Genomic DNA, 72,089 nt, shown 5'->3' with positions numbered 1-72,089 from the left:
TTTTGCACAGAACTATGCGCAGGAGACCAGGACCTCAGAGAATTGTGGTGTACCAGAAAACTCCCCTCAGAACCCAGAACCCCTTATCCGACTAGCTTAGCATCTCATTCGTTAACCTAGATCTAGCTAGGTGGTCCCAATGTATAGACAAACCAGAACAAGCGACTTAGATATTTCTCAGGAGTGGTGGGAATCTGAAATACCTGTTCGTACTTATTTATTAGTCCACAACGGAATAATACAGACACGGTAAAGTTTAAAGAGTTTATTTTATAAACCTCGCGTCCTAAGATGCAGTACTTTGGCTAACACTAGCAGACTAACAGTAAAGATCAGAATCATGAACATTGTTACAATACCATATAGAATGAAAGGAGCAATCATACTATTAATGACAGTGGTATACGACCACACTCCTTTCACTATAATCTAATACATTATTATTATTAGACTATTAGAAGGTCTCTTAGGCTAACAGGGGGGACCCCATACCGTATAGATCAGCTTAGTAGAATCACATCGAAGGATCAGCTCTCACAGCATGCATCAGCTCCTCTTGTTCGAATGAATGTAAAACCCAACTGTTCTGCAATATTAAAGACGCTTGTCCTTCAAGCATTGGCAGCTGTATGCATGATATGTCTAACAAGTGTCTACGATCAATCTAAACACAACACTCTGTACCTTCTAGTGACCCAGACGCGTTCTTTGCATGATGTACAGACCAAGGGCACATTTCACGGTTTAAGAATGTATAACAACCATTTGTTATCCTGTAAGGCAAAGTCGAGTCAGCATTTTACAAAATGAATAACACATAACAACAGTGTTGTGTGCAGCGCAGCAGAAGCGACAAGCTTGCTTGTTAACTATGATCTCGGTTGTGCTAACTTAGTGTTGTAAATAGGGCGTGGCTTAGTCCATCTCACATTCCTTAATGATAGATATAGAACAGAGATGAGAAGATCAGGGCACTAGAAAACCTGCACCAATCAAACTAATACAATGTTGTAAATGAACAAAAATATGGTGCAAAGAGCCAGGGACGTGACCTTCATGCGTCCCTAATATTTGGTGTCACCCAAAAAAATGCACAAGACAGAAATAGCTCAGCACACAACTTAGATTCAAATATTATAGACAGAAATATTTGTCAGAATCAATGAACAAACAAGTATGTGATATATCCCCAAAGATTCACGATAAACTTCGTAGTCTGGATGATGAATTTTTCTTTATTTTGTAGTTCAAATTTTTCGATTTAAAAATACAGCATACAGTTCATAGCCAATTCATAGCGGACGCGTCAAGGCTATAAAGATACATATATAGGACATACATTATTATATACAATTAAAATTACATACAAAAGAAAAGACACAATTATCACTTAAAGATCTAAAGTATTTTCTCAATACATTTCTTATCTACAGTATGACCCGTGAATCTATACGGACTAGGGGATACATTCAAGAACAGGAACGAGAATATAAAAAAAACAATTTTTTTGAAGCAATTTTTTGGAGGTTCTAACAGGATTACCCTGATCTTTTTTAACACTATAGACAAAATGTATTTATGTCCATTTTTATCTTACTAACTCTTATGTATGTATATTTCAATTTTGTTCAAATTAATCAATCAGTGTTACAAACAAATTATATACAGAAGTTCTACAGGCAAAGTGTGCCACAATTAACAATGATCAATGATATCCAGCATGAGAAAGAGTCGATTATTTCCTAATATTGTACATACCTCGCGAATAATGCTTAAAAAATCCAACACGAGTTAAAGTTTTCCCATTTTTTTCTTTTCTGTGATTGTATGGTCAAATGTCTAAAATCTATAGTGAGGGACAGAGATTTGTGTCAATTTATTGTTCTAATGAAGATTGAACAATACATAATATACAGAATTATCTTATCTCGTCTAGAGAAACAGATAGTGTGAAGCATAAACAGTTGATGTGTGATTACACTTATACCAAAGTCCAAACAGCTAAATCATATTTTAACTATATTATTGAATTGTTTAGACTAATTAACCTGATAAATTTGGTAGACATGTAATTTGATCAATAGAAACCATTTGCTCAGAGCGTTAGCTTTAGACATATAAGGTACATGAAACATACCTCCATGTTGACAAAACCTCTGTATTTGTGTGATGTAGAGGTTGAAAATACAAGGTACGATGGCCTTGATCCTACAGAAAAAGGAGTTCATGCAGATTATAGTTACAATTTTTTGAAGTTTTGTTGTTATTTTTAATTTTTAGTATTTTAATTTTACTACTCTATATGGTAATAAAGTTATTCTAAACAATATAACATGTAGGGTTGTCAATATAAAAATGATTGGTTGAGGCTTACAATTCAAAAAGCCATATTCAAGTGAAAACAAGGCATGCAATGCAAAAAGCCATATTCAAGTTAGAAGAAGGCAGTATGGAGACGCGTTAATCTATTAGATCATGGAAGTTCCTATTGTACGGTAAATGCTATTCCATTAGAGCTTAAGATATATGCGTCAATTTGCATTGTTCATATTTAAAATTAATTAAATATAAAAAAACTTTCAGACGATGTACTGTAATTTCAGAACTTTCTGAGAGTAATTAACGAATTCAATTGCACTTATATTTATTGAAGATCAAAATTATGTGCATAACGGACATTAGTACGCTATCCTACTATGTGTACATAAAGTGAACACAGCGCTGTTAATAAAAACGCGCTGAAAAAGATAATATGGTCATCACAAGGCTCAACATGTCCGATGTATATCCTTCTGGTGCACTCAAATTTGTGAGCTTGAGTGAAAACCCCACTATTAGTGGGGACACTCCATATCCAACCTAATGTCAAGAAGTATAACTAATCGAACCACAATGGTCTTTATGGGATTCCAAATTGCCCTTAAGACTCCTGACCCGCGCTCGTACGTAAATGTCAGCGCCATGTATACAAGTTAACTAGGCACCATCTAATGGCTCTATGATCACAGGAAACAGCAGTACCATAATTACAATTTTAGGGAAAGAGAGAAAGAAAAACCCCTCGGCAAATATGGGAGGTAAGAAGTAAGAAAGTAAAAGTTTAATGTTCGCGATTTTAAGACTTACGTGAGATATGGTCAAACACCACAGGGTCCGTGCTCCGCGTATGCAAAAAGGTAGAGAATGACCGATTGACGCTGGGCCTCTATATATATGCAGAATTTAACTATCTACACCTGTGAGGTGTGAAGCAAAATTGGGAGCCAACGCGGAAACCATGTAATATCATGGAACACCTACACGAACTTTTCCGCCATCTTGGAACAGTATGACGATCCTGTCGATAGATATATAATAGTTTTAAGGGATATCTTAAATACAATGATATATATTTCAGACAGAGAAAGAGGAGTAATTTATGTTTATATTCAGCAAATAACACGAACTCCATATAAAACTTAAGCGATTAACCAATTCAGCATTAATTAAACGCTGTCACGGAAAAAGTATCCACCATTTTGTAGTGGTTATGTGCAGACAAAACCGAGAAAAACGAAAAAATGAAAGGTATATCAAGCCTAAAATGTGAGTTAAAAGTGAGATCTGAACGTACGACAATTGACTTATATTCCGAAAATAACGAAACTCGGTATAAAACGTGAGCATTAGCCATTTCGACATTTATTGAGCGCAGTAACAGAAACATGTCCGCCATTTTGTAATAGCTATTTGTAAACGAGAAAACGAAAAAAAGGAGAAAAGCAGTATCTGGTCTGAATAGTAAATTGAAGATAAGGTATGGACGTACAGCAAGTGACATATTACAAACAGAGTAGATGTAGATAAAATATATACATATACATGTCTACCAAATTTATCAGGTTAATTAGTCTAAACAATTCAATAATATAGTTAAAATATGATTTAGCTGTTTGGACTTTGGTATAAGTGTAACCACACATCAACTGTTTATGCTTCACACTATCTGTTTCTCTAGACGAGATAAGATAATTCTGTATATTATGTATTGTTCAATCTTCATTAGAACAATAAATTGACACAAATCTCTGTCCCTCATTATGAATTTAGACATTTGACCATACAATCACAGAAAAGAAAAAAATGGGTAAACTTTAACTCGTGTTGGATTTTTTAGGCATTATTCGCGAGGTATGTACAATATTAGGAAATAATCGACTCTTTCTCTTGCTGGATATCATTGATCATTGTTAATTGTGGCACACTTTGCCTGTAGAACTTCTGTATATAATTTGTTTGTAACACTGATTGATTAATTTGAAAATAATTGAAATATACATACATAAGAGTTAGTAAGATAAAAATGGACATAAATACATTTTGTCTATAGTGTTAAAAAAGATCACGGTAATCCTGTTAGAACCTCCAAAAAATTGCTTCAAAAAAATTGTTTTTTTATATTCTCGTTCCTGTTCTTGAATGTATCCCCTAGTCCGTATAGATTCACGGGTCATACTGTACATAAGAAATGTATTGAGAAAATACTTTAGATCTTTAAGTGATAATTGTGTCTTTTCTTTTGTATGTAATTTTAATTGTATAGAATAATGTATGTCCTATATATGTATCTTTATAGCCTTGAAGAAGTCCCGTAGGGACGAAACGAGTTGTGTCGGCTATGAATTGGCTATGAACTGTATGCTGTATTTTTAAATCGAAAAATTTGAACTACAAAATAAAGAAAAATTCATCATCCAGACTACGAAGTTTATCGCGAATCTTTGGGGATATATCACATACTTGTTTGTTCATTGATTCTGACAAATATTTCTGTCTATAATATTTGAATCTAAGTTGTGTGCTGAGCTATTTCTGTCTTATTCCTTAATGATAGCCCTAACCTTGACAGATGGTCTGTAAATTGTATTGTTCACAAGCATACTGTCTTCTGTATCAATATCATGGGTACACATATGTTTAAGACCAAGGGCGAGGGAGAACAAGGAATCTAACTGTTCCAGCAACTGGCAACAGTCCCTTTACTGTTCTGGGGTCAGGGTAGGGGAGAGGTTGACTCCCTCCACAGACCCATTCACCTCCTGGGAAGATAGGAGGTCAGATGAGATTCACTCCTTGTAAATTCCTTACATTAGAGATCTATTTAATGTATCCTTGGATTCAGCAAAAATGCCAAGGCTTGGAAGTCAGCACTTGCCGCTCCCATCCTGAAAAAAGCTAATAGTGACCCTGACGAGAACTCTCAGCCCATTTTGCTTCTTCATTTTCTTGGTAACGTTTTGGAGGGCTTGATGAATAAATCACTCTCAAAATACCTAATGAACAATTGCATAATGAACCCCACACAATCAAGTTTCAGAACCGCTCACAGCAGGGAGACTGCCTTTTTGGCAGTTATTGATTCCACCAGGACACTACTGGATGAAGACACTCCGGCAATGCTGATAATATTTGTTTGTCAGCTGCCTTCGATACAAGTCCCTCATTCCATTTCCATACAGAGACTGTATAAGACAGGCATATATGAGAAGGCCTTAGCATGGTTAAAAGATTTCCTGGCTGACAGAAGCCAAGTGGTCTCAATTCATCCCTTCAAATCTAGAACATTCACAGTTGATAAGGGGGTTCTTCGGGGCTCTTCCCTGAGTTATTCCTCTTTCAATATATATGATGCGGACCCACTAGCAAAGATTGTCAAGGGCTGCGGTTTTTAAATAATATCCCATGCAGATGATACCCAATTGTTCCACTCATTTGGGCAAAATCCTGAGACCTCAAAAGCTATATTTATTGATTATTTGAGAAAGGTGACAGCTTGGGTGGAACAAAGAAAGAAATCCTCCTGTTTGGGAAAGAACAGGAACTTTTGTCAGAAGCATGGTGGCCGAAAGAATTGGGTACAACACCCTACCACAAGGGCATGGTAAAATACATTCGCTTTTTGGTAAATAATAAATTATCTGTTAAGGAACAGGTAACATCTATTTGTGGTACCTGTTTCAACACCTTGTGACTGCATAGAAAAGTGTTCCCTTGGCTACTTCTTTATTCCAGTATAGCGTTGATTCAGACCCTCATTAAGAGTCGTATGGACAATGGGAATGTACGTTTCGTTGCTGTCAATCAGACTCTCCTCTCTGAATTATAGATGGCAGCCCAACTGTTTTACCTGACTTACCCTCTGTACCTACCTTAAGGTCACTACTGTGGCTGGCAGTCAGAAACCATAATCTGTTCAACCTCCTGTGTCTTACACACAAATTTCTTCTTTGGAATGGCCCAACTTACCTGCGATCTAGGTTCTTCTGGTACTGTTCAAGCACCAATATACTTTTAGGGAGTAAGTTGTTTGCACTTTATAAGCTCACATAACATGACATCCATAACATAAATCATTGCATAACATAACTAACATTAACATAACATGGCATAACTCTTATTCACCTCTCACAGTGTTGTTTGATGCAGGGCGGTTAACATGGAGTACCCTTAAGAAGTTCCTGGGGGTCTTGAGGTCCAACAGATAGGTTTTTTCTTCCTTCATCTCATGAAGCTCTAAGAAGTGGTCTTAGAGGGCCCTGGCCTCCACTGGCTCCATGAGGGTGCTTACACTTTCTGGTTGTCTGAGGTGGTGCCCTAGCCAGGCAGAACCTACAACTCCCATCAGGGGCGGGTGATTACACACACTGTATCACCTGCACTGATACCTGAATAGCTTGGCATTGAGCAGTCAGGCTCATCACAGAGGCAATGTGTAAAGCATTGGCACAGCACTCACTCATGATAAAAAAACTGAGCATCACAAAATAGACTTCCCATGGGATGTATGTAAATAACGTTTGTATTCAGCGCACACAATAATCAACACAACATAAACATTGCATATTTCTGGGCATAAATCACACTTGGAATTATTACTAGTAGTACTAGGCCCAACCGTGTTCAAATGACATCAGTAATATGCAAAATTGAGAAAAATCCTACTCTTCACCTCCCAGCACCTTTATGCAGTGCAACACTTTGTCCTTGGATACCATACTTCAGGGTACCACACAGGAGCAGGTAGTCAGCCCAGGCCAGCTACTATTCAGGAGGGCACATGGTCCCTTTCAATGGCAGTGATCCTCCTTGTGCACAACAGATTCCTCTGGCAGTGTGCACCACACAGTTCCATGTTCTCCAGTCCCAAGTCCACACAAGTGTATCTCTGCTCTGCTGAAGTGTGGCACCAGTGAATATACTGTAGTGTGCCTTTGAACTTGGGGTGGTTCAAACGGTCTCCAGTTGAACCACAGATGTTTCCCCTATAGTTCAGTCCTCTCTGTCATGAGCCAGTGGAATTAGGATCTTAATCTTTAGTGGGGCCATGATGTTGCTCCAGAGGAAAAGTGTCGAAACATCTTCCTCCAAACTATCCAGATAGGCCCCACAAATGTCAGATGTCTGTCATTCCATTTGCATGCCCAAAGGTTTATAGCTTTCACTGGGGAATGCCTAGATCTGCTCCCCCAGCCTCCGGTGTGGACTGGGGCCAAGCACAATGGCACACAAAGAGCTTTAAAGCAGGGAAATGACCACTTTCTATTAGTGCCATTTCTATGCTAATCATGACAAAACCACCTTTACCACTGGAAAGGGTTTGTTACTGCAAATCCAATGATAGGAAACATTATGAGGCTGCTCCATCCCAAATCCACTATTGCAGCCTGAAGTAATTTCAACAATTTCTCCATGTTAGCCTATTGGAAGAGTAACCATCATAGGTAGTGAAAACACACATGGGTATTCTTTCCTACCTGGGCAAAGAACATGAGTGTGTACCTGCCCTGCCTTTCACATACCACTTGCTCACCCCTTAAGACGCACCCTCAGGGTGCTCTAGTGGTACTGAAAGGTCCTCTCAGTATGGCTAGTGATGTAAAAAGGCCAGCCTGAGCCGAAGCGCAATTGCCCCCACACCAACCTGCAATAGCAGGCTGGACACATGTTTAGGAAGTCCATAGGTGCCAGTACCTTCAATGGCATGCTGGCCACATGTTATAAAACATATTAGGTGTAAGTGCACAGGCCTGACTTATCTTTAGAAACATCATTTGTACAAGTGGGCAGACCAAACTGCAATGGCAGGCTAGACACAGGTTTTAAACCCCATAGGTGCGTGCAAGTGTTCACACTGGCATGCAACGGCAGGCTGGACACGGGTTTACAACCACCATAGGTGTGAATGCACACTCACATGCCTGCAATGGCAGAATAACGTGTATAGGAAGGGCGTGCACACTTTTACACTGTATTCACAGTGGGAAAGTGCCCCAGGCCCTAATGCCACAACCATAAAATCAGCCACACCTGGGAGGCGTCCCATGGGGGGAGCTGACCCCCTAGGTAGGGAAAACTCACATGGGGGTTTGTCCCTACTTGGGCAGTGAACAGGCAGGTGTACCTAGCCAGCCACTCACTTACCCCGAACTTCATGCCTCAGGATTTACCCTATGGCCACTCTGGTGAAAGTCTCCCTCAGGGTTGACTACTGAGTGAGAAAGGCCAACCTGAGCATGGGACATGTTTGACAGGGTATTCTGGTGGGGGCACAATCAGTGCTGCGTCCCACTACTATCCAGTGTAGTACCTCTTTACATGGCACTCACAGGTATGACACCTAAACCAATCAAGTATGCACCCTGTCCTGGCATGAAGACACTGCCCAACTCCTGCTCAAGAGGAGAGTTCTCACTGTTCGTGGCATATTTTGGAGTTAAAGCAGCAACTTCCTTTTTCTGAAAAGGGGGGTTATATGGAGGAGGCCTATCCTACTTTTTTATCTTCACGTCAGACGAGCATTGTGTTTCCCATTTTCAGTTGCACGTACTCTTCTTGTCTGTGATTAGATCGCCCTGCTCTGCGGTACTGTTGATCAGATGATTCCTGAAAGGAACAAGGAGAACCTGTATCAGATGACTGATACCTGTCAGTTGTCCTAATTTTACTGTGATCACAAAGATCATAACATCTCTCAGAGGAGAGGGGGTGGAGAACATCTACGTTGTCTAGTCCTTTATTCCATGGGTTTTTAGGAAACACATGGGCAGGTCTGGCATTGTTGTCTGAACTAGGCTGGCCAAGTGGTGGTACAGAAGGTCTAGTCCCCACACTATAATGTCCTGGAGATGTGTTCAAATTTGCAATATTGATTGGCAACTTGCGTTCGCGGTCAGCTACTGCAACCGTCAGACTAAATCCCAGGAAAAGATAAGAATGCAAAATCATATGTATGAAAGTACAATGTCGCACAAAAGCAAGCTTGTTTATAGTAACATGTGCAAAGAAAATTGAGGCCTACTACGTGTACAGCTAGGCTAACGTAAGGAAAACTACAATGGGCCATGCAGGAAATACATGACAGCTGATCCAGGAGGATCACTCACATTCTTCAATCCAATCTTTACAGTTGGATGGGGGACATATTGTTAGTACTTAGGCAGATATTAATGATGCCTTTGTCACCTACATCCAGGTCTTGTATGCAGAGGTTGACAAACCTTCCGTAGATAAACTAAGGGATTTATTCTGTGGTATCTCCTTTACCTGATTAGTTCCAATGCAGTGGGCAGAGATTGATGCTTCCCTCCATGTTGAGGAGATCCATTTGGCTATAGCACAGACTGCTTGCGCTAAGGACCCCGGGTACGGAAGGTCTCCCTATAGAATTGTATGCTGCCTTTGATGCTGCAATATCTCCCAAACTGCTCAAAGTGTATAATGTAGCATGGGTGAGGGGATGATTCCCGGACTCCCTCTGGGACGCCCTCATAGTAGTACTCCCCAAAGCGGGCTAGGACCTGCTGGGCGTTCGTTCCTATTGACCATTATAACTCTTGAACCTTGACTCTAAGATTCTAGAGAAGGTTCTGGTGAGTCGCCTGCTGCCTATTGCTGGAGCGTTTGTGCATATGGATTAGAACAGGTTTATCCAGTAGCACAACACTTTCCTTAACATCCGCCACCTTCTTGGGCTGCTGGAGGATCCCCTGGCTGGTGCTGGCGTTCCAGTGGCAGTCTTATTTGATATTGAGATGGCCTTTGATACCCCGGGGTAGGGATACCTATTTACGACTTTATAGATGGTGTACTTTAGCCCCGGATATCTGAGGTGGCTATGTGAGTTATGCAAACGATTGGTGGCACAGATCAAGATGGGCCAGCTGATATCCAATGATTTTGCCATCCAACTGGGCAATCTACAGGTTTGCCCTTTATCGCTGATGATCTTAGCTGAACCACTGGCCTATAAACTATGTTTGGAAGCATGGCAGTGGGTGATTGAGGCACACAACATCCACCACGTGGTCTCCTTATATTCTGACATTGCCCTTGTCTACCAGCACAACATTGAGGCCTTGCTCTCGGACCTGATGGTCCTACTGGAGGAATATGGGGCAAGATCAGGCCTTTGAGTGAACTGACCCAAGTCTTGCTTGTTCCCCCTTCTCTAGATCCCAGAACACGACAGGGGAAGACTATCCCCTTCTAGGTTTACATGGCAGTTTAAGTACTTGGGCACACAAGTTTTCCACTTAGACTTGGATATCCTCGTGGGAAACATAGGGGAGGCTCTGAACTTGGGGTCCCCGCCATTCTGGACTTCGCTACCTTTCTTCCCTGTGGGTAAAATGGAAATTTACAAGATGCTTATTCTCCCTCGACTGCTACACATTTTCACAGCACTGTCCCTTAGGCTTCTCACTTGCTTCTTTTGCAGATCTTAATAAGCTCTTGGTGGAGCTGATATGGGGAGGCCCCAAGTAGCACTCACTCAGCTCCACAGGCCCATGCAGGAGGGGGGCCTTACTATGACCACTATTAATTGGCAGCCCACCAGCAGTGGCTGGGGCGGTGGCTGGGAAAGGCCCCCCTCTCGGAGTGGCCGACGGTGTGAGGCTTGCTGGGCAGGACACCCTTGTATACCTGACTCCCCTCACTGGGACCTTGACACCCTTATGTGACATGTCATATGCAGGTTGCACATCCCTGCTGGCGGAGGTACATAATCAGCAAGGTGGCCCTATCACCATATTCCTCATTGCTCCCTCCGTGGCAAATGGCAGCACTACGAGGGGTCCTCCAAAATGATGACATGCAGAGTTGGCATCAGGTAGGTGAAATAAATGCAGGGGACCTCGTTGGGGAGTGGACATTTTTGATCCTTTTAGGATCTTAGGGACTCTTGTCACATTCCAGCAGGTCACTTTCTGATATATAGTGGTTGCTGCACAATAGTGGTGGGAACACTCTGATCCACCAACGGCTCTCCGCTACACACTGCCTTATCCCACGGGGGTGCACGCAGACTCATAACAGCTCTCATTACGCTTTACTGACCCAATTTTGCAGGCAGGAAACTTATGTTTGCGAGCGTCGGGTGCGTGATTTGCCAACACCTCTTACAGACAAGCAATGGGATCAAGCCCAGTAGCGAGCTCGAGGGGTAACTCGTAATCTGCCTTTTCACTTCACACGGCTTAATTATGCACACCAGACATACCTCACACCGCGACGTATTATACACATGTTCCCAGCTGCCACATCAGCATGCCCTCGGTGAGGACTGTTTGATGAAGGCTTCATTCACATGGTGTGGGAGTGCCCAGTGCTGACACAGACTTGAGCTGAGATTACCCATTACCGTTATCCCTGAGACACCTTCGCCCACGCAAGCAGCCCAGCTTCCTCTAAGGAGGACATTCTAGCCCTCCTCCTAACGTACAAGTCTGCTCCTGAAGCCCCCTGTCCACTGGACAAGATTGATGACCACATAATCCATACAGTTGCAATTAACTCCAATAGATCAACAACTCTCCGCAACAGAGGAGTTATTAGCAACAACCTAGGGCAAGTACTCATTTCTGCCCTAATTCATGACACACACCTTGACCCCCCTCTCTCCGACCTCTTAATTATCTGCCGCTCAGCAGTAAAGCATGCCTTTGATGTCGCCGATCTCATCCTGAGCCAAAAATCCGATATAGCAATCCTGACCGAATCATGGCTCAACGAATCCTCATCTCCTTGCCTAGACCTATTAGTCCATTTATGCAGTCTAATCTACCAAATCGTCTAGCAGTCTTTAACCAAGCTGTGTAGGACGGTGGGCTACTAGAGATCCAATTAATACAGATTTCCCTACGAGCAGTGACAATCAGTTCAGCACAGATTCTTGAGGCCAACAAAAACATAATTTAGCATAGAGAAGGGTAGAAGGCAAAAGATTTGGGGGAAGGCCATACCAAGAATGTCAGGTCTAAACATCCCAAAGCAAATACAACTATTGTGTGACTATCGCTACACTGGACATTGCCTATTCTTTGCAAAGCCATTGTAGAAATGCTGAGTTCCTGGTGCTAATATGTTATGTACAATACAAGTTGGTGAACACCCACAAATGCCCTTTCCCTATTTCTGAACTTACACATACATAAAGTAGTTGTAAAAGTTTTACATATTTTGTGTATAACATTACCCTGATCCCACCCCTATAAAGAGGTTATCAGGCAAAAAATGTTCTCACATGGAAAATGCTGTTCAGGTTGGAAAAGGGAAATCAAAAACATTTCAGGATTTTACTAAGCCTATATATGTGGATTGTTTTAATCTAGGGTAGTCTGTAAGCATAATGTAAGGCAATGCATCCATATGCAGTAACATCACGGGCAACATGAAACTGCCCTCCCCCACTTTAGCAGCTTGGAGAGTGAAATGAATGTTTGCCACTGGGCCCTTCTGTGTGAAATGAAATAGTTAAATTGCTGTTTATGGTTCCTTTGACTTTGATGGAAAGCTCATAAATACCACTGTTGCAGTTGAAGGAATGGAAGAATGGAGAGAAGGTTTGATGAAGAAGAGGAAGGGCAGAGAGAAGAATAAAGAAGGAATGAATGAATGTGGTGCAGAAACAATAGAATCAAGGAAGAAAAGGACAAAGGAGAAAAGGATGGTCAGAGGCAAGAAAAAAAGAAAAAAACATTGAAATATTGACAGAGAAGTAAAGAGAACATTTCAGAGTTTCAGAATTCTCTTGGGGGGGAGCAATTCTAACTCAATCGCATTTGAACTATGGTTGAAAGTGGGGATATTTTAATTTTCTATCTACTCCCTTGAGTGACATCTAGTAAATCATGTATTGTAGTGACATGCACACAGGAATTTGGAGAAAAGGGGAAAATTCATTACCTTACTGTCTACAATGATTATTATAAGTCGACACATCTTTTATTTTATAACTTTTACTGTGAATTGGGCCCTACTTTTATAACGCACCAATTTCTAAAGAAGAATTCTGACTCAAGGTTTGAAACCTAGAAGTGTACTACTATCTAGCTGATTGTGTCATGCAATTGTGTGCTAGCAAAGCTAAGTTATACTACTGCCGCTGACTCTTCTTAAAACCTAAAATCCATGGAAAAGACACCACAGGAGAGAAAAATAATATAATATTCGAGGACAACATATCCGTGTTAATCTTCAGTAGTGTCAATCTTAACTGAGAAGGACCTTTTTCAAATGCATGTTTATGTACATATCGCCATGCACAACTATTGTATGCGGTTTGTGCTCAAGATTCTAAAGGGTACCTATCACTTAAACCATTGCAGGATATGTCTCATTTGCAGGTCTCATGAAGGTGATATATTTTAGGAGGCAAACATTTCTGTCTTTTTCAGAACAATTTTAGAGCGTTCTTTTCCAGACTCCGGATTTTCAGTTAAGCATTAATCACCACTAATCCTTTATGGGTTCCGGAGTAGCATACTACTTGCCGAAAAAAGCGCTTTAACACCCCCACAGGGTAACAAGCGCTTATATAAATGCAAACCTTTTTCCCCTCTTTTATCCCTCCACTATCTTTCTGAATCCAAATAACTGACTAACCTATCCACCACCTCAAATTACTTTCATTTTTCGGTCTACTAACTCGACACTAATACTTTATGGGTTCCAGAGTAGCGTGCTACTTGCCGAAAAAACGCTTTGACGCCTCGTCAGGGGTAGTAAGTGCTATATAAATGCAATTACAATAAAATACAATACAATTAATTGGATTCAGGTTACAGAATGACAGTCCTACACAGCCAAAAAGAGACAGAAACAGGTATTGTTTTATAAATGAATTAGCAGTAAAAGGAAAGTGTGCTTGACATTTAACCATATGTATTTAAACACAGATGAAATTCTGGAAGGTAAAATAAAACATTTTGAAGCATCCTCTTTGTATTCCATTATTCTATTGACCTCTCTTTGGGTGCTGCATCAGGTGCTGCACCCCTATTTCTAGTGCCACTGCAAAATATTTTAACCAATCCTGACTCTTTGGAGAAAATTTCAAAAACGTTTTTGAACATTAATGTCTTGATAACTGAAATGAAAAATTGACTCTTGTACTTCTTTTTGAATGAAAGTATTGTTTATTTGAAAATATTATGTTTATATGCAATTTGACATTCTATAGTTGAAAGGGCAAGTCATGGTACGATTTAAATTTAAAATCATTTAAAATGAACCAACGGTGAAAGGTTGATGCAGAAATTTCATCCTCTGAGTGGTTGTTCTGCGGAGTGCTTTGTAGTTCTCCAGATCAGCCTCATGTTGTGTCACTAAAATCTCCACTCCTTGCCAACCTTAGGCTATCACCAAGGTTCAGAGTAGAATCTGTACAAAAAGAGTGAAGGTTAGCAACACGGAACAGCCAGTTTGATGTTGAGGCCCTTACAGTGTTTACCATAGGAAGCCTCAATAAATGCACAAAAAAATGCAGATACATTTGTTGTTAGTAGCGAAACATATGAGTATAGGTTGTATTTTTAGCAGTACGCTCCCAGATTATTGGTAGAATATGCTTAGACATCACCACAGGTGTCATTACACAAATCTCATTATTTGGGAACTTAATAACATATCGAATCGCACAGGATGCAATTTTTACCGGATACCATAATATCTTCCCAAGCTACGTTCCTCCACTACAAGCTGCGAAACTAAGATGTTGCAATTATCCTCACATAATTTACACCTGTTTTTTGTGTGGGGCAAAAGTGTGGTATTTCAAAACAAGTTATCTTGTAAATATGGCATTACAAGAGGGACTGTTATCCTTCTTTGGATGTAGACCTCTATTTCTATAAATTAGATTTAAAAACTGTTGTAATCTAAATCATAAGTAAAGCCCACTTTATAGGCAATAAAGGCAACATTTGCAAGATTATATTTTACAATAGCACAACATTTTTAAGAGTATAAACCAAAGAAGACCTGACATTCATTTGCACCCCCACCCTCCTGTCCACTCAATTGCAGGGTAGGTGAATCACAAGCAGAAAACTATGTAAGAGCCTAGGCCCATTGGCATTGTCCAAAGGGCATAATTACATTAATCCGTCATTCAGCACATAAACCATATCTGGGTAATCTCCTTCACTTGACCAATATATGGGTCCTCATTTCAGTCAAACTACCTTAACACTCTCTGCCTTGGGGAACATATCAGCTCCCTAGGATCACCTGGGCCTAACTAATATAACGGCACCAAGAGGTGACTCAAGTTACACCTCTGAGATAAAGCCCAAGACGTCGATAACCTTCCAAGGTCACTAGCTTCACTGTGTTGTGGCATAATTGGTTCTCTGTCTCATTGCGTGTGAAACGGGTCTCAGTTTAAAACCACTAATTTTGTGACAAGTATGTACTTTTCTGAACTCATCTATGTATCATTAAGTCTAGTTGGAAAACTCAGACTCAGAGTGTGTCGCAATTCAACCTACCTTATTAATATTCATCAGGTAAGTCGGAAATTATGATTCCTTCCACTTGGAGGCCATCACAAGGATGGTGGGCTGATGGGATCTGCGAGTCTCAGTTATTGGCTTTGAAAAAATAATTTTTTTAATGCAGCTGTTTTCCCTTAAGAAAATGGCGATGCATTTAAAAAGATGAGTTTAAATCATTTGCTTGATTTTTGAAATTCACAAACGGGTGACAGTCCAAATGGGAATACTTTGTTTTTTAGCATGGCTACCATGTCAATGTGGGGGTTGGCAAAAAGTCAATGCTTTCAATCTGAATTTGGTTGCAAAGTATCGACACATATGATACCAAACTGGCATTGAAGAGGCGCCCTCAACACACTGGTTCCATATACTGAACTTTTATCCATTCAGAATCTCGTACCGCAAATGTTGAATGTGAGGAGATATGACTGTTAAATGCTTTGTACTTCACAGGCAATGCCATCCAATCGTTTGGAAACTGAAAATTTCTTGGAACCACTTTTAGTGTCATATTTCATCCCTTTAGCAAACAGAAGATGTAGGTATTTATGTGTCTGTGTGTAGGTGTAGTAACATTTGTGCATGTGTGTGTAATTTGACATTTTCAATACTGTGTGTAACTGGAGACACAATTACATTTTCTAACATACCATGGTATAATATTCAATAATGACTTGAAAGATACCAGGAAATGAAATGTGGAAAAACTAGTTGAAATGGGAGATGTGCTAGTGGATAAAGGCGTCCCTCTGCCATTCTATATAGTAGACTTGGTTATAATAAAATGATGGCCACACTGCTGGAGTTATTGACCTCCTCCAATGAATCAATTTTGTCAACTCACCAGTTCTGAACCTTTTATCGCTGTTGAACAGAACATGATTCTTCCGTAATCCAAGATTTGACAAAACTCTCCTCATCTTTAGCAACAAATCCATCTGGCATCTGATATTCCTGTTCCCGCTCATCATCATGATGGCCACAAACTCCACATGTCTTGCCCTTCATCCACAAAGCTGGTCTAACCTTTATGATAAAAAAGGAAAGAGACCTCTGATGTAAATCTATGTAATCTTGTCAATATGGCCAACAACACAGTGAGAGGAATGCACCAGAATACCTGGCATGTGACTCCATTGTAGTGAAGCTTCTCAATGCCAAAGTCAGGTGCGAGCAGGATCAGCCCATCAGTCTCCTTTTCAATCTTCAAATGCGGTTCTAGAATCAAAAGAAGTGTAGCGTAGTTCAATTTCAAATGAACCAGGAACTACATAATATATTGTGGAACACATGCAGCAGAGATCAAAAAAGTGCTAGAGATAAGAGAGATTTATTTATCTGTTAATGAATAGGAGATGTACATATATTTTTAATTTGAAACATCTATTTAGAATGCAACAAGTCTGCTAATAAACATGCTGACTATGCAGCAGGGCTCCTTTAATTGATTTGCAAGGCATGTGCAATCTCTAGAGAACATTGTCCAAATAATTACAGGCCTGTTCAATGCCTAATCATTGCACTTTATAGACTAACAGTAAAGGCTTATCAATTCCACGTTAGGTCTGACTCAATAATAAAGGGAAATACATTTGTGCTTGTTTGTCAGAATATTGACTACAGAAATATTGACATGGTCAAATATTGTGGATAAAATATTGTCAACTAGAATAGTGTGTGAGGAGGTATATAATGGTAAGTGTAGAGTTACTTTTCTTAACTTTACGTCTCTGTATCTTTGGGATATATATTGTTGTGGTATTACCTGTGGAGGTAAGTAAATTTGTGCATACCTATGCCTATTTATCTTCAATATATTTAGGTACTTAATATTCTGGTCACCCGACTTTTTAATGTCAGTTTTCAAAATGCAATATTCTGGTACCATAACCACATTTGTATTTGATTTCACTTCTGGTGATAATACTGAATCACATTTCAGCAAACCTACAACATTGCAAGGAAACATGATTCACATGTCATCAAGGCAGAACATGGTGTCTATGTATCCTCAAGCCAACTCAGATACAGATTTTATGATCAAACTCTCTACTGTAGATCAAGCCACAAAAAGTCAGCGTGGAAAATATTTAAAATGCGAGAATTAACTTTATGGGTAGACCCCTGACCCTTAAATGGGTCTTTATTTCAGTTGTGATGGATTGATTGTTTCATTATTGATGTATCCAATAATACTCTGTCACCTACCAGAATGTGATTCATATGGCAGCCTGTTCACTTCAATGCCATTTATCGTCAGCTTAATGGAGTCAGCAGATGGATACATGTCAATATCACTGAAGAAGAAGAACATAGTATAGGAATGTTTTTAATATCTTTTAATTCAAAAGAGAAAATCAAATGCTTTGTTATAGTAAATGTGTGGGCCAATGCTTATAGCACTTTGCCCTGTTTGTTTGATAGGCTTGCACTTTGAAATTAATGAAAGCCCTCTCTGTAAAAGCATACATGTGGTTACTGCATAAACACTGACATGTTCAAGTGATGGCACTCGAGGATTTCCTTGACATATACCCAAGAATGAACATTGCACCTTCTGATTTGACACCCGAGAGTCATACTTTTCATCTTCCACCCAGAAAGTGGACTTTACCAACCACCCATACCACATGCCCCTTCTCTTGCTAGGAGTAACAGGCAGCCTGGGTATGCTTGACGGACCACCTTCTTTCCTATAGCCTGTATTTGTATTGTTATCTCATTCCTTTGAATTTTTCATCAGTTGCATTTTGGGATAGGACTGGTCTTGGTCAATAAGCAGGTGTCATTCTTTTACTATGCTTTTAATTACTGCAGAAATCTATGCTGCTTGATACACATGATAGATCCCTCAGTTAATGAGTAAGTTGTGTTTAGTGTTTGAATGGCCAAATTTAAAATAGGGATGCTTGTGGGGAGCGTGCACACCCCCATCGCTTAGTGAGTGGAAAAAAGATATGGACTGGTGTATGCTGCAGGAGAAAACAGTCTATGTGGCCCAGGGGTGTCCTCAGAAAAGGGTGGCAGTTTGGTCAAAGTGGAATGAGTACCGTGGACACTTATGTAAACCCCCCATGATCCCCTCCCTTGACGAACCACTAACGCAGTAAGGACCTTTGTACTGTCAGCAAAATGTGGGCTAAGCCATCTTAAATACAATATGTGTATACGAATCTGTGATTGCTGCAATGTACGAAAATGTGATTATGTATGTGTAATGACCAACAAGTTGCAAATAAAAAGAATTGATTAAATAAAAAAAATAGGGATGCTTCTATAACAAGATTGTGAAATTCAGGAGGTATACCAATCAGTTCATAGCTCACTGTTAACATTATTGGCAAAATAGACATTTATCACTAACCCAGGCAAACAACTAGCGAAGTGGACAACTACTCTTGGAGTCTACACCTGAAAACAATTTGTTGGAAATAGACTGACAAAAATCATCCTGCAGGTAAAAAGTAATATAGACCTTTGCTGCCCACTGAACCAAGCCCCTTCACACTATGTTCCTTAAAACAAATATTACTGCATATGAACATTGTACAAACTAGCTTTAGTGATCGATAAAAACTGTGTTTCAAAATGGCAAATGGACAAAGCAATACAAGAATATGAAACTGTTCCCAATAGAGTCAAGCTGATCACATTTTGTCTGGTGTTGCATTACCACTGTAGTAATAACCCAATACAGAGCACTCAGGTTACAAAAAGCTCAGAGGAGAGCCAAAGGGCATTTTTAGAATGAATGTACACAAATAATCTAATACAATCAATGAAGGTACCTACATGTGTGATAGAAAACATGTGTAATCTTTTAATTGTCATTAGGTAAACCTTCTGTCCTTCACTCTCCCCATATGACCATCATTTTTATTACATCTGTGAATTGTTCCATAAGGAAATACAGACTTCCTATACTATTAGGATCCCTTGCTGTGAATAGAGCAATATTAACTGCTATTGCCGAGTCCTTTAATAAGACTAGTTTTACACAGAACTCAGCTGGGTCTCACTGTCGTCTTCGTGGTTTATAAAGGCATTCGATAACCATGCCACTTTGACTTCTAAATGAGCTTCTTCTCTATAGTACTCCTATGATTTAGCACAGGACGAAGTCAAATCCCGCAGGCTACAACGGAAATGGAGGGGATTATTCTACGTTCATGCTAATGAAGAGTTTAGAAAAGGCCTAGATGCATACAACAAAAATCTTTTTTTGGTCAGGCAAAATCATTTTCTTTTTTGTAATAAGTGACTCTTCAAATAAGCAGAAGGAAACCTTTTTTTGATTGTTGAGGAGCACTTTGACATTTCTAAAATATCCTTTTGCATGATTCCCTCACAAGCCTTCTGCAAGCAACTTGCCTCGAATTTGTGGAAAATGTTGCCAGCTTTAGCCTCGATATTTAGAAAGGTTTTTTTCCCTGCCTCCCAACCTAGAATTCTATTCTGAGAATGTATCTTTCTTCAGTCCATATGACTAGGGAAGACCTACTCTCTATGACTGCCAAAGCAAAACGAGTCACTGCATTTGAACCTTGTTGATCAATTACCCAGCAATAAGCCTGAGCCTTTGCTTGTTTAATTAAATACTCCACTTCAACAAGGATTAGTTTCTATCACCCTTAAAAAAGGAATTGTTGTTGTAAAGTAAAAAAAGACGGTCAGTGACTCATCAGACACTTCCCTTTAAACCATTATTGCCAACACCACAAGAAATGTGTGGAAAGTATTATATGTACTTATTTACAAGAGACACAACTCTTAGAGGATTCACAAGCTGACTTTCACCTACCACATACTACTGAATATGTTCTGTTATCTATTTTAGATGACCTTTAAATGGACTTGGATCAAAGACACTTCAATGCCTCAATCTTCCTGAACCTATTTGCGGCATTTTATATGGCTGATCATATTTTCCTACTCAACCATATCATCAGAGAAGGCTCAGAGGTGAGTGAGATTAATTGGTTCTAGTTTTTTCTTACTAGGCAATATCAAACAGTAAGGTTGGCACAGGGTACCACAGGGATTCAACTTTGTCCCCTCACTTGTTCAATATAGACTTTACTCTCCTTGCTAAGGCTTTACCCAGAATGGGCTTAGAAATATGTATGTTTACAGGCCACTTACAATTTCCTCCTAGATTAGGTAATTGCTCCTCTTCCCACAAGGTCTTTCAATGCCACATGCTTTTTATTTAGAACTAGATGGAAAACATAAGCATAAACTGAATAATGAAATAACTGAGGTTTTAGTCATTGATGGGACATCTGACCTGTAGCTGGACTCTTACTGGCCACTTGAAGTGCAAGATCTCTTCACTATTTTACCAGTAGTGGAAAGTCTGGGAGTCAAAACTGATAGCTCATTAACTCTGTTCAGTTTATGTTACATCAATGGTCTCTTCATGTTTTTTTATTGAAGAATCTTTTGGAAATTACTTCCTTATCTGACAGAAGATGGGAAATTCATGCAATAGCAACAACTATTAGCTCCAGATTTTGTTATGTCAATTTGCTTCGTCTTTACCTACCTACTTACAAATTGAAAAGTCTGCAAGTGGTGTAAAATGCAGCTTCAAGTCTGATTTTCAGGATTTCCATCCACCAACCAACTGCTTTAAAGGCTGCACTGGTTACTTGTTAGCCAAAGGATCCACTCTGAGATACTCTGCATCCCTTTTAAATCTTTTATAGAAACTCTCATACGTTTGTAGCTCAGCGAGTGGCAAGATCTTGCCCTGACTGCAAACAAAGCTCCTCCTCAGATAACAGGCCCAGTATTCCTAAACTGTTTAAAACCAGAACCAGAGGGCACCATATTTATTTATGTCCTTCAAGGCTTTTGAATCCTGTGTCCCTACGTCTTTGAGCCAAACCTAATCTTGTCATGTGAATTGCAGACCTGATATTGTAAAATTGAATTTTTCACTTAGCATTCTGCAAGCATAACTTCTCACTTATCACTGCGAAGAAATCATTTGGTGAATGTGTGCTCTACAAATAAAATTAACATAACTTTGCAAAACATAACTGGCCATAACATTTTAATCCCTTACTATCTCCCTAATATTTCAGTATAGAAAATATTTCTGTTGTGTGCATCAGCACAAAAAGATTTAGCACTGCATAATAGGGTGCATTTCTGAATAAAGCAGAGTATACACAAAAGTGCCTTAGGGGCTGATTACGATGGCGGACAGACATCAGTCCGTCCGCCATCATATTGTGGATTGGTACGGCCCTCCTACAAGCCGGCAGTCCCACAGGGCTAATCATAATGTGACTGCCACTGTGGCAGTCACATTGACAATGTTTTGTATTGCCGGGGGTTCTGGCTCAGCAACATCCGCTGCAATACAAAACAGAGACCCCACACATAACCCTGCACTACGTGGTAGGTACCATGCGGTGCCTGCCACATGGTGCAGAGATATGTAGGGGAAAACATAGGTGCCCCCCAGTCCTGTGTCTGTAGGGCTGGGGACAATCATTTTTACTGATTTTTAGAGTTGAACATCACATATACACACTTTTCAACGTTCAGCTTGTAAGAATGAAAATACTCACTAGCTGCCAAGTTTGACATTGATGGCCTTTTGTTCAGAAGACTCTTCCACTTTCTTCACCATCACCAGGAAGTTCAGATCAGGACTACAGTCTTGGACCAGGACATGGTAGCAGCTTCTGGGCATCGAGTAGTTAAAAGCGACATCATTGAAGGTGGTGATTGTGTCTTTGGAAACCGTGCAGTGACCTAACAAATATTAAACAAAAACTCAAATAATTATATTTAGATACTTTTTCACGAGAAAAACAGAAACTCTAAAAACAGGGCCTTGTTCAACAATAATGTACTGGGTACTGGAAGTGAAAGCACACTTTTTAAAGCTTGGTGTTGCTAAATAGAACCCCTTCTGAGACATAGCTCCTCAACAGCATCCTATTTGCTGATGAGAAAATGCTAGGAATGGAAATGTCTGAACTTAGCCTATGTGATATTCCTGCCTCTGACCTCATGATGCCTGAGATCAAGGTTACCAAAGGGAAAGCCAAGGTTAACTGTTGCCACTACTAACTGGCAATCATGTTTAAACAATTGCTCCTATCATCAACACCAAGTGCCTGTTTGCGCAAATCTGATTTTATTTATGCTCATGTCAGCTAAATAAGTGCACATTTCCTTCGTCATGCTACACAATTATTTTGCCAGTGTAAAGTCATGGTTGCATGGATTAGAACAGGCCTCATTAAAATCATGTATGTATTTTAAGTTTCAAAGTTCATGCCTTGACCGTGGTATAAGTATATATTATTGGAGTGCCTGATATTTGAGCGTTTAAAAGATTAGAAACCTATATGTTTAAATAATAATATATAAAGTATGTCGTAGCACCGGTTTTTATTGGGAATTGTGCTCAGTCATTTATAAAATTTCATGAACTATTTATTGAAATTAGGAAGAAATTTATATATTCTAAATTTTGCAATTTTATATTTGAAGGTTTTTTACATAAATGTGTGATATGTTCTGACATGAAATAAATTCCAGACTAACAGCAAGTTTGGCCTTAAAATATTTTTTGTGCATTCGAGTGCAAAGGAATATATAGATGTAATATTGGCAAGTGTTTACCTCTGAGGTTGTCCAGCAGGTACTCAGGGGCTTCAGTAAAAATATTCCAGCTGGGGGACTGGATGGCTGAGACCTGTGTAGGGTGAGCAGCAGGGATTGCAACTGGAAGCTGAATGGATCTGTAATAAAGTGTGAGCTGCAGAGGAATCATAAAAAGGCATTAAATATCGATGGATCCACCCTTTATATTGATAGAAATGTGTTTCTGTCAGTAGCTGTAATATTTACCCTTGGAACCTGTATAACTGCATCAATGGATCTTGGAGAGCTTAGAGAGAGGACGACTGTTGCTTTCTTAGAGGGATTCTTCTGCATCTTTTCAGAGAACCCAGCGACAAGTGCAGCTCCTGGGACAAACTCTGCAACCCTGCATAAATAATAACATATTCATTCTTTATGCTGATTTATGAAGCATAAATTGAGGTGTAATGTTTTCATTAATATAATGCTATGTGTTGAAGGAGCATTTAAAAAACTTATCATGCTCCTTAATGGCTGTGTTTGGCTTGAGTTGGGAATCAAAAAATAGTTGATCTATTTGTAGGGAGTCATTTATGATCAGTTGAGATGTTGCAGTCTGTATATTTCAACTTGGAGTCTTTCCTTTAATCTTTTAAGTACATGTTCTGTACTTTTATAGACATTGGCAATCACTTCATCAGCCCTTTGGCATGGCTCACATTTCCAGTGCCATCACTGTTGAGTTAGATCATTCCAGGAGATTCCTTTGGAGTGTAGAGAGTGGCCTGCCAGCCCACCAGGTCTGCAGAGGCTCTAGCCTTCATACTCCTAGTAGAGGACACCCCAGCAGATTCAGCAATCACTACCTGTCAGGCACGAATTGTTGCGCTGCTGCAGAGGCTTCATTAAAGGTTCTGAATATATGATGGCTTATCGCCATGCTTAATATGCCAGCTAGGCAAAGTATTTTGTTCTACAACAACAAACTCCCAAAGTGGAAGTTTGTTCCAAAACAACAAAGTAACTATGCCTCTGACAAGTAGTGCAATTTTTCACTGAGTGTGTGGACCACTATGCGACTTTCCATAAGCGTAACGTCGCACCACTCTAAATAGCTTGGGGCGACTGCCCACTATGGACCTGTGGTCCCATGATTCCCAGAACACCATTTTGTGCTTTCCCACAGAAGAGCCAGCTGAGGTACACGTTCCTGTACATAAACAATCTTAACAGGCGAAATGCTCTATCAATGCATTTTGCAGAATGCAACACATGTGGAAAGAGCAAAATACGAGGAGAAATTAAATATTTCTACTCATATCACTTGCTTAAGACCTGGTATTTCATGGTCTTATTTTTGGCACTGCCCCATACCATGTAAATATTGGGCAATCTCAAAAAGCATTCGGTGTTGCGGCGGAATGTCCGCTGCAACACCCATTGCACGGCCCTTTCACACTAAGTGCTGTTTGAATAGGGTCATTATTTACACAGTGGTGTTAAGCCACATTAAGTGGCTTAACTGCACCCAGTATATAAGGCGAAGGAATAAACGCCACCAGAACGTCGCAAAAAGTGACTTTCTTGTGGCGTTAATTCCTTGTAAATATGCCCCCTGCTCTGCTACAGGTTCACCTCAATTTATTTAGGTTGTTGAAAAAATGCTTGACAGACAAAATGTCTAAATAAGCTTGAAGATGACCTACAGGTAAAGCTGCAGTGCTAGTACAGTTAGTGGTGACTAACGTCATGGATTAAATGGCTAGGCATCTGGTCTATTTGTGTTGTATTTTAGGTACATTTTGAATTTTGGGGCTGAATATCATGTACAATTTGTTGGTTTGAGAAGATGTCTATTTTGCAGTACTACAACAGATAACATTTTGAATTTCCAGTTTTATTTTCTGTGTTCTGAAGATCTACCCTCTTGCGTAACACTATTTAAACTACAAGTTGAATTGAGATCTTCTATAGTGATAATGTATAAGTCAGAAGGGAAATCACCTGTCAGTGTCTATGTCAGAATATAGCATTTCTTGCTTTTTTATGAATAAATACAATTAGTAAATTGCTACATAATGTAGAAATGTTACCATTTTCCAGCCGATTTCAGTTTTGATGGTATTCTTGGCCACTCCACCTTCAGCCTCAAGCCCGGTTGGCTACCAAAATGACCAGTTTGAGCCTTTGCAGCAATTTTGTAGTCTTGGCAATTCTGACCCCATTTAAGATAGGCCTAATCATAATGTAAAAAACGTCATATATTAAATTTGATGTATTAAATACAGTGGAGATGTTACTCTACCCTGTGTCTTCTGTTCCCCACCTGGCTACATACGGCTGCCTCACCTGTGCTTCATGAGAGTTGACAACGACTGCATTTGCACAAGCACGCCATCTACTGGAGCCAGCGATTTCCACTGCATAGGCCTGGATCTGTGGCTTGGAGGTGTGGTAGTCGGCGTATACGATCACCTGGTATCCTTGTTTCTTGTTGTCATTTCTCACAGCTTGAGCAGTAACTGCCAGCACTGGGGGCTTGTTGTCTCCCATAAATGCAGGCTAGAGGCATGTGACAAAAGTGGAAAACTGCTATTAAAATGAGGACCTGAAAACTCTGCATTAGTTTGTTTGTCAGGGTTGTTGGACAGGCACTTTCCAACATGGATCTTTGTTCAGACAACACCTTTGTTGTGTTATACGTAGGACAATCTGCTCAGAGGAAAAGCCATATGAAAACATTTTTGATTTCCATAGTCGGACTTGCAATGTGCTTCATCAACTTGTGTACACTTTACAATGCACATACAACTGAATGAACTTATGATATACCGCAGAATACTGAGAATCCATGAACTCTTCTATGAGACAACCAACTAAGGACTGCCACAATCCATCAAAGGTATTTTTAATCATAAAACTTGTTTGAGTCTAGAAATGTGGCCACTCTAGAAATTCAGAGTTTTTGTAATAGTTTGGATAGCACCCAGAGTCCTTATACTGTGTCCCACCCCTTATAGAAGCAGGTCATTGTTCTATCTCCACTTCCTCAGTGTTGGCCTAACTTAATTTGTTAATTTACAGAATCTAAATAGGAGCCCTCCCAAGATGTCCGACATGGGGAGATAATATAGTTACTGATCTATTTTCATGCGGCACCTACCCTCTGAGATCTTCTGGCATTGGAGGCACTGCTACTGCTGCTGCTTGAAGAGCTGGAGCTGGACTGGGAAGAGGCTCTGTGTCCTGAGGCTCTCTTCTTAGGATTCTGGATTATTACAAAGCAGTTTATGAAAATGCACAGCTTAAATTCAGTTTAAATAAATAAGAGTTATGTCAACAACTTTCAAAAAACAACTTTAAAATATATATGCAGGCCTGACTGCTACTTAGAGATCTTAGGACTAACTAAACCCTCACAAGTGAGTTTGATAGCCATTTATTTCTGTGTTTCTGGTATACACAATTTTACTCATCTTTCTGTCCTCCTGCTAAAGATGGCTTGGATTGAGGTATGGCAGGAATAAATGTGTTAGAAGGTCCTCCTTCCACATACAAGTAGCAGGTAAAGCATGATTATTGCTATTGTGTGAACTGAGCTAAGCAAAGTAAAGGAACAACAAGTGCCCTTCTAGATTTAAACATACTTTTATTTCTATCTACAAAGTTAATACTGAACTCCCAGACTATAGCCAAACAGTGTGAACTGTAAAAGCTACTTTATATGTTAATGTATTTATGCAATAATGAGTGTGTCCTGATTTAGTGACTGGTGCCAGATGTACATAGACTTCCGTTTGTGATTACCTAATAGCAAATTGTTTTGGTTCGCTATTAGCAAATCGTAAGCAGATATATAGAACAGTGTGTTTTACACTGTTTACAATTCCCATTGGGTCAGAAATTGACTTACCTCATTATTATTCATGAGGTAGGTCCCAATGAGCAACCCATTGGGAATCGCTAAAACACTGGGATGGTGGCCTGATGGGGCCAGCATACCACCATGTCTGTGTTTGCTTTTAAATAAAGTAATATGTTTTTTTAAATGCAGTCCATTTTTCTTAAAGAAAAGTGGGATGTGTTTCAAAAACAAAAATGAGAGTAGGCATTGGATCTTGGGACCACTGCCTGCTCTTAAAAAACGTTTTGCATACATTCACAAAGGGGAAGGGGTCCCAAATGTTTTGCAACCGCATTTCCATCACAAAATATTCACACACACCACTGAGTGTCGCTATTAGGAAGGGACACCTTTAACATGCCCCCTTATACCAAATCATGGACCCATTTTGAGATTCGTAAATAGGTTTACCCAATCGCAAAATAGGGTTTGGTACATGTTAAAAGGATTTTTTGTGGTCGCAAACGGTCCAATTCGTTCTGGCAATCAGCCCGTTTGGAACATCAAAAAACCTACATATATCTGTCCCTTAGTGCTCACCTGAGAGAAATGGCTTTGATTCCCACATAAAAACTGGAAAACCCCACATTCAGTTTTTTAATGACATATCAAACATGGTGCTAACATTACAGAAATATCATTGTTCATTACACATAATTCGAGAAAATCAAACAAGTATTATAAATATTAACTCTAAATTATGTTGAATATAACTTACAGAGCTTCTGTATGCCGGGGTGAAATGTAGGTCATAAATGTCAGGGTTCGTCTGTAGGAGAAAAAAATGAGAACAGACGTGTTTGGTGTGAACAATGAAGTGCTGGTCCTTTCTCTAAACATAAAATTGATGTAGCTCAAAATAGTGATTATCAAGCCTGATGCATCATGTTCAACACTGGCTGCATCATTTACAAGATTGTCATTGCCAACATCCTTCCATACATCTGCAACCAAGAACAGAACCTCTAGCAAAACATAAACAACATGCAGGACAAAAGTCTCCAAGCTGCAAACGAGGAATTGCAAGAAGAACGAGAAGGGATGAAAATCCTACACCTACTCTGCATCCAAAGGTTGGAACAATATCACAAATCAAACCCAGCAGGTCACTGCTCCAGTTCTGGAAGGAGCTGCAGAATCATCTTTCCAAGAAGGGCTCCATCACTTTACTTTCACCACTGCCATTTAATCTAAGGTGCCCCCACTCCATCAGTACCCCATCTCTCGTGATTACCGTTTATTCTACTATTAGCTTTATAAACCTATTTACTTTGTTCCCCATCTTCACCTTATTCCAACAAATCCTATTTCTCCTCACCTATATATGTTGTAACTTGTCTCCTGTACAGTGTTTCGTTGCATTGTAGTTAGATTTACACTTTATAAATCATATTAAAATGTACTTGATCATCACTTGAAATACCACTAATATTTCACATTCCAAAACATATTTCACATGAAATTAAATACCTGTAAATAATGTTTAAATCTCAACTTTACTACTAGCTTAAACTTAAATAGTGCACATCCATTCTTTCATTCTTCAGATAGGATGCCATGGTCTTCTGTATTAGAGGTGAAGGAGGGGTCAAGTTGAATGAGTGACAGTCTGTATTCATTCAATTCAACTTGACAGCCTCTGTTGAATGAGTTTCTAGTTTATCTAAAAGGCTTAAAGGGGGATTCTTTATCCTGATTTCATATATGTTGTTACATCCAATTATCCAGAACAAATACCATTTGGCTTGCAAAATATATCATGAATAATGCGCTCTCATTTTATTTCAAAGGCTGCATTGGTTAAGAATTATGGCAGGATGGATGAAAAGGAAAAGTAGAAATGCATGGTAAAAAATAAGGGCTATCTATACCTGTTCTGCTGAATATCTTAGCTTGGCCAGTTTGATTTAATTATGCACTGACAGCTTATAGAATATTTAGGTATTGGGAATACTTATACTCTAACGGAGGGTCCCTGTCTTAAAAAATTATGATATCTTTTAAACATGTTCTCACAATACAGTGATTCTTTTTTGCGTAGTGTTGCTACGGTATAGCTGTGGGAAATGTGGTTTGTATGTGACATTAATATTCTATAATTAAAAAACTTCCTCAAGTCAGTATACATTATCAGCAATGTAATCAGCTGTAATCACTGCTGAGCACATACAGACTGTTTAAAAGCAGGATGGCAAGGAGTTAAAATCACAAACGTGTCCCTCTGAAAGTGAACACGCAGGCGGATCTAAAGAACATGAAGAAGAGGTGTGAAAAGTACATAGGCAACATTAATGAGAGCTCTTGGGAGAAGCCATTGATGTACCCAAGCAAAGTATTACTGAGGTCAAGTTTTCGAATAATTGAATTGCAGATTCTCCACTGAGTATACTACATGAGGCTTCAGGTAAAAAGAAGGAATCGCAGGTCAACCACTGCTCATCGCTTGAGAGAACGCTGGTCAAGAGGAGCCTTCAAACACATGCTATTGAGCTGCTCAATCATACAGATATATTGGAGAATGGTGTGTGTGAATCTGAAAGCAGCATTCAGACTTCCTCTGGAACTGAAAGTACCAACTATACTTTAGGGCATATGGGAAATGAATGATGTCACTATGTATAAAAAAGCTTTTATCAGGAAAGTGTTACAGTAGTGAATAAAGCAAGTGTACAGACATAGTGTAGTCACCCCACACCCATTACTGGAGCATTAGCATTAACTGGTGAACAATGGCTGAGAACGCAATGTATGACAAAATACGCTGCCCAAGGGTTATGATTTGATTTTTGGAGTTTGTTTGGAACATAGTGGGCTGAAGTACATACCTCTAATTAACAAGTGTTGAATGTCTAGGAATAAAAATGAATTAACTATATGAAGAATGATGATACAGTGTAGACTTTGTGCTATGCTCCATCTTGTTAGGTGAACTCGATTTTCTCTGACTATACTTCTGTATGACTACATGAGCTGGATGTTTGTTTCAGGTTAACCCCACAGGGACTGCACATGAAGTCAGCTCAGGTGCAGATAAATAGACTCATCCTTGAAAACTACTACTTTAATATACCTTTTCAAAATGATATCTTTCATATCACAATCAAATCAGAACATTACCCGTTTCCTGCGGGACTCGTTGCTACTGCTGCTGCTGCTGCTGCTGCTTGCACTGCTAATGCTCCATTGATTCCTGCGATTATGTTGATGTTGTTGTTGGCTTCCATGGTGAGAAGTTTGATGGCGCCTGAGACTTTTTCTTCTGTTGCTGCTGCTGCTACTGCTACTGCTGCTACTGCTGCTGCTGCTACTGCTGCTGCTACTGCTGTTTTGTCTCTTTTTGTCTCTGCTCTTACTGGCACTGTTGCTGCTGCTGCTGCTACTGCTACTGCTGCTACTTTGACCTTTGTTCTTTCTAGACCTTCTGCTGTCCTTTTGCTGCTTGCTTCTTGAGGGGCTGCTAGATGATGATGATGACGATGATGATGATGATGATGATGATGAGGAGGAGGAGGAGGAGGAGGAGGAGGAGGAAGTAGAAGAGGAACTAGATGAACTTGATAAACCTTTCTTCTTTCCAGCCTTTGCAACCTCAGCAACATTCGGAGTATGCTCCTTAGAATGTTTGTTTTTCCTCAGATTTTTCTTGTCTTTTGAAAGGAAGCTTCCATTTCTAACCTGCAAACAGAATAAGAATAGGAATACAAGATCTTGTAGTTGCTTTGCAAAATAACATCAGTTTTTGTTGGTCTAACAACACTCTCTTGCACAGTTACATAATGTCAAAAGGCGTTTGGTGGGACCAAAGTAATTTTTCACAATGCACCATACACTGTTATTTCAAATTATGTTCTTGTGATTATTAAATAAGTAGTGTAACAGATATACTCACTATAAATGAATACAAATTTAAAATAAAGAAGTATGCAAACATATTTGTCGATATTGGCAAAAGTTTCCTCAAAATATTTATAGTGAATTTTTAGAAAAGCATTTAACCTCATTTATCATGTCTAAAAACAACTACTTTAGTGGGCTAGTATAGTATTATGTCACCTACCGTATATTCTTCATCAATTCCGAGAATCTTCTTCAGCTTCATTTGAACCACAGAGTCTTCAAGATCTTCAGCTTCGTTCTCCTCCACAGTTACCATGGTGATTATTTTTGAGGCCGCTTTAGATCCTGCCTGGACCTCTAGCATCAGTTTCTCGATAGCTGCATCTGTATGAGCTGTAAGCAACCAGGGTAATTACATTATTTCATCCAACCTTTAATATATCTTCAGATATCAATTATGTTCAACAGTCTGCACCCGAACACTAAAAAGAAATTTCTCAAATGTTGTGATAGCTGTACCTGGTTTTATGATAAGCTTGGCTTCATTCTCTCCAATTAATTTGTACAGAGGTGAATTTCTGAGGAAGGCAGCATTTTGTGATTTGTACTCGAGGCAGACTTGGAAGCCAAAGGTTTTTGCCTTCGCACAAGCCTGATATGCATTAGTACTTCTGGCAGCAGAGTGGTGATCTCTATCTTCTGTAGAGTAGGCGTACCTCTTGGACAAAAGTTCAGATGATACTTCCTGATTTAAACATAGAAAAATGATTATTAATAAATGTGTTTTTAGTGTTTGTATATGTAGTACGTATTGTGATTATCTTGCTAGTTCTGTGCATTTTGTGACTATGTAGGTAATAATGGTTAATTACTTTATCTCTCTGTTTGTCTGTCTTCCTGCAGGTATAGCTAGCTAGTGATCATTGAGTCTGTCTTTTGTGCTTGTCTGTTTATATGTTGCTCTATGTCACATGCAAATAGAATTTCTTTAGAAGTAGACCCTATTTTGTGAACATGAAGTCAAAAGGAATACAATACCACTTTTGCAACCTATTTTCCTGTTATTCTTTGACTTGGATTTCTTTTAAAATCCTACCCATTTATTGAATTAGGTGAAGTTTAGCATTTTAGCCATATTCATTTCTAAGTAAGTTTCACATCTGGTCACAGATTATTCTGCATTGCCCTGATCTGACATCTAAGTATTTGATTCAAAGTTAGCACTAAGTTTGAAACCTTACTTATTTATTATTCTTTTACATCAACCAACATTTGAACTATAAACAGAATTAAATTATCTTTACTGAAATGAGCATATTGATTCCCTTTTCAATTTGAAATAAAAAATGTCACATTACCATCATGCTGGCAGCCTCCGCTGATGACTTTCCTGTTGTCTCAAAATGTTTCTTAAGAATATTTGGCACAGCTCCTTGTGTCAGTAATGGGGTTCTCTTGGCTGTTTCCAGGTCTTCTACATTCCTTGTAACAGCAAACACCTGAGCTCTGGGGACACAATTGATATACTGTGAATCTGTTGGATGGACTGGGACTGTGGCTGTAGAAGAAGTTTCAGAGGTGAGTTTTACATTATGCATTTAGGGGCAGCTTTATCATTGACTTGCGTCACCCTTGCCCCACGCAAGAGGGCACAAGGGCGATGCAACTACTAAGACAGATTTATCAAGCCACTTAAGGCCACCTTGCGTGGCTCTGCTTGGCTTGATAAATCTGGAGTAGCACAAAATGCAGAGCAGATCGCTGCGTTGCGTTATTCTACCCCAGGAAGGCATTCCATGGGTGGATAGTGGGTGTTCCCATGCATCCACCCTTTGATTTTGGCGCATTCCCAGATTTACCATTATTGGTAGACCTTGGAATGCGTCAAAATGCTACACCTCGCCAGGTGAAGCTTAACGAGGGGAAATATACTTATTTCTCCTCGTTGTTTCCTCTTTCAATGTGTGCTGCATTCTGCCACAGAAGGAATGTTTTTGTGCAGGAAGGTGTCCCAATCCTGTCTGCACAGCAGGCACCCTTGCACCATGGTGGAAGGGTGCCTGCAGCACATTGTGCATTAGCGCAAGAAAAGTACAGGAATGGACTGTATAATGTTAAATATGGCATATTTCTGCCCTTTCATGCAACGCAGTGCAGCGAGGTGGTTTGCTGCGTTGCTCTGCTTGAAAGCTTGATAAATGTACCCCTTAGTCTTTACACAATGTGATACACTTGTACGTTTCAGAAATAGAGGGAGTAGTGTGCTCAAAAAGGAGTTCACATTGCAGATGTACTGATGGATATATATTTTGTTTTGTTGACATTTCCACAGATGCCTCAGATTCCCATGTACAGTGGCAATATTAAATTAATATACTAACATGTGCATCTGCATGCCCTTGAAGATTGTCCCAGTACTGAAGCCGCAGAGTTGATATTTAATTAATTGACCCTTCTCAAGCATAACAAATGGTACTCTACGGCTCATATATGGCATCACCTCATGAGTGTTCTGATGCAGTTCTTGCTTCAGATTCTATCACAAAACTGGTCAGATTAATTATATAAACAAGTGTACTGGTAGTCACTTAACACATAGTTTATGTTCTCTTAAACTATCAATGAAGGATTCTTTTTGAAGATGTCATTGTTTATGTTCATTCTATCTAAAAGCCACACATTTGATTGTGGCTTAAAACATGCACAACAACACTGGGGTTACACCGGGAAGTGTGGTATCAAAATATCATTGTCAGATTATAATCAGATTGAAACATTTTGCCCAACAAATTCCTTAGAGAAAATAAACCTGCAAGAAATGGACATTTTTGTAAATAAAATGCAGGGCACAATGTTTATGTTAGACCATATATTCTCATGTGCAGCCTTAAAGCTATACTCCTACTTACCTTTATGAAACCGATGAAGGTTTAAGAGATGAAGGTTAGAAAATGTAGAAACTGGTGAAATTAATCAACTTCACCCTAAAGATGATTTTTGGAGATGTGAGATAATGTGATGGACAGTTTTAGCTTACTGTAAAGAAGTGACAGGCTAAAAATCGCAGTTTCAATTGAAAAATTGACTGTGATTTCTTGTGGCAATTTATCCCTCAATATTGCCGCATTTAACTTTATCTGAGCCTTAAATGGTAGCTATTTAAGCTGTCTGTGAATTGGTGATGGCTGCAAATATTTTAGGGCTTATCTCACAGCTCTTACATCTGTTTCATGGTTTGCTGATAAAATTCTTATGGCCTTTCAACATACTCATAGTGAAGGACATTGCCACATACCATCTCATCACTATGGTTTGTTTTATGTATACTTGATACTACCTTGAATTTGCATATATAGTAACTTTTTACATTTATTTTGATAGCAACAAGTGGCATATATTTTATAAATACCTCATCAATTAGGCACAGTATTCGTTAGGGTGAAGTTGTGTCTAACATGTAAGTTCCAGACAGAAGGGAGGTATAGCTAGGGTTTATTATCCATGGCCCGTTCTGGGCAGTGCTCTGAAACACAGCTGACAGTATATGTGATTAATGGCTCACGGTAATGTTTAGTTATCAAAGTCTAAACTGACAGTGTAATTTTTGTTTTAGTTGTACAGCTGCTGAGCAAAAGCTAATCAGGTCCATTTTTTGAGGAGTGGGTGTGGAGGGAAAACAAAATGAATGACCCTTACTACAAAAACCAATACTTCACTGCACTATACTTATTGTTACTCTGAATATTTTCCTTCTCCATTTCAATAAACTCAGATACATAGTTGTCTGTAGCAAAGAAACCTTTATTCTTGACATATATACACATAAGTATAATGGTAAAGGGGGATGTTTGGTAGGTAAAAACACAACAGAGAATGTGGAGTGTTTGCTCCGGTATTTGTTGTGGGAGGGCAAGGGTAGTATAGTGAAAGGCTATCTTTGAATGCTACACCACCTCTCTGTATCGGTCCAACATAGAGAGAATGGTTGTATGCTTATTAGGAGTGATTCCACATTTTCAGTTGACAGCATTCACACCTAGTACAATTGTTCTCATGCATTCTCATTGAAGCCAAGACTTCATGCCCATGCCTTCAAAAAATCAAATTGTAGCTGGGTTGTGTTTTTTCATTTATCTTTAAAACAAAGGGAACATTTCATGAGGCACAGCAACCGGTTAGAGCATTCAGTCCCAAAGATGTTTTTTACTGTATGTTAGTCCTTTGTCTTTCTAAAAAGGGATGCTCAGAACTTTGATAATTTACCAAAAGGGCAATGAAACACAATGTTATTAAAAGTCTGTTTTATAAGGGGTTTCCAGTTTATAAAGTTAGCCTTATGTTGGCTGTGGTTATTGATCAACCGAGATTTGTTGAGAAGTGGACAGGATTGTGACCTATGTATCCAAAGAGATAACATTGAGGACTAAATGACTGGAATCTGTTCTTTAATAACACTACTTAAATGCCCTCTTGTTAGAGAATTGTTTAAGTTGTGTCTAACCTCTGTAATCTTGCTAGGCAAAGTTACAACAACTTTGAATATAAATAACCCTTACTTTAACAAATTACAATAGCAAAGAAAACATTAAGGGCCAGATTTATGATGCATTTTACCGGTCGCAAATGGCCCATTTAAAATTGGTGGAATGCTATTCACAAACGGGAAGGGGGCACCAAGGTACCACTTCCCCTTTATGAATTAGGGCGCCAATATTTTTTCAGAGCAGGCAGTGGTTCCACAGCTTACCGCCCAGTCTAAAAAAAATCTTTTAAGTTTAATTTCTGAAATGCATCCCATTTTCCTTTAAGGAAAACGGGCTGCATTAAAAAAAAATGCTTTCTTTAAAAAGCAGTCACAGACATGATGGTCTGCTGACCCCAGCAGGCCACCATCCCTCTGAGTGTTGGCCATTCTCAATGGATAGCAAATTGTGACCTACCTCATGAATATTAATGAGGCAGGTCCCTTGTGACCCATTTGGAAATCGCAAACAGTGTCTGAGACACTGTTGTACGTCATGTTTTGTGGCTCGCATATTTCAAGTTTCTAAAAATCGCACTGTGCGAGTCGCAAACCCTGACAGTCGTATATGTGGCCCATGAATCCATTAGTTATAGAATGCAGTCAGATCAATTTCTCAGGAACTATAATTAAAATAGAACTATTAATGATAATGAAACAAAACCTGGTCATTTTCAACAAATCCATGTTAATAATAAGTACACATTTTAAATAATAAACAGATGGAATACCTGGTTATTAAGAGTTCATTCTCCTGCTGGCATGGTGCTGTCTCAAACTTGATATTTTTGGCTTTCATGTCAATCTTGGCTGTGAATTTCATTGGAGCATTCGCACGAACCTTGGCATGAAACTCAATTCCAGCCTGGATGAGGTGAGTGTTGATACCCATGGTTGCCACAGTGTGCTTGTACACACTGAAAGAGAAATTAAAAGTACAATATGTGGTCATGATCTCACAATCAAGGCAAAATGACATTGTGGACCCACAGCAAAAGGTGGCCATTGTAGGTCTGCATTCATAGAATAGGAAACACTCATCTACCACCTATGTGGTGAGTATTTGTTAAAACAATATGTTTGACACTGGGGTTGTAGAGGATAGCCAGTAGAGTGAGGTAATATGAATCTAGTTTTAAAGTAGTGTACAAATTCATGTAGGTCCTGGCCTAATATAATGTCAGTCATTATCACTTTATTTGGTTAATTATAACTATAACTATAATAGTACACTACAAAAATCATCATTTAAAAACAACAAAAGCACAAAGACAAAATTAATTTCAAATATTCCAACACACCATAAAATATGAAAATAAAAACACCCACATCCTTATAACATAGAAAAAAGATTCTTGTGCCAATTCCTTTCACAGGTAACCGTATACACCCAGAGCATCCAATTAAGCATTCATCCCCTGATAATTATAAAAAAGTAAAAAATATTTCATATCTTGAGGCCCCGTATTTTCCTTTCTCTAACCGCTGCAACTAAAAAACTAACAATGTTAAATGTTTCCCATACATTGTTCAACATCTGTAAATATACTAAGGCAGGCCTTATCTGCACAAAACCCTTACTCTTTAAAAATCGGTACTAAAAAACGTTTTTTGGATATGCAGATATTAGTCGCAATTAATTATAAAGTGCAAAGTGTCTTGGGTAGTAAAAGTATCAAAAGAGCAACGACCCAAATCTTCCGCTCTTCGCCACCCCTGCGGTTCTGCCAGTATGAAATGCAAATAATTAAATCTAAACCTTATTAAAAGAAAGCGGTGGTAGGGCTTTGTTACTTAGTTTAAATAAGGTTCTACTGCTGGGTTTGTTTTCAGGAGTGAATGGGCTTGTACCGTAGGTTTCATCAACTCTCTGGTCTCTCTTTCAGCTTGTATCATGCATAAGAAGTGTTTCTTGACCCAAGATAGATCCTTCTTTGATAGCTTATTTGGTGAATCAAACAGCTCTGGACGCCCTAATTTCAATATTAACTTCTTAATATAACATAACCAGGAGTACTCTATCCAAAGATAAACGGTCCCGAACAATCTCATGGTTCATCTCTAAATCGAGATCAGTCCAGATCATCATCCATTTGAGTAACAGGCCATACCAATCAGATCTGACACAAAACCAATATCCAATTCCTGATGGATAATATAAGAAGATATTCTCTACTATTTGGAGGTCCTCTGCATCCTTACAGCCCCATATATCAGTTCCATAATTAGTGATAGCAATACATTTTGCTCTATATATATTTAACTTGACTTGAACCGGCTTAGCCCCTAACCTGCGTGCTAAATCAAGAACCACTACTGTTGATCTTACCAAAGCGTTTCGTTTTGCTTTCTTTTGCGGTGCCCATGTGCCCTTTTCATCAAACAAGACCCCTAAGTGTGGAAAAGTGGTCACCTAGATATTTTGCTTCCTTTACAATAATGCGTTTTTAATTTTTGGGGTCAGGAGCCCATAATCATGGTGTGAGGTTTAGTCAAATTAACACTTAAATCCAGTGAGATCATAAAATCTGCAAAGGAACTTAGGAAACAGGAGCCCAATCGCTGTGCAAGCTAATAGAACCGCATCATCTGCATATAAAAGTGCTGGGATTAACCGCTCTCCCACTCAAGGGAAATCTTTACAGGCTATACACAAAGCGGAGTCTAGATTATTAATATATAAAGTAAACAATAAGATAATGTGTTCTGCCACAGTAGATCGAGAAAAAGGGAAGGGTAGACCCACATTTAGGAATATTATGCTGGCTAAATATTCTTGGATCATTAGCCTGGGTAGCAATAGACCAACAACGTTTTACTTCTGAGATCCTTCAAGTTAAAGGCACTTGGAGAAAAGGATAAACATATGCTAGGGGCCTAATTTAGAGTTTGGTGGATGGGTTACTCCGTCACCACCAACCTTCTTACAAGTGTGTTATATCCACCGCATTTGAATTAAGGTGGATGGGATATCAGTCACATGTGTAACACATTAAAGCATCTGCCAAACTCTAAATCAGACCCTAAGTCATACTTAGGGTCTGATTGAAGATTTTAGATTATTGAAATCAAAGTCTATCTGTCTATCTGTCCTCTGATTGTCATAAATGAACAATTTCCTTTGTAGAGTAACTTTAGCACACCTCACACAGTGAATCTGGGCAACTTTCTCCAAAATGTGTAGTGGGACATTCCGAAGTCTGTAAAATATGTGACAAACAGATGACTTTGTATACTTTTATACTGCACAACAATGTGCATTCTGCTTGTTTTCTGAACCAATAAAAAGTGCAGCCTTGCCATTTAGATGAGACAAATGTGTAACATTTCTTATGTCAAGAAATCAGTCTTAAACCATCACCTAAAACTATTTATAGCATTTGGTTACTTTGAAACTAATTTGTAACTAGCAAGTAAAGTACCATCACAGAATTGTTTTTAGAGTACTTTATAATAAAGAACAGATATTTTAATTCACAGTGGGAATTTCATGCACAATGGAAGAGCAGTGTAGTATAGTCACATAAATCCAACTCACAATTAAGCAAGTGGAAACCAAGTACACAGAATAGTACATAATAGACCTTAAAAGCGAGAATTGTAAAATTGTGTTTCAGGTACTGCAGTACTATTTTGCTGTCAGTAAAATTTACTCCCTCTCTGCATTCCACTCTCATTTCAGGACAAACTCAGGACATTCCCAGATACTGCATTACCAAGCCCACCACTCAATCTACAGGCTCTTTACCTGCTCCAATAATTTAAAGCATTAAATTACTCCTCTTCCCCATTTCTTGCAACTCTGCCATTTGCCTTGACATATCACCTCTCATACCTTTTTTGGATAATCAATTTTATTGGGTTTTTAGTACAATCACAACCAATAAGATAAAAAACAGGCAAGATTCCTTTTACAAACATCAGTGCTAGGCATCAGGAAACGATCGGCATTTCTATGTCCAATCCACAGTATTCCCACAATTTACGCCTGACCTTGGTGTGTTTTTGTGTACATCCCCTCGCTACATAGATGGAGGTCACTTGTTGGGTGCACCAGCCCAACCCTTTGCGCCACATGTCCAGTGCAGATGGATGTGGGTACTTCCATAATGGGCTAAATCTCTTTTTGCCACTAAAGTGGCTATGCCCATCATCTTTTCATTTTCTCTGGTGTCACTCAGATCACCCATGACTCTTAGTAAAGCACTCTTTCATGTGATGGTAGTATGATATTCTAGGATTCGGAACATGGTATTGCTCACCCTTCTCCAACAATGAGCAATAAGGCTCCACACAGCCAAGTCATGTGATCAAAATCTGTGCCAGTTTTGCTAAAGGGGGGCAGGCAGAGGTTGGTGTCTGACCCACTACCCCGCATGAGCGTTGCGGCATGAGGTATGTGTTGTGAATGTATTTCATTTGGATCATCTGGAGCTGGGAGGAGAACCTTAATTAATGGTGGGGCATGCAGACATTGTACCAATCTATGTCTTCAAGAAGGCCCACCCAACAATGCTAACTGCATCAAAGGACAGTTACCTCAGGAGGTTAGGATCATTGAGTAATAAGGGTCTGTATATAATGGGGAAACCCTTTCTTGCCAAGAGCCCCCATCAGGAGATTGGCCTCTAGTTTGCCATGCTCAGGTTGGCCCATTAACTCAGTTTTGCATTTTGTCTGTGTCAGAGCTAGAGGTATTTATGTAACTGGATTTTTGACAGCTCTTATTCAATCGCTTTTGTTGTACCTTCCTTATTCCCTTAGAGTACACTTTCAACATGGCTCATAGTTCCCAAGGGAAAAAGAAAGATACTTTTAAGAGGTTTTTCGTTTGCATCAATGGCATCCACTGAACCTATTTTTGTGGTAGCTTTGGTATAGCATGCATCAAATGCCTGTCGCCACTCACTCATCAGTCTGCCCTAGTGGCCCCACTTTCACTCAACTGGCTAGGTAGACTATGATACTATGATAATATAACACTCTGCCTCTTTAAAACATTTCTCAAATTAGCACATTAGCACCGCTTACTGCCTAAAAAAATTCCATTGCCCAACACCCACAGTTGTAGAGATTATTGTTCAGGTAGTTGATAAATAAAGATAGTACCAACTTAATTTTCTATACCCTTTTCTCTGCTTGTCCATTTCAGCACAATGAGAAATTGATAATATCCCTCAGCTATCATCAGTATCGTTCCTAATATACCTGAGCTATCATCAGTACCATTGGTTTTAATATTATAAGACAAATGTTGTAAATCTCTTCAAATATGCACAGTTTATACAAATCAGAGGAAAGTGGGATACAGAGATAGTATGTTTCTAGTTTCAGAAGTCTTTTGCCATTTCACTAGGCCTATTAAATGCTTTTTTATAAGACCCTGTGAGTTTGGAAAGCACTTTGAAAGAGCTTTTGTGCGGGTATGGGATATACTGGCACACATGCCAAATGGATAATATTTACAGCTTGTGGAACATTACCTTGAACACATCCCTGTCTTTCTTGTAATCTTGAACAGGTGGGGCTTGTGTTTTCTTCTGTGCTCATGAGTTTTGTAGGTTCTCATACCAAAAATACCTTTCAAAATTCTCCTTAAAATTCCCTCTTGGTTAATAAATGTAATGCACAGCTGATAAAGTGTTGTGTCGAACGTAGAAAAGATGTAGGGTTGAACGACTCTCTTTCTAAGTGACACACACTCTATTAAGTCATCTAGTATCAACCAGTGCTTCCTTTATCAAACATTGCCTCTCCTACTTTTAACTGAGTACAAAAATTAAACAATAAATGTTTTTCTCCACTTTCAATTATGCCAGTTACATCTTAATGTTCTATGAATCATGTTTCTTCACTTTAAATTCCTCTCATTAAAACAAATAGCTGTATTTTTCTGTTATAAATATGCTACCTTGACTAAAGGTCACTGGGAACAAGATGCCTGGTGTTTGTAAATATGACACTTGTAAATGGGATTACATTTAAATGATGAGTTTTATGGGATCCCTATAAACATATAGTTAACTATTTAGTTCAATTTCCCCCCATTTTGAAGTGTCATATTTGCACACAGCAGGCATCTTACTCCCAGTGACTGGTAGACACATATTTATAACTGCAAAATACAGGCATTATTTTAAAGCACAGAAAAATGTTACATATCATGAACATTTTTTCAGAGCATTTTCTCCCATTTAAAAAAATGGTTAAATGTTTGTTTTATAAATGTAACAATGCCATATATGATGAAAGGCATTCCAGTGCCTCAAGTACAAACGATATAGGCTCTCACTGTCACCCATACACATTTATCCCATTCACACGTACATATGTTCATACATGCCAAAAGACCACACTCTCACTGACACATATGGTAGTCCTGTCATGGTGCCCCTAGTCAAAGTATTTTGTTGAAACCAAAGTATCAGGTTCTATGGACATTAGGCTTAAAGTCGATGGAGCTGGCCGTGATGGTGTTTGGCAACAATGCGTGAGTTGCTTAGCTTTCAGTAGCTCATGATGAATTTCACAGATCAGAAGAAGCTCTCACTACTGAAAAGATTTGAGACACCTGACCTAGACACACCTGGCTAGTATTTGGAGTCTAACTGTTATATCTGACTTTTTATTATTTAAAAACAAATTGCTAGGATTATGGCACTTTTTTCAAATGTAGTTGGGGAAGTTCAGAAAACCGTCACCCTGGAGATGAAGAATGATCACGTTTCCCTCTTAAATTTCTGTCAGTCTTCATTGGATAATGATTGTATAGTTATTTTACCTTGGAGCTACATCAGCGTGAACCTGGATGTTAGACTCAAGAAGCTGAGCAAGGCTGAAATCCGAGGATGGAGAGGGAGACACTTTAACATCAGCTGTAAAAGAAAGATTAGTATTGAAACAGAAATAAAAAAAACATTCAAAGCAGGCATCACTAGTTCAATAACAGACTGTTGTTCTCAACACTCTTTCTTGATATAGGTATTCAATAACTTATTATTAGAAACGTACTGTTAACAGCAGCATTCGCTACAGCAGCAGAATATATGCTCAATTCCATGGGCAGACCAACACAGGTGGGAACGATCTGTCGAACCTCAGCTGCCAACACCGGCTGGGCATATTGCCCAGCAACACCATTAAGAAGTTTGTTGATAACGGTCTTCACCATACTGTGCCTTGCTGCTGGTTCATTGAGAGCCTGTGGTAAATGAAATAAACCAAAAAATTGTTGAATGAGAGGTACTGCTGCTGTAGAGCGCTATGAGAATGCATAATTGAGCTGTGGTTACCTTAATGGCAGTCTGAATAAATTCCTTGTTAATGTCAAGGAAGGCCAACTCCTGGCCAAACAGTTTGATGTAAGTCGAGATTAATGGGGCATCTGCAGGCAGTGCCTTAAAGCCCAGCAGCTGTGGAAACAGAGAACACAAGTTGTAAGAAATAGAAACTGCTTTATAAAATCAAATTGCTTTGTAAAACTAAGTTCACAAAGTAATTTGTGTATGATGTAAAGCTCTTGAAGGTGGGTCCCATTTGGGTTGGCATTTCATAGGCCTCTGCCAGTAACTGGTTCCAGCATTGACTCTGCTGGCCCCCCCATTTTAACTTACTAGCCAGTAGAAGAGGTGTACAGAACCAGTGTGCACCTGGGATTCCGGCAACATGTTGAAAACTATGAGGAAGTGACACCCTCAGCTGCTTCTTTCAGGATATTTGCTTGAGGAGCCTCTGTCTTTGCTGCAACTAGAGAGACCTGTTATCTCCCTGAGAGAGAGTGCTATAGGTTCTCAGACTAGCTATCCAATATATGCTGATTGATATAGTCTTCCCAGGGAGAAGTTGGGTCTCTGGATGCCGCTACATTAGAAAGGGTTTTTAGGTTACTTATTGCAGTCCCTTAAATGATCTAATATAATTGTCCTATGTGCAATGTGATCTTTTGTTGTGGAATCTGTCACCGCAGAAGTCACACATTAAATAACTGGGTTGCAAGATCACCTATATTTGAACTGTCTCCCCTCTATTGCCTGAGAATCCTTCTACAAGTTTATGTAATGGAAACTATTGAAACCAGTTAGAGTCTGGCAGAACAATCATCCTACTATAATCCAGCAGTGCTCCTGTTCCACAAAAACTGAAGTTGCTCCATTTTATTTAGGTAGAGTTTCTGACCCTAGAACCTCAGCAGGCTCTGGCAACGGAGACTCCTGATCCGGTCACCCACCTTCCACACCCACATTCAACACCCTTTGTATGGTGCTAACAGAGGGATAGACTAAGTACAAGCCACCTGGTCAATCAATCAATCAATCAATCAAGAATTTGTAAAGAACACTACTCACCTGTTAGGGTCTCAAGGCGCTGAAGACCCTACGATAGAGTACATATACCTTGCATGCCAAAGCCATTGATTTGCTATTGCCCTAATTTAGGGGCTTGTTTCAACAAGTTATGCTGACTGGTTAATGATGCATGGTGGTTGGTTGGCAGTTAAGCTCATATCATGTTAGCAGAAGCACTTTCATCAATATGCGGTTCACCAACAAGACAGAAATCTCTAACTCTGATGGTTGGTGCTCTGCCAGAGAGGTACAAACAAGGACCTCAGGTGGAAAGTGAGCTCTAAATTAGCTAGATTATGTGTAACTGTCTTTACCTCAGATGGGGCATAGTAATTGCACCTACATATTTTGTTCATATTGCAACATTGTAAAATGGAGTGACCCAGTCCATTTAATGCCTAGCACATGCTAGTCACACCAAATGACGTTTCAGACACAGAGCAAGAACTGCCTTTTCTAAAAGGCTTGTTATCATTAGACAAACCCATTCCAGAATCCTTGTTCTGTTTTTATCCACTATTATTTTAAATATGGTTTGTGCTTTGAGTTGGTCTCACTAATGTAACTTGTCAGAAAATGAGTAAATGGTACATAAAAAAGGAGATGCATATCTATGAAAGATAGATTTAATATACATTGTTAGGATCAATTTTAGTTTTATTGGAAATTGTTAAATGAAATTGTAGTGTTTTTTAACAGAAGGCGAAAGAGGTTCGCGTTTTTGTAAAATCTTCTGATTTCTGGCATATGCAGCAAATCCTGACAGCATTAACACGTCCGCAGCCAGCAATAACCCGCCTGGGGTACATGTCCATCTGACTGAAATCAGTGGGCTTTATATTGCCGCTCACCTCTAAATCAGAACCAACATTAATTGGGCAATTTTAGCAAAAGAAACTGTGAAAGCATTACTCTTGTGAGATTCAATAACTACCTGAAATTGTTAATGTTATAATTAGTGCACATAGTGTGAACTTGTGAGAAGCATTTGCTGGGAGTCTGTTCTATGTTTGAAATGCATTTACCGACTAAAGTAGACATGGATGTGTCATGATATTTATGGAAATCTTGCCATTAAATAATAAATGTAACAAATATGAATGAATGCTTTACCGTTTTTACAATCTGCTGGATTTTCTTGCGCATTGGATATTCAGCAAATGGAATATTCTGTTTCCTGAGAGTTTGTTCCAGACCTTCTGCTCGGACAGCAATCTAGCAACAAATAATCAATTGTTAGTTTCTGTATGAAGGGAGTGATGCATCAATTAGGAACATGTTGAGCCCTGATTTGGTATATTAAGAATGCAATAATTATTCCCTTAAAGCGACATGCGCAGAGGAGGAGGCATGTGCTTGTAATTTTGAGTTTAAAAAGTAATGCCTTTAGTTTACAAGGTTCCTCCTATCTCCTGATACTCTGATACACACGTTTAACTATATCTGCCTTTGCTTCAGTTAAAACGATAATCCATCCATTCTTTATTTACTGGTCTAGAAGTCTGTTTTTTTACCAGGACAGTCTAACAGTCTTTACCTCTAGAATATCAGCCTCTGCACCAGTTATGTACCCTCGGGTTTTGGCAAGCAGGAACACCGGGAACATTGTGTTAGCGCTGTTCATGAACAAGACATCTGCAGTTGCTCCAGCCATAAGTGCATCTATAGTGAAAGAATAAATACATGTTCTTTTTAAAAAAATGACATAGATGGTTCATCTTCCTGCTGCTTTATTTTCACAATCCGATACGGTCATGACATCTCAAGATGCTGTCCAAGATACCACGTTTCCAGGACACTTGCACCTAATAATAACACTTCATGCCATCAGGGTACAATGCATTGAACTTACATTATGCAAAGAATTCAGAGAAAATGCTGTCAGAATATATATGATCAGAAAGACCATATGTCACTTCTATATACCACCTAAAGATGCTGATCATCAATGTTGATGTAGAGGAATGTGTTATTGGCCAACTGAGGCACACATCACTGAGTGGTGTCTCAATGTGATCCAATGGCATTCAAGGATTTCCACCTTAGCACTGTGTGCAAGTAGGTGAACCCCTTAATGATTGACTGTCACTGTCTAGGAATTGTTTATCCTACAAACTTTTGTTTGAATGGCTCCTTTCTGTCACCATCAAATATTAAGGAGTCCCCAAACACTACTTTGAATGTCTGTTCTAAAGCAAGGAGTTTACATACTTTCAATTTGGGTTACTCCAGATTTTCATATCAGAGATCCTTGTAGTACTCCTGGCATCAACAGGAAACTGTTTACAGCCTGTCCATGAGTAAGTTAGCTATTTACCGGAAAATGTGTATTTTGTTCAACTGTGTCTGTGTCAGAGCATTGATAATCGTACTAAAGGCAATCATGACAGTGAATGAAGGTGTGAAGTTTTCTATAATATGGAAAATATCATCTGTCTGTAAAAATGTGGAGGACTTTTGACATTTAGAGAAAGAATACTTATAAAATCAGGAGTTAATTACATTGTTCTTATATGAACACTTGAACACTATTACTTGACTGTAGACATAGCTCTGTAGCACTCCACCGGTGAGCTATATATATTTTTGTGTTAAGCATTTGTATGAGCTATGTCAAATCTGGTATAGTTTGGGTAAGTTGAAGACAGACCCTCAAAACAAATCAAAAAGTGCTCAAGTATTTTCTGTGCATGTCATGCACTTACATTGGAATGAACCGAAGTGTAAAGCTTTGCTGTAACGATAGCTCATTCTGTCGAGTATTGGGTTCAACATCTTTACAGCAACACTGGAAGCAGCAGCCCTAAAAGAAATTATGTTAACTCTCATCATTGAGGTCTTGTTAAATATGAGCTGGCATATATGATCACATTTTATTATATGCTTTTATCCATAACATAACTTCTACTTTGATGCTTACACTTGATGGAGTGATGGGACATTGTTTCTGGACAAAGCCTTCATCTGTGAATAGACAAAACTTGCGAGTTGCAGGTTCACTTTGCTCTCCTTTGATGCAATGTTGGCTATGGTTGTTACTAAGGCGAGACCTGGCTTGGTTTCAAATAGAACCACGGAGGCCATCATCCGGACTTCGGTACGAACCTGGCGGTCCATGAAGATCTGTAGTAGAATGTCCTGAACCTACAGAGAGAAACATAATATATGTACTTAAATAGCTAGTGTAAAAACACATCACCAGTATCCATTGATGCACATTTACCTTTTTGAAAAATGGATGTATTAGCATTGATATATAGCTTGATACCCAAAAGACACTGTGGGGTATGTAGTTACTAAAGAGGCACCTTCCTGCCTAGTTATTTCTCCATCTGTCTAAGATGATATCAGGATGGTTGACATGCAACAATCAAAAATTGTCCAACCTTTAAAAACCATCTATCTTTAGCGCAACTACAACAACAGAATCACCAGATGCTATGGATGTTCAACTACTATTCAACAGATTTAGATGACATTTTCAATGTAGTCCATAGGAAGCACCAAATTGTGATTCAAAATTCTATTTCTAAAATGTGCAAGTGATAAGATGTGTCAGAATATCAGTGAATTAGACGCACTCTATACAAGATGTGTTCTCCAACAGCACATTTACCATTCTCAGGGTGTGAATCTGTAGATCTGTTTATGTGCCTGAACCTGTAAATCTCTTGCTATGAGAAGCAGTATGTTACCTTGAAATAATTTATGTTACCGTAAAACACAGTTTGTTCCCTCTAATTTCATATTTTGGTCTTTCTTACAAATCTTATTTTTAGTAATGGAGATCTTTGTGTAAAAAGGTCATAAAGCCTGTATGTGAAACTGTCAGGTATTTGAAAGACTATTTTCACATACAAAAAGTGTAAGTTATAACAAGATAAGGATGAGAATTTTCTTAAATTCAGAGACTCCATATATGTAGGATTAGGAAAACAAGAGCCTGTGAGAAAATGTATGTAAATCAGAAAGTTCAGTCGGGAATTACCATGTTTTCCCTGACACATAATCATGTTTCTGCCCCCATCGATATTCGCATATGCATCAGAGGCATTTTTCCTATACTATGTTTGCAATTATTGATGAAATATTGAAGTAAGGGAAACATTAGGAATTCTGGTGTTACTTTACTAGACATCTGTTCTTATTTAATTATTTCATTACAGATTTTTAATGAAAGAGTGTTAATCACTACTGAAGAAAAGAGCAGAAATGTATAAGAAAGAAACACAAAAATGTCATTTAGAATTAATTACTTCTTGTGTGTCTCTACAATGGTGAAAAGCCTATTACAAAATAAGCTGCTGTCTGTCAATTTTTGTCAGAGATGAATCACACTCTATTGTATTATATTGGATCTCCAGTGAAATACACGTAGGAGCCATCTGATTCTGACAAGAGACGTCTGTAGTCCTCAGGTTTTGTTTGTGATATTTTATATCAGAAAACATCACTAAAGTAAAAATTTCCCGCTTCTTGGAGTCTTCCAGAAACCCTGACTGAGAAAATGACAGTATTTGTAAACACCCATCCAGTGGACTATCTGAGTATATTAAATGACATCAAGAATAAATAAATGTATACTTCAACTCATACTATGTTTAACATATGTGATCTATTTTCTTTTTGTTGTGTTGCTTTAAAAGAAGGCATACCTAATGTAAAATTACTACCAACGTGCCTGAACAAGAAAGATATTTTTCAGTAGAATCTTTATACTCATACTGATAAGTATGGTGTGCACATAGAATGCCACTACATTGGAACTACACAAACCTTCCATGGAAAGGTAAATTGAATGTTCTTGCTTGGGGAATACAGTAGATCAGAGAATGTTTCGTTGGCTAATTAGCAATGGTTTATGTTAAATCTGAGATATATTCATGCCACTCTGTAAGTGGGATATTTACTGACACCAGAATGTGATAATGGAAAATTTTACAAAAACGTCCAGAGATGAAATTAGGGCACACAAGCACGTATGAAGGCACACACACTCAGATGCCCTATCTAGTATGATTCTATTTGAACAACATTTGGAAACACATCTTTGAAAGACAGCGCCACTTGTGCATGAAGTGTAGCCAAGATATGAAGTATAGTTGGCCCTTTAATGACCCAACAGACCACAATCAGTGCACATAGCCACAAATAACTACATTACTCATTGTATTTTGTGTAAAGATGAAGCTTCTGAGCTGTTCTAGGTTTTTTATGGTGCTAGTATGGAGGCAAACCAACCCAGTGAAAGGGATATTCAATCAAACATTGTGCTTAGGGTAAATTGGACAATTATTATTTTGAAGCTGGTATGCATCTTTGTATGATGGTTGCTTTGATGAATCTTGCTCCTTCTCTCTTACCCTTCTCGGATCCTCCTTTGCAATGTTTCTCAAAGCCATCACTGCATCAGTCTGGATCCTAACAGGGAGCTGATAAGCACTGGAGGCAAATCCTGGCAGGAACTTCTGGATCCGCTTGATACTGGCTGGCTGGCCTGCATTTCCAAGAGCCTTCAGAGCCAGTGCCATGTCCTCTTCATGGGCATTGTTGGACGCCTCAGCTGCCAAGTCATGGAGGGGCTGCGAAAGAAACACATCTAATGCTCATTATTTCGCCTCTCTTTCAATGTCATGCTCTCTTGCCAAATCTTCATTTGTACATTCTTTTAGATATTAATTCCATAAAGAATGATAGAAGGATATATGTCAATAACATAGCTGTTTTCCACCCAGACATGATGTTTTAGACAATGAAAGTGAAGCTTGCGATATCAATGATGTTACTTCTCAATCCGATGTGAAAAACACATTCTACTGACATGTATTTATTCATCCACCATTTTATATCATGTAAGCTCCCCCATAAAAATCACCCAATATATTACAGAAATGAGCAATGCAGAGGAAGTAGAGTCATTATCACAATAGTCTTCAAGAGCACTAAACAGAAGGAGTTACTATTAGCTAATTAAATTGTGCTCAATTTGCCAACCTCTGAAAAATGGAAAGCTGATTTGGCCTTTTTGAGATTTGTACTAAGATCTCCAGATAGCTCACAGAAGTCAGCGGTGAGCATTTACCTCACTGAGTTGCCAAACTGCATCCTTTAAACTAGTGGTTAATAACCTTTTGACTTCTGTGGGCCAACACCTAATCATTACTGGAATCCGGGGACCCCCAATGAGTCATTATTGGAAACCAGTGACTCCAGCCTAACCATTTGAGATGATTTGAACCGCAAAACAATACACAAAAAATACAGAAACAAGCCCTTATCAAACACATTTGATGCACTTGCTCGGCTCCCATGAATCAATATGAAGATACTAACTTAATTTGTAGCCCTCAATATCAAATTCCTTCACATTTTTTGTCATGTTTACACTTTGTTTCTTTATTTATATACACTTACATATTCTATTTATTATTTAATTTTCTAAGCAGTTGTAGAACCCGCCCCTAGGAGTCCATAGACCACAGGATAAGCTAAGAACCAGTGCTTTAAACTATGTGAGAGATTAACATACCCAGCATGTTGCCACCTTCTCTAAAGACCTCTGAGTCTTACATTCTACCCTTTCCCAGAATCCAAACGAAAGATGGTTTCCGCTTCTGCAGTTTGCTCTGCTCTAGTGCCATAGCAGTGAATAACTGGGTTTCAAACTGTGCGTTCAATATAAGGGCTCTCCACGAAAGCCACCAACAACACCTACACCTGCATGTAGGGAACCTAAGTTAATACTGCTGTACATAAACTATAATTATCCATTAAAGATTTTGATTTTTACCACAAATTAAAAGGAAAAAAGTAATCTGTTATGAAGACACCCATGTTCCACATGAGCCATGGTCTACTGGATATGATGCATGCATGCAGAATAATTATTTCCACCTGCTACATTTATTTGAGGGTGTGCAAATAGAGTTAGGAACTGTTTTTTAGTATTGGTGCTTATTAGGAGATGAGGACATACCATGCTTATTTCTGGATTTGATTCAGCACTTTCTACTGGTGCCTACCAGGTGGTACGAATGGACACAAAATGGTCAATACTGAAAAGTTACTCACGGATAGAGCTTCCTCAGGACAGGAAGAGTGTGCACCACAGTACTTGTTCACCATGGACCCGTATGCCAGGATCGCTGCCTTGTAGACAACAGGGGATTTCTGATGTTATGCCACTTTCATTAAATCCTGCAGGGTTAGGGACAGAGGTAAACCATTGGCATGTAGATCATGTTTATTTTATACACCACTCATGTTATGGATATTTTCATATTTTTGCAATTATGTAAAATGCGGTTCAAAATAAGAGATGGCAAACACATTGCAAAAACTAACATCATCTAGTTATATTATATAGGGCTGCACTCTAGAGAACAACCTTTTAACAACTGATTTTCCAAGATGGGACTTGGTTAACATGAAATGTTGTACTCCTTGTGGAACTTCATACACTGGTAGAATAGAGGCTAGGCAGCTAAGAATATATTGGTGAAATGGTGAGCCCAATTAATTATAGGTGTGTAATAGCAACGACAAGGTGATTTTAAAAGCCATTGGTGGCATGGAGTTATGGACAGAGCAGTTCTAATGCAGTTAAAATTAGAATTTCACTTGTTTCCAATAGTATGAAATGCAGAAAATTTGGAAAAATTACCTATGCCGAATTCTTCTTAAAAGTCCTGTTTAGGAAATTAAAATTATAATTTGCATCCTAAGTGAGACATTTTTTACAAACTGCCTCTAGCAGCAAACTGATGGATGGGATGTTAGAATTCATTTTAGCACTGAAGATCACTTGGGTCTGCATTCCAGTCATTGTTGTTTATCCAACATCTAGCAGAGATCAGTCACATGAAAATCCATCATTAGCCTGTTCCAGTGGGAACAGTGCAGCCCAAACTGCCAGACAGGCCATCAAGGAGAGAAGCAACCCCGCACCAGCTGATGTGGCATAGTGTCGGAAAAAATGGTTTGGGTTGCTTGTGTTCTCATTCAGATGGGATGTGGCCTGGAAATTCAAGCTGGACGATTCCTTCTGAGCAAGGACCAAAGCTGACTTGCATAAGGCTGGTCTCTGTCTGAAGTGACATTGAAGGTAAAACATGGGGACTGGAATACAACTCTAGTGCTTATCAGTGGCTAAGGCGTTTTGCAAGCATTCCACACATCACATTTATGGTTTCCTGTGCTCATTGTGCCACAGGATTGAAGCAATTCATTATTGAGAAGGTGTAAAAAGGGCAATCAATTGTGTTCCCATTCAGACCAGGCATTAGGTTGGTATTTATTGTTCCTACTGGAACAAGACCAAGGCTGATTTGTACATCTGAAGAGTCATAGTGGGATTAAAATCTTGAACTGGAATGCAGCCTGAGTGATTGGTAGTTGCTGAAACTTTTTCCAAGGACTCCAACCGTTATCTTTGGGGTTTTTTCAGTGTTACAAATAGTTCATCTTCAGACTGGGATTAAGTGAATGATTACAAAGATAAATCAGATTTTTAACACTCCATTTCAAATGGCCCCACAGTTTATCCTGCTGGTATGCCTTGTCCCAAACTACAAATCATTCTCCTCTTGACCAAGAAATCAAAAGAGCCAGGCTCTCCTCAAAGACAATCAAAGTTTAGCAGCCCATTGGGGAAGGGTAGTCACATGAACCACAGATGGGTGGGTAAATTAACTTACCCTTGTGATAGAAAATATAGCTTTAGTTGTGGGTGACTCAGGAAGTAAATTTGAAATCAACTGTGGATGAGTACCCCTAGATAATCATGTGTCCTGACTATTGTTCCAGTGTTTATGCAGTAAATAGGATCCAAGTCAATGGTACTGGTTACAATAATGTTGTAGTTTGCTTTGTACTTCAGCAGAGGTACCCTTACTGTAACACTGATTTGATGGTATTGCATATATGTTGACCCAGGCCCCAGTTCGGGGAACCATTAAGTGAGGGTGTTTTATCACCCATTTACCTTAAGTGATACAACATTGTCCTCCTCACATGATTTATGCAGAATATGTCCTTGTAATGAAATTACAAACATCTGAGCTGACTCACTTGAGCGACTTGTAAGGTCTGGTGATCTGCTTTAGTGAACTGGACAGCTAGGGTTACAGCCTGGGCTGCCTCCCTGGGGCTCAGCTCCTCATTGTGGATCTTTTGCTTGATAACCTTCAGTGCATCAATGGTTCCCACTGCTGGGATGGCATTCAGCAGCCAGCGTCTGCATATAACATACAAATCCCATTAGTTAAACAGAAGCAATCCCAGTATTATAAGTCATTACTGTGACATTATGATAACTAATCACCTGTACTGAGGTCTTTCTGCAAACTGCTTCCATATGGCTTGGATATTTTCGTAGTTTGCATCACGAAGAATCTGGGCAAGCTGTAAGAATTTGGCCGGAGCATCGGCATGTAACTGTTGTTGATTATTTTGCACTAAATGCTGCAGCGTTTCTGCGACCTGTACCAAAAAGGAAAATCGATGGAATTCATTTTTAAAAAAAATGAAAATATTCAGGAAAAAGAGAATGAAACATAATGGACAATATCTCCCAAAAAGCAAGCTTCAAATTGCTAAATTAGTTATTACTGTCTGTAAGGGCATTGGTCCATGTTGCATTAGTTGATGGGTAAGTTATGGTTTCCTAGAATTGTCCAGAGAGGGATGCTCTAGAGGTGCAGCATGCTTCAGTGTGACAAACAACAGATGCCATTTATCATTAATAAAAACAGAGGCAAAAACAGAAGGCATAAAACTTTCAGTGTAATAACAGAATCATTGTATGGCTCCTATTGCATAACTTTTATACCGGTACTAACTAAACTCTGACACATCTTGAGGGCTGGTTGGTGCTAGCGAAATCTTTTTAAAAAGTAATAAATGAGAGATTTTTTTCCCAAGTATATCCGTGAATTGTTTCCCAAATGTAAGCACAGCCTGTGCCATATAACCTCTGTAAATAGTGAGACCACAAATGAGACCACAAAAGGAACAACTCTTTGCTTACTGACTGCTAATGGAGCCTGTGTTGGGTCCTATTGATCAATCGCTTTCAATACATCATTGGTTAAGATCTTTGTGTGTGGAGTGACCAACTGAGGATTAGATATAGGGGTTGATCCACACTTTTGCTACATCATAAATAAATTCCAGACTGCTGTTACAGGACTCTCTGAGAGCCTGTCAGCCTGTCAGCCTGAGAGCCTAAGGAACTGGCTCTAGCACAGTTTTGGGAGGGTAGGGTGTGGGAGGGTAGTAGGGTTTGGCTCAAGGTGGCCAGGGATTGTTTTTTACATTTGACCATTTGGGACAGGAGGGAGAGGACATGTCATGCATGGCTCCCCCATTACTTCTGTGCTTCTGCAAATTAGTCGAAAGCAGGAGCACATGAGTTTGGGGGCCATACATAACATAAGATGGGTATAACGTGAATAGCAGGATGACACTCAGAACCCCCCCGGTAAAAAACATCCCAGGTATTCGATGTTATACTCTATAATTCTATGTGTATATTCACAAATGGCCCCTCTAAAATGTTAGTATCAAGTGTGAAAAAACAGATCTCTTTGGTAACTAGGCACAAATCAGAGATGTATGACTCTTTTGTATTATCCACTGTGCATGTATGGGGAGATGGACTGCATGTGCAAGGAAAACGGCTCACTGAAATAAGATCTCACTGCTGAACATATATTGGGATGTACGTGTTGAAGGTTTCAATTCCAGTGTGTCTGACACTCCATTCATGATTTGAAGGCTGTACAAGTAATATTGACAGTTATTTACAGTGCTTTAAAATAAAAATTAATAATGAATGTATCCTTTAATTGACTTGTTCAGTAAAATCTATGTTTGTGTGTTTCTTTATTGCTGAGTAATGTGTTGAAATCCAGAGTAAGTGTTTATTTGTGAAGATGTGAGGTTCACATGCACACTGATGCATAGAGATGTACATACTTGTGTCTCAGGACTCCTTGTCTTTACTAATTGAATTGGCATCTGCAAAACTTCAGAAGCAAACTGGTATTGAAGACCCCCACGGTTCTGCAGTTCAGACTGAGGAGAGTTAACTCGATTGCTTTTAGTTTCCACAAAAGTGAGCACTTGCCTGAAAAAAAGATAAACAGAAAATGTATGTATTCCCCATTTGCGTTGTCAAGGCCTAGAGCTTGCATAAGGAGGTCACGTAGGGAGAAGTTCTACAGTGCCACCTATTAGTTTGCCAAATTGCAGATGACCTAAGAAATGGCCATTTTCAAGTCTGCTATTTCCCTTCGAGTGCTGAATGCTTTGGGTGGTTCACTATGAAAGTTAGATAGTCAAACCCCATTCTCACCTCATTATGCCTTGGATCATTTTAGAATTGTTTGCTGATCATCTGAATTATACACTATTGTATAACCAGTCTACGTGGTAGCATTTAGGAACCACGCTAATTCCATTGCTCTTGATGTGTGTGTTGGCAAGCAGCAAATGACATTGCACAATAATTAGAGTATTGCAAGTCCTCACAGCTCCTAAAAGCTACTGCCTTAATATGATCATGTCTTAGGTACAAGTTAACAAATGAAAGCATCTATAAATATATGTTGTTTCAATATTCAAAACAGAAGGTAATAAAGATGGCAGTGTCAGTTGTCCTTTCACTTATAAGCAGAAAAAGAAGCATTTTCCACATTATTTGTTTTATTATGGAGACAAAACTGCATCTAAGAGAAGGACAGTGAGTAGCTGACTCTCAAATGGGAAAGACTTAAACTGCAAACTATTCATTGAATACTTTGTATTTAATGTATAAACGTTTCAGTCTTTCTATTACTAGGAACATGTCTTTGCTGGTTTAGTAGCAAATCACATTATTATGCAAGTTATTTTTAAAATATAGAGCAGCTGTTTAACTGAAAAATACATTCTCTAAATTAAGTTGAAATTGCTAAATTCATCATTAACACTGCTATGAACATTTGGGCACAGGATATCTACTTTCATGATGGTCTTGTACAGAACAGCACACAATGAGACTGATGATTATATGAAATACACACACCTGGCTTCCATTACAGCTGCACCATACAGTTCATAGAATGGGGAAAACTGATACACCTGCCGCGCAGTTACTTCAGTGATTAGAGCACCACCATCTCTGGGCTTCATCTTATAAGTAAATGTTGCAGCCCTTCTTAAATTCCTTACAACCTGTGGTAAAAAGCACACACAGTTATCATGAAGAGTAAGAGCCTTAGGAGTAAGTACTGATTTAAGTACAGTATATGTGACATAATCAAACCTTCTGACAAGAAGAGCATTTCTCCACATAGGCCATGCCGATGTTCTTCTCCACTTTTTCCAGGCAGTTGTTCAGGTCCATGGATTTCACAACAATGATTCTATCAGTTCTCTTGTCTTCTTGGATAACGTACCTTGTGTGGCAGACCCCGGTGACTCCAGACTATGGAAATAAGCAGAGAAAGTGAAAATTGATGGGCTACATTCTGGGTATTGGTTTGTCCTATAGCAACATACTCAGAGATAGTGAGATTACATTTTTCTGCCGCAAGTGGTCCATCATGTGATTAAACCTATTGATCCTCAGGCCATGAAACAATAAAGAGTGTTCTTATGATTGACTACCAGCTGGATGTACTTAGATAGATCTCTATAAGTCATATTACTAAGATATAAGGGAGGACACCATGTCTCTGTCAGACGTGTGAGTGCTCCAAATATGTGTGATTACATGACACCCATTCTCTGAAGTCTGCACTGGTTACCACTGGATGCAAGGTATAAATGAAAAATCAACTGGCAAGAGGTGACCTATGGCCTAAAGGCTAGACTTTGGAACTGAAGAACCAGGTTCAAATCCCAGGGTCAGCTCAACATTATGTGATTCTTGGCAAATTGCTTAATCTTAAAAATGTGTAATGTCTGGCTCTCATGAAAAGTTCTCTGATGCCCTTGGACCACGTTTGAGCTATTTAAAAAAACCTCTAATTTTTACATTGAAAAAGGATAGCAAAGCCAGCATGACTGTTGCTCAAACTCTGGAGTCTATGTATATCCAGGTCAACCCAAGTCATGCATTTTGGAGATTAGAAACACCTAATAATATGAAGCCCAAAACCCAAAAATAGTTTTGCACCTTTTTCTGTGTCTGCAGGATGCCAAGTTCCCGCTGGTTTTCTGCTGGAAGTTAATATTCTCTGGTGCATTAATCCTACTGGTTCCATCAAAGAAAAAAAAAAAAAGACTACGAAACCTGGAACACACTAGGTTAGGAAATAGAAGTCTGGATTCAGAGCATGTTCTGCCAATGTGGAATAAGAGGGGAACAACACTTTAGGACGGTCTTTGCGGATGTCCCAATGAATCAATGACCACACACCACTGAATGCATGAACTCAATTGTATGGAAACAATGTGAAAGAAATCCAGTACATTGCTCAACAGGTGCCTATGGACAATAGTCTGGGTGGAGAGACTGAATGTTATGGGGGCGTGTAAAATTGTACGAAGCTATTGTCTATGATTTTGGAAGGACACAGGATTTAGTGAAACTAATTGAATTTACAAGGCCCTCTCTACTTCAAATGGTGATGTACCTCTCAGATCCCACTTCCCTAAGCTGATGGTATTTTTTTATCTGTGAGGCAGGCAACCTATGGAAAACTTTAAGTTACTATTACAGAATTTTGCAGAGTGCTCCATTAATGTGGGCAAGTCATTTAAATATGTATGTAAGAAAGTATTTTCATATGCAGTTACTAAAGGATTGCAATGTTTTGTTTACAATTGTTTTCAAATTATTTGAAACCAACCTCTTGCAAGTCATAGACATTTTGTGTTTTCTTGATGGTGACCTGCAGCAAGTTCACGATCCCTCTGTAAATGTTTAGTATAGTTTCAGAAACACCATCAGGGGCGAACATGTTTCCAACACGTCCATTGCTGTACTCAAACTTTACAGGTCTGCTGAGTTAAGCAGCAAGAGCCTGGGTCAGCTTTGAGGAGCGAGTGAAAGGATCCTTGGGCCAGATACCATTGTACTCTTTGATTTCAGGAGATGTGATCTAGAAAATAAAATAGGTATATTTAGGAAATGTGTAATGAATTACTATGTATTGTGAAGACAATATAAATGGAAAGTTAGGTGCCTTGTGGAACCTGCAGAAGTTTGATGTTCCACAAATTATAAATATGCACTCGCCTATGTATAACACTGTGATCTTCTGTTTGTGATACTAGAGCCATTGATAGGTTTATTCTGAGCACACGTGTATATCATAACTTTATAAAAAATATTATGCAGAAACATAATTTCTTCAGGATTATACTTTTAAGATCAAATCAAGCTTGCGATTATCCTTTTGTAAACAATGTCTTTCAGGGTATTGCATCCTAGGCCTTGTGTCTCAAATCACAAGTGTAATTCATGTACCTAACTAACAATTAGCGCTACTTTATAATTATAATTTTTGTACAGCACTTCTGCTACAATTCAAATGTTCTATGGAAGTAGAAAGGCCAATATCCTGTCCATCAGCATGCAGAATTAGGTTTTAAAGTCATTCAAGGCAACAACGCAGACAATATAGAATTATAGCTGGATGGCTGTAAGTAACTATGATGGTTTTATCCAAGGGCTTCTGAAGGAAATCAAACAAGAAAATAGAGCAAAACCTGAGTAGTTTACTATATCATTCAGAATCAAAGGTGAAACGCGTCCCCTTAATAGTCAATTACCTGGCTACAATGTTAAGTTATGCATGCTGCGAATACTAATGAAGTGGATAAATTGAATACACAAGCAATTGGAAATAAATTTTTATTATCAATGGATGAGGTCCACACCACTTTTTTTCTAAATCTCCCAAAAAATTTTAAAAAGCCCCTAGTGGGTGAGAAATCCAATAAGGACAAACAACTCATGGCGGGATGGTTCAACAAATCTTGCAGAGCAGCTCGCCAGAGTTTAAGTTTGGCCCTTAGATCAAAAAATATGGATAGTGTGAGATCTGCTAGAAAGCTATATAAGTATACACGGCTAACGGCAAAGAAGGAATGGGACGAGGATCATTGGCAGGATCTGAAAACAGCTTGCCTGTCCAAGGACCAAAAGAAGTTTTGGGCGATAGTAAAGTGGGACAGAGGCGGGGTTGCACCATCTCCCCAAAATAATGTGGCAATAAACCAATGGGTTGATTTTTTCAAACCACAATATGCTTCAGTCTCGCAAGAAGGTGAGCACTCACCCCCTCCGGCCATTTATTTTCAAACGCAGGTGTTCACGATCAAAGATGTAAATCTAACATTAGATTGTATAACCAGGGGCCGTGCCCCCGGGATGGACGGAATACCTGCTGACGTATTTTTATCTGATAGATCGTCCTGGTGTCAGTATTTCCAATACCTAGCAAATTCCATAGCTATGGGGGCGCCCGTACCCCCCTCATGGAAAGGGGCTGAAATAATCCCAGTTTTTAAGAAAGGGGACAAATCATTACCCAGTAACTATAGACCTATCAGTCTCATAGATTCTGCCCAGAAACTGATAGGTCGACTAGTACAAAATAGATTACATACCTGGATTGAAGAAAATAACATTCTGTCCCCTTTTCAGGCTGGGTTTAGACCATGTACTAGTTCGGTTGATCAGGTATTTTATTTTCTAGCACTCTATTGGAGGAATGTAAAGCTAACTAATGGGACCCTTTATGCGGTTTTTATAGATTTAAAATCCGCATTTGATTTGGTGCCTCGCTCCAAATTATGGAGGGTTCTCGACGAAGCAGGGATAGCTCCAGAATTGCTAACATTACTCGTCCGCTTGCATGAGAACAATTATGCACGAATTAGGTGGGGAACGCAGGGGGAGGTTACTGACACATTCCCTGTAGAGCGTGGCGTTCGGCAGGGATGTGTCTTGGCACCCACGTTGTTCTCCCTGTTTATTAATGGCATTGTAGAATATCTGAGCCGTTCGCCCACAGATGCTCCCGTATTGGCTGGAACCCGCGTGCCTGTCCTCATGTTCGCGGACGATACACTGATAGTCTCACGGACACCTAGTGGCCTGCAGAAGGCGCTAAATGCATTCGGTGAATTTTGTCAAGAACGTGGTCTTGAAATAAACACCTCCAAAACAAAGTTTATGTGCTTAAATAAGAGGAAAAATTTTAGAGGTGTCATTAAATTCAACGACACCCCGTTGGAACAAGTAGAGGCATTCACATATTTAGGGATATCCCTCCAGAACAATCTGAAGTGGACAAACCATATTGATATGGCTGCCCTAAAATTTCATCAGTTAGCGGGAGCAATTGTTTCAAAATATAAATCATCCCTGACTAAACCTATCACTCCAGCCTTAGAGATTTATAATATGAAGGCTATTAGTGCTGTATTATATGGTTCAGAATTATGGGGCTTTGGCAACCTGAAACAACTAAGTCTAGCTGAAAATAAGTTTTTACGTTGCTTAACGGGAGTTCCCCGAAGTACCCCAATGATTCCATTAGCCTATGATCTTGGTAGGAAAAGAGTCGAGGATTTGGCACGATTGCGCCCACTCCTTTATTGGCGACGTATCATGGTCACACCGGAACTGGCCCACTATGCTACCGCCCTAAAAGACATTATTAGGGCTGACCAATTTCATTCTATAGCATGGCTTAAAGAAATCAGAGACTTATTAATAAAATTCGACCTGGGGCATCTATGGAATGATTCAAATGGGTTAAAATTTCCTCCTAAGTCTGCACTCAAAAAAATGTACTGGGACATGATTATAACATCTGCTTTTATCACTGGCCAGAATACCAATCTAACAGGACGATACCTCGACATCAAATGTATTCCATCTTGTGAGGCTTTTAGGGATTACATAGAGAGGCCTTTTGATAGAAAACTGTATTTTCAGTTTCGAATTGGGTCTCTCCCTGTTAAAGCATTTACTCAAAATTGGTCACCCAACCATGATAATTGTTGTCCTCACTGTCGAGATTTGATTGAAGATGCTGGTCATTTATTATTTGTTTGTCCATTGTATGTTATTCCACGTCGTAGATGGATAAAACCAGTATGTTTAAATTTGGGAACACGTAGATACAAGGATGCCCTGAGGATACTCGAATCTGATTGCACTCCATACTTGGTTATTGCTGTAGCAAAATTCTTGGGGTGGGCCTGGGTAATACGTTCAAGCACCCTAAAAATGCTAGAAGATGGATAATGAAAATCTGACACCAAGGACATTGTTCTATTTTTATCATAAAGGCTTGTTTTTAATTGATGGTATCAATTCATCGGAACTTTTCGCCAGCATTATGGTTTAATGTATTTTTAAAGATTGTACCTTGTTTTTAAATATAGTATTTATATTTATTGTTAGGATGTAAATATGCTTTTATGACAATGCTGTCGAATAAAGCTTTGAATTTGATTTGCATGCTGCGAATATCTCATCCCCTGTTTAGATCATAGATCAGTGGGTGAGGAGTCATGGAAAAGGTATGCACAACATGGCTTTAGCTGCCTCATCCCCCTGTCCCCATGTTATATGTACATAATTAATACCTATATCTGATCCCCTGCCATTCATTCCTAAACTCTTCTGCTATCTTTCCCCACTGCCACGTTTCCGCTCCCAAATATAAAAAAATTAAACACTAGTGCCCTGCTATGTATTACCATAACCCTCTTTTGGTTGTCCCTCTCACCTTCACCCAACTACAAAAAATATACTACCTGGTGTTCTGCAACCCTGTTCCACAACCATTTCTGCCTTCCCCACCGTCACTTGAAGCTGTGCTTTGGAGTGGGTACACTGCCAGCAGTGGTTCTGTGATAGACACATTAGCATGGCTTATAACCCCATGCCAGCTGTGGGATGCTGCAGACCTGTGGCTGAGAGCAAATTTGTTCCCTGGGGAGCAACAGAGCATGACCCATGTTCACCACCTTCCTCAGGTTTGTGGAAATCCAACAGAAGTTGAATAAGTCTCGACAGGTAGAGGAGCATTATGTGCCCTTCTGCTACTTCAATATATCTCTGGTGACCTGGGTGAGGTGGAGGAACACCAGGAAAACAAGCACTATCACTGGTGACATAGCAGAGCAAAAACGTATCATAGCAGTCAAAAACTGGATTTTGAATTTAGTATATAGAATATCCACTGTATAAATAGACTATTTCCATCGGAAACATCTCTTTCCTTTGCTAAACACCTTACTTGCCAATGATCGTGATTGATTGATAGTATGTTAAAACTAGGTCATTACCAACTTTTGCTCTGCTTAAAAAGATCTCAGAGAGTTATCTTTATTATTGCTTTGTGACCAATATGTTACTTTTATGTTAGTATTTATACTTGTATTTGGCCATGGATCCAGTAGGCCGTTTTATCGTTAGTAAAGATATACTGTTGGAACAAGTCAATTTTACAATATACAAGATTAAAACTAATTTTAGCATATCCAATTGCTATTAACTGAGAAATGATTCAACTGTTAACATTGACTATATCTACACATTAGTTTTACTTTTATCGCTTACACTGTGATTGTAGGAGAGTCTCCTCCCACTGCACCCCCTGTGCCACGTCATCACTGTGCCCTTCACACTGTGCTCATTCCTACCTTGAGGAGATAGGCCTTCTGTGCGAATCCACTGATCTCCACCTTGCAGTTCAGTTTTATTCCAGATCTGGCCAGGCCAGCCTCCGGTAATCCATTCAGGATAATGGCCTCGTACTGGAACACATAGGTCTTACTTTCACTGAAGACGGGTTCTGGAAGAAGACACAGAGATGAGAGCTTAGGTGGCCACTTCACCTGGCATTAATCAACATAATAAGCTGCAGTGAGGTGAAACAAGTGAACACACCACTTATAACCAAAGAAAACATACATACCATAGTTGTACTGCTCACTGCCTGTGGGGAGGAATATCAAACAGAAAGGTAAGAAACCGCTTAGACCCATATTCATAAAAGATCAACTCTATTTTAAAACACTTTACAATATATGAATAAGGATTAACTTCCTTGACCCTCTACCTCCTTTGCCATAAGTGTTCTAAAATAAATCTAACTGTACTAATACCCTCTGAAAACATCAAAAAATAAAATTAAGAATCAGAAATATTTTCTAGCCTGCCCCAAATCTTCACAATGAAAGGAGCAGAAGACGATCTTACCCACAAGGCCGAGCAGGAAGGCTAGGATGATTCCCCTCATGGTGGCGGTGAATGGAGGTGACCAGGGGCGCAGCTGCTTTTATAGCAGAAAAAGGGCAGTGTGTGGCTACCTACCAGTTTATCTTGGCAGACGGATCAATTTTTTTATCAAGCTTGGCAAACATTTGCTTTCATTCACTATGACATCAAGGTTTAGCCAAAAATCGGCATGTCGAAATAATTGAAATAATTGTTAGTTTGCACAAGAAGGGACAAACTAAAATAGATTAAATTTGTTTTTGCAAAGATTTGTAAAATGTAGTTGATACACAATGATGAAAGAAATGCATATGTGGTTATGCTGATGGTATTCACTTGAGGTTTTTGGCAGGCCCTCCTGTACACCTATAAAAGGTTGTGATAACCTGGCTCTGGTCGTTCTGACTCGGCCAGACAAGTGTCATCTAAATGATAGTGAATCTAAAGCATTGTGTAAACGACATGACGGCATCGGAGTAGACAGTATTCCCTAAACATATTTTATTTGACACTTTTATAGAATTTTGTGAAAGCATTGACGTTTTTGAGAAAATGTATTTGTGTTTTTAAAAAATAGATATGTGTAGATTATTGCTGCATGCTCTTGAATCTGTAACATTGCTATCGTAATAATGCATTATTGTTCAATTGTGGTGCGACAATACCTGCTGCAACAGTAGGAAAGCCACTGCCTTACCACATCAACAAGTGTCATTTAAACAATTAACATTAACAGCCTTTATATGTTAAGGAGATAGCCATGTCAGTACATTTCTTTAATACTCTGTTTGAGTTCAGAATAGGAGGGCAGTATTCAATCAGCATGCTGGCACACATTTTACACAACAAAATTCACTTGCTATAAACTGTTTTCAACAAATTGCAATCTGCATTTTACTGTGCCTTTTCCACAATACATCATCTAAATGTATTCTACATATCTGCAAAAAGAAATTCTCTTGCATATAAGAGTGCAAGTTCCAAAACTTTGCAAGGAAAGTAGATTGAGGGAGACTGTGTCCGCATGTATGAGAGGTATTACCAGAGATTTAAAAAAAACCTTTGCAGAACTGTGCAAATCGTATCAGAGTTCCCTGGACTTGCAATTGAATTATTTCTTTAACTTAATTTCTCTATGAAGTCACATAATTCCTCTGCAACCCGAAATAGGCATAGTCTCACTCCCACAAATTACCTCTAATTAGAAAAAATACCCATGCTTGGTAATACCAAGAAAGTACAAGTAATATTAAACCACTATATATGAGCAACAGATGAAAAATGCTGTTGAGCTAAAAGTTTCTTTTAGAAATATGTTCCTGTTAATGTGAGTCCCTGAGACTATCCCTACAATTCCCAGCAAATAGCAGCAAGCACTGCATTACCAAGCCTTCAAATACAATACAGAAAAACCAGATATATTACAGAAATTCTGCTAAGAGAGCAATCAGCAACAGAAGCAAGTATGTACATAAAGATGTATGCCCTAGCTGGGGATCAATAGAATGCTGAATAGCGAGTAGAGGCCAGGAATATGTTTGAAGACTGCTCACATTAAGACAGGAAGGTTCATATCATGTAGCGTAATTATCCTCTTTTAAGTGATGCCTCGTTAATTTGTTTCTGAATTGCAAGAAGGCAGAGATCGTAAACATTAGAGAGTGTTCTTGATTCAAACATGTGCCCTGTAGGACAGCAATCCACGTCCCCCCCCCTGTATCAGCGCCCAGTCTCAGGAAAAGATTTTCATCCCGGAGGATTCCCTAAAGGGTGTGTTGTTATTTTGTGTTTTTCAAGTTGCACTGCAGGTAAAGACCTGGTCACAGCTACCACACACACCCTTTAAACAAAGCCTCCCACCTCACACTTCAGAGGAAGGTTGTACTATCCTGCCTCAAGGTTCAAGTCTCGGCAGGGACGCTAAACGTCCTGTGATTAAGGGCATATGTACAAGCCCCATTGCCATCACAACATCACTTTCAGTGACGTTGTGGTGGCGATAGGGTCCTCGCCTCATTTATAAGTCAGTTATAAGTCAGCGTTAAGCCACTTAACAAGGCTTAGCGCTGTCTTGTAAATAAGGCACGCTATACTTAGCATGAAAGGGGTGGGTGTTACGGTGGGCGTTCCACCGCAACACCCATTGATTTTGTCGCTGACACTATTTACAAGGGCAGCGTAAACACGAGACAGCGCCAAAATTATTACCCGGAAATACCTGGTCTTAAGTTGGCGAAACGAGGAGAAATGCTTTCATTTCTCCTCATTTTTGCTTTTTGCAGCACACATGGAAAGCAAAACGCCTTAGATTGTTTATGTGTAGGGAGACGACCCTTCCTGCACATAAACAATCCATTAAAAAAATGACATTTTGTAACTTCCATGAGTGCTGCACTAAGCAGCACACATAGTGCAGCACATATAGAAGCGACAAAATCGCATTTTAGGATTGTTAATGTGCAGGAAAGAACACATTCTTAAACATAAACAATCCTCCCCTGCACGCAGACACCCTTGCACTATGGTGCCAGAGTGCCTGCATTGGCGTTACACTAAGTGTAGCGCCAGAGCAGGGGAAATGCAGGGCTGCACCATATCTTTGTAAATATAGTGCAGGCTTGCGTTTCTGAAGTGGCAGAGTGAGGCGTTAAGCCATTATGGCTAACACTTCACTCCGCCACTTCCTTGTATGAATGTGTCTGTCTGACACGTACCGGAGGCCGACGCTTCTCTGTAAAAGCGTCCACTGGATGGAACTCCCTCCCACGTTCCCTCAGACTGGAACCCAGTTATCTGATTTTCAGAAAAAAACTTAAAACCCTTCTATTTCTTAAATAAAGCCCTCTCTCCTTCTCCCTCTCATCTGGATAACAAATTTTCATAGCGCGGGGATGCCCTCGGGTCACCAGGCGCTTTACAAGTCGCTAAATAAATAAATAAATAAATTAGTGTTCATGTAAAGCGCTCTGATACCTTCAGGGTCGATTTCAAGCTATATAACTGACCCCCTCCCCTAACCTCCCCCCCCCCCAAAAAAAATACAAAGGATGGTACTTTTTCAACTCAAGCACTTACATGGAGCTTTGTGACGTCAATAAAAACAAGAGGCTTTGTAGGATGCTAGCGGCACAAGCCACGTGCTGGAATGATTTCATGTTCATTTTATTTCTATAGTGCATACACCAAAGTGCTATAATCAGTAATAAAGCATAACAGTACATAAAAAAAGAATGAGATAATGTGCAGAAAAAGGCAACTCAGCTGTGCAGAAGGGAAGTAAAAACTGTCAGAGAATGCTTCAAGGAAGATGAGATTTTTGAGAGGACCAGGTGTTCAAAGCACGGACGGACTGGTGATTCAGGGCACCGGGCAATCCCCGGGTAGGCTGGAAGGGGTGGGGGCCAGTTTCTTCACAGGGGACCTTTTTTGTTACTTGGGCCGATTTTTTTTAAGTCGGCACCCAGCAACAAAATCAGAAGGCCGTCTTGCCAGGCCTGCGTCTGACTCCATGACAGAGAAACAGAGTCAGTCTCTTCTCTGCACAGGGCACTCTGACCTCTGCTCTTCGGAGCAAAAACACAACTGCCATTGGTGAGGTTATCTCATCTCACGAATGGCAGTGGTGCTTTTTACCCGCACAGACAGAGGGGCAGTTGTTGGGTTGAATTTAGTAGTGCATGTGCGTCACAGACACGCTACTAAATTCAACCCAAGTTACCATACCCAGTTACTGCACTGTGCATGTGCACTGCACAGGGACAGGGTGCGCACAGGCCACACCTGCGTACACTTTTGCCACCACATCGCCACCACCACTCGTGACCAGGCACTTAGGCACCTGATCTGCCTTAATGTAGGCAGTGACTTAGGAGGGGGTGCAGATCATTCACTGGTCTGACTCATGCGTCGTGCAGTGCGACGTGCAAATCTGACCAATGATCTGTGCCCCCTCCCCAAATTCGCCTGCCTGCGCTGCAGAGAAGTAAGTTCCTCGGGCCTCCGGCTGGTTCACTTCATATACAACTGGCAAGTTAAGGTAATTCAAAAAAGTCCCCTTAATAGAAGGTCTGTAAGAGCCAAAGAATTTCATGCATTGAACGTGTGTTTGCTATTTGCACAATGACCCTTTTAAAGGTTAAAATGGAAAAATACATGTTAAATATGCGATATTTGGCTTACTGCCGCTTTATAATGATTTCGCTACTTTTTGGAGCTATTGCCGCAGTGCAAATGTAGAAAATAGCTTTTGTTTACACGAAAACATTCCCTTTCTCACAAGCAAGGTGAGTGTACTAACATTACAGATGTAAACGCAGAACAATACAATAAAACATTGTTTCTGAATGTTATTTGTAATTTAAAGCTGCATTTTCAGTATCATCACCATTTTCTGGGTTTCTAACTCAATTACCTGGCTCTGGTACTACAGCAAGAGATCCAACCAACTGTAAATGAGGCTTAAAGGCCAAATATTTTTGTCAGGGAACTAGTTCGCCAGCACACCAGATGGTGTTTTGGGAGACAAGTGTGGGACGGGTACACAGGGCCAGGGTATATGATTAAGCATGTCTACAAAGCAAAATAGGGGTCTCAAATGCAGGCTGGGTAACATGCACATTTAATGGTGCACTGTGGTGAAACAGCCTCACTATCAGTGAAACATGAGTGTTAGTGGCACTTTAGGGAGTGCTCCTATTTTGGGCATCCTGGTCTTTGACACACAGACGCGTGAGTCTTCTCTCTGTCCAGTCTGTGCTCAGAACCTGTGCTGCTTTGTGACAGCAACTCCGGGACTGACGCGGGATGGGCGTGCACGTGCAGGATGACAAGGGGTAAGCTGAACAGCTGAAGCTAGCTCTCTAGGTTAATGCACCTTCTGTGGAGATCTGTATCTAGTCTGCAGGTCACAGGTTTTGTCCCAGCAGGATTGCTTAATGGTTCATCCAGGGTTGAAAAGATGATTGACATTGCATTCGCGTAATAGGCACATCCATTATTATTATTATTTTTTTTAAAGAATATACTTTATTTGATTAAAAATATAACCGTAAAAGCAGGACATACATACTACACATATACAAAATAGGTAATTAAAATGACCAATTATATTATATACAAATACGGGTTTTAAAACTAAGTAGCAGCAAAATATTCTTTTAAAAATTGATAATATAACAAAGAAATGAGTGTCACTGTCAAAATCTGAGAAGAAGGCCCAGAGTTGCAAGGAGACCCAGAGAATGTGAACGTTTCATTAAAACAGCTGTCAAATGTCGGTATCAATGAAGAATCGTCGGGTTTGCATACCCTAGAATTGCAGGCATAGAAAACACAGGGGAGAGCAGAGAGAGGTTTTGTGGGTCTACAGTTTTGTTTTAGTCACATGTAGCCCTCTTTAAAATTGCTACCGGGCCTGCAATTTGCTGGTTAAATTTACGGTATACATGATAAATAAAAATTTTAAAACTTATGTTTAAGGCTGTGTTTTCTGGGTTCAAAGCCACAATGATTGCCTGCCTGCAGGACCGAACTCCAAGTTTATTCCATTCTGGCCTCAATTTTAATCTGCGCTGGGTCAACAGTGCAGGGCAGAGGCATACAACATGCTCCATAGATTCCACCGGGGCCCGCAACCCCTGAACTTTCGGTTATCTGACGTGCGACGCCAGATAGGTAAGTGTATCAGCAGGTGCCATACCCCCAGTCTAAGCACCATGAATCGCAATTTTAGACACAAAGAATATGTGCAGATATGACAACGGTGATGCCAACTGGTAAGAATTGATTACCGCCCATGCATGCTTGCGTTTGGCAAGAGAATCTTTGTCGATGGTGTGGGACAGGATGCGAATGTGCTTCTTGATGCTGGTTTTAAAGGCTGTTTGACTGGGGTTTAGGTTCCAAAGGTCACCTGCTGAAAGTTGCTGTACACATTCATTGAAGAACTTACTGTAGGTCCCACTTAGATTATTAAAGCTAATGTCCGACCATAGCATTGACTCAAGAGACCCAGCTTCAGCCCACCTTAGCTTATGGCACAGATTTAAGTAGGCACCTAAGCTGGAGATTTCATAGTTTAAAAGGGCCAGTTCTAGTTTAATCTGTGCGGCGGAGGCAGATTTTGGCATATGAAAAACACTTTTATAAATCTTGGTCACGTGTTGATTTAATGCTGTGATGATTTTTCCCCTGAAAATTTCAATACCGTATGACAGCGTGGGGCCAACTTTGGCTTTCATGACTTCCATCATTGGGGTTAGACTCGGACCCATCAGTTTTTTTAGAGTTTTGAGAAGTTCAATCGGAGAGCTGTGGCTTTCATTGAAATGTCGCTAAGGTGTTTGCGAAGGTGCCCCTGGAGTCAAAATTAACCCCCAAGTATTTATAGGATTTTCCTACAACAAGACCATAATTGTTGTACGACCTGCCACCACCTCCATAACGTTTTCTGCCGAATATAACCACTTGGGTTTTCTTTAAGTTAACCTCTAGGCTGTTCTTGTAGTTTATTTAACAATCGTTGCAGCCCTACTCGGGTAAGACTGAAGAGAGGAAGGTCATCGGCATACAAAAGATTACTTAACTGCACACCACCGATCTTAGGGGAATGGCTATTTGTCTCGTCCAGTTCGGCTGAGAGGTCGGCAATAAACAGGTTAAAGAGCAGATGGGCTAGCACACACCCCCTTTTAACTCCTCGTGTTGTTGAAATTTTTCGAGACAGATGTGTGCCAGTACCAAGCTTAATTTGAATCCAGGTGTTAGTGTGTAATAGGACAATGGCCTCCAGTAGTTTGACCAGGATTCCCCATTTCGTTAACTTTGCCCAGAGTGCTGCACTGGGGACCCGGTCAAAGGCAGCTTTAAAATCAACGAAACAACAAAAGACCAGCTTAGATGAAATAAGCGATTTATCAATAAGTATTGATAATGCCAGTAGATTGGACGTTGTACCTGAGTTTGCAGTAAAGCCTGTTTGTTTTTTTGGAATCAGACCTTTGTGGTCAGCCCAGGAGCTCAATTCTTGAAGTAAGATGCTCGCAAAGTGCTTTGCCTCATTGTCCAGTAAGGCTATCAACCTATAGTTGTTTGGGGATGAATGGGCGCCGGACTTATATATTGGGTGAATTACTGCACCTCTCCAAGAGTCTGGTATGGTTGAACAACTCAGCACAGATCTAAAGAGGGTTGCTAATTGTTGTGTCCAATAGGGAACATTCATTATCCATTATTAAAGCGCCTTTATACTTGGGCAATAAAGCGCTCTAGGAGCATTGCTTTATTGGAACAGAAGAGTACATCGGTGTAGACCAATGTTGTTCTCAGCAGCATGTCTATAACAACAAATTGCTACTTTTAATAAAAACACAATCTTTCAATTTAAGTTTGTTCACGAGGCAATCATTTCGTGACAGCGTGTGTTTAAAAAAATTCTCAACAAATCGGAACAAAAATATATCGCACCAGATTGATCACAATAATCTTTCAGGTTATAGTTATACATTCTTGTTCAGTTTATTACTCTATGGACATAAATGATCACAGTGTCCTATTTGATGTTTATTGCACTTGAAAATACTGTGAACAGGCACATCCAGATTTTAGAAGTCTTTTTCACTACCGCAAATTAATGACCACTACCATGCCCGCATATTATCAGTGGGTTTGAGAAGAACTTTGTGTTAATTGAAACTGATAGGCTTGAGTGAAAATTTTCAGAGTTAACCAAAATCATTGTTATGAATGTGGCTAAGGTTTAGGCAGTGTGAATGTTGTCCATTGTTTTTAATGTATTAACTGAATGCATGCTGTAAGGTAGCTCATTAGGGCAACAATCAGTTACTGAAATATTTGTGTCATTTTTCGGTCACAATTTTTTGCCTGACAGTCAGAACGTGGTCTATTATCCTCTGAGATTGAAAAAATGAGTACCATTGTGCCAAGTAACCATAAACTAGGAATGATCCATGATGAAGTGCATGTAAATGACATATGGAAAACGCATATAAGTCTTGAATATATATAAGGGTGTTACACCTGACATCTTTTGGCATGTTTCCCCTGTCTTTTTGCTTTCTGACCTCCTGGTTTTGATGGTTTAGTATCTCTGCGCACTTTTCCACTGCTGTTCAATGTTAAAGTGCAAGTGCTCTTGTATAAATTACGATATGAACTGGTGTTTCCATGATTGGCATATTTGATTTACTAAGTAAGTCCCTAGTAAAGTGCACTGGGGGTGCCAGGGCTTGTACATCTAATGCTGCTGGCGGGCCAGCAGCACTTATTGTGCCACCCACTTAATTAGCCTATTTAAATATGTGTCAAACCTTTGCACAATTGTTTGAGGTTAAGTGCATTTTTAAATGTCTTTATACTAATATATATCAAGAATAAATCCGTTATATTGAAATTCATGTTTCGTGCTCGACATGTCATTTTTTGGTGTTCACTTTAGGAATGTCTGACTGGGTATCCTGGTGCACCATAAGCTCATCATTTACTATGCTTTTAAAGTTAATAAAAGTTAATAAAATTAAATATGTATTTAAAAATACATTGTTTTGGCCTTTCTGTCTCAAAACATTTTTGGTACTCTATGTAAGAATGTCTATGGGTACATATGTCTGGGTAACCTGGTGCTCTTGAAGGTCATCATTTACTATTTACTGTGCTTTGAAAGTTAATATAGTTAAATATGTAATGACAAATGTGCTGTAAAATGCACCATTTTGGTCTGTCTTTTTCCAAAATGTTGTGGGGGGAGAACCCCCCAAACCCCACTAGTAGTGGTCGGGTCCGCTTGCTGCGCTCACTCGCTACGTGC

General features: G+C 39.4%; 1 pseudogene across 1 annotated transcript; it reads right to left on the bottom strand.

The window, feature by feature from the left end:
* Positions 1–14,433: 14,433 nt before the first annotated feature.
* LOC146834623 (vitellogenin-A2-like) lies at positions 14,434–63,333 on the bottom strand (annotated as a pseudogene). Its single transcript, XR_014960645.1, has 34 exons — positions 63,248–63,333; positions 62,964–62,984; positions 62,689–62,840; positions 57,870–58,121; positions 56,339–56,500; positions 56,099–56,247; positions 55,009–55,159; positions 53,354–53,511; positions 53,101–53,266; positions 51,103–51,228; positions 49,395–49,613; positions 46,952–47,175; positions 46,737–46,834; positions 45,569–45,693; positions 45,145–45,246; positions 42,979–43,098; positions 42,698–42,887; positions 42,468–42,561; positions 36,418–36,603; positions 32,523–32,670; positions 31,684–31,909; positions 31,385–31,557; positions 30,445–31,002; positions 28,046–28,096; positions 26,587–26,691; positions 25,773–25,985; positions 25,517–25,659; positions 23,691–23,829; positions 23,463–23,598; positions 22,397–22,583; positions 18,024–18,112; positions 16,936–17,033; positions 16,660–16,841; positions 14,434–14,700 (listed from the first exon to the last, which is right to left on the bottom strand). The product of XR_014960645.1 is annotated as a vitellogenin-A2-like (transcript).
* Positions 63,334–72,089: the final 8,756 nt, after the last annotated feature.

The sequence above is a fragment of the Triturus cristatus genome, chromosome 4_2, assembly GCF_964204655.1.
Source record: "Triturus cristatus chromosome 4_2, aTriCri1.1, whole genome shotgun sequence".
Taxonomy (NCBI): Eukaryota; Metazoa; Chordata; class Amphibia; order Caudata; family Salamandridae; genus Triturus; species Triturus cristatus.
The sequence above is the reverse complement of the archived record's forward strand: the minus strand, read 5'-3'. Positions and strand labels throughout refer to the sequence as shown.